General features: G+C 37.4%; 3 protein-coding genes across 3 annotated transcripts; 1 reads left to right on the forward strand and 2 right to left on the reverse strand.

Annotated features, from left to right (window-relative positions):
- Positions 1 to 8621: 8621 nt before the first annotated feature.
- On the reverse strand, positions 8622 to 12720 carry LOC131163555 (uncharacterized). Its single transcript, XM_058120149.1, has 4 exons — positions 11973 to 12720; positions 11101 to 11585; positions 8867 to 8960; positions 8622 to 8737 (listed from the first exon to the last, which is right to left on the reverse strand). Exons 1-4 carry the CDS (start codon positions 12718 to 12720, stop codon positions 8622 to 8624), a joined length of 1443 nt encoding a protein of 480 aa, XP_057976132.1.
- A 9555-nt stretch (positions 12721 to 22275) lies between these two features.
- Positions 22276 to 27638, forward strand: LOC131163695 (exocyst complex component EXO70A1-like). The gene is made up of 2 exons (XM_058120372.1): positions 22276 to 24688; positions 27159 to 27638. The coding sequence occupies exon 1, from the start codon at positions 22607 to 22609 to the stop codon at positions 24455 to 24457; it is 1851 nt and encodes a 616-aa protein (XP_057976355.1). The 5' UTR covers positions 22276 to 22606; the 3' UTR covers positions 24458 to 24688; positions 27159 to 27638.
- A 565-nt stretch (positions 27639 to 28203) lies between these two features.
- On the reverse strand, positions 28204 to 31366 carry LOC131163694 (pollen receptor-like kinase 3). Its single transcript, XM_058120371.1, has 2 exons — positions 29739 to 31366; positions 28204 to 29507 (listed from the first exon to the last, which is right to left on the reverse strand). Exons 1-2 carry the CDS (start codon positions 31060 to 31062, stop codon positions 28741 to 28743), a joined length of 2091 nt encoding a protein of 696 aa, XP_057976354.1. The 5' UTR covers positions 31063 to 31366; the 3' UTR covers positions 28204 to 28740.
- Between the last annotated feature and the right edge of the window lie 40723 nt (positions 31367 to 72089).

The following is a 72089-nucleotide window of genomic DNA, read 5'->3' on the forward strand; positions in this document are numbered from 1 at the left end:
GTGTCCATTAAACTGTAAAGTGTCCCTTGATGCCCTGCTCCGCACAAAATTCCATAAACCGAGAATCAGTGTACTCGGTCCCATTATCTGACCTTAAGTATTTGATTCTCCTCCCCGTCTAGTTCTCCACTTCAGCCTTCCAAATCTTAAACCTAAAAAACGTATCTGAGTAATCATCAATAAAACTCACATAATACACAAGTCCTATAAAGACCCGGGAATTTAAAAGGATTAAAATAATTAGAAAAAATAAATAAATAAAATAACAGATAAATAAATAAAAGGAATGGCGTGGGAAAAAGAAAAAGAAAAAAATTAAAATTAAAGAAATTAAATTAAGATAAATTAAATAATTAAATAATTAGTTATTAAATTAAACATTTTTACATTGGATTTTAAAAAAAAAAACTAATTGAAATAAGAAATATATATATATATATATAAAGTAACTGAGAAAGAAGAAGAAAGAAGAAGAAGTTAGAAGCAGACACGCCCCCCCCCCACTGAATATATTTTCCTACGTGCAACGCGCTCCACATCCGTCTCCGTCTCCGTCTCCTTCTCTCAATTTCTCGATTCTCAATGAGTTTGCGACGGATCGGGAAATGGAAGGTACCGTTGGATTCTTGGTTCCGTACTGACATTTTTACTGGAGTAGATTTTTCATGGGAATGACTTAGGCACTGCTCTTGGGGAAAAGTAATTTTTCCCAATTTTCTCAATTTCGCTGTTAATATGCGGTTAAATCAACAATCGGACACCACCATGGGGTCCTAGTCGTCGTCATCGTCATTTTGGCATAGGTAATTTTTCAATTGAGATTTTTTATGCCCTACTCCTAAGCGAGAGTGAGATTTAGGAAATTTGACAATTTGGCTAAATTTAAGGGTATTATTATTTATTTAGGAATTATGGCCCTAGGAAATATTTAAATAATATTTTATTTAGAAATAATTTATTGGAACTAGGAATTTAATTTCAGGGTCCGGGTGAGCGCCATAGGTATTTTTTCGGAGTTCCTATTGGCGTAGTTCAAGAAACAAGGTAAGGGAAAAAATATATATTAAATCAGAATTTTTATGAATTTAATGGAAAAATAAATTGTGTTATATGTACGTGTATATGTTTCGGTATGGGTAAAATGCCAACTGTTTAAATTATATTTTTTTCGAGTTTAGGATTGTTTATTAGATATGTATATGTGAAAATGAACTGATGAAAGTGGGAAATATTTTCAAGATAATTATGTAAGAAATGAAAGGTATTTTCAGTATATAAACACTAAATGTTGGTTGACTTATTTTACAGGAAATGTATGAAATTTTATTACTAAATTGTGTGGAATGAGTAAATAGAATGTTGTATGGAAATATATGTTAAATGTATGAGATGCGGGTTAAGTAAGTAATGCATTGTGAATAAAACATGACATGGACTATGTTGTTTGTGTGTGTTAATACAACCATGTAAACAGTTGAAAGATGCTGGGTAAAGGTACGACAGCTGAAAGCCGGGTTAGTAGATCTAGCTCATTTCTATGTAGACTAACTGATGACAGCTAAAATGAGTTGTGTTATCAGATTCTAGCTCATTTCTATGTGGACTAACTGATGACGGCTAAAGAGCGGTTGTAGTACAAAGGAATGAAATGAAAATGTTATGCAATGAAATGACAATGGAATGACAATGCAATGAAATGAAATGTGAAACGTGAATGATACGAATGGGAAAGAGTCACTTAAAGTGAAATGCAATGTAATGTTAAGCTACGAATATGAACATATATGTATGATTGAATAATGATAGAAAGAATGATGTATTATGATATTAGAAGTATGTATGTACGTAAAACATGTTACGATTGGGCGAGGCGTACCTTTCACATGAGGGCTTGCTGAGTAAGGCGAGTGCACTAGTAGCTATAGATGTGGCAGTAGCTGCATAACGTACCAGGGCAGAGGGAACCTACTTGTATGGATGGGTAGATTTCCCTATCCTTAGGGCTTTTGCCAGTAAAATTTTGTATGAACTGTGTGAGTACGATATCAATTTATCATTTGAGGGCTTACTGAGTAAGGTGAATGCCCTGGTATGCTTTAGTTCTGACTTTTGGGTTACCAAATATATCAGAGCAGAGGGGTGCTACTTGTATGGGCGGATAATCACCCCTATCCTTGGGTAATCTCATGGGTAAAATATCTTACATGTGCTTGAATAGGATCAGAAAATGATTTCAGAAATTATGTTAAGAATTTGCAAATGTTAAATATTATGTTGATTATAAACTCATGTTGGTCACACACTGTTTTAATATATTGTTTCTTCCCTTACTGAGATGTGTCTCACCCGAATATAAATGTATTTCTTTTTTAAGCATCCTTGAGGTCGAGCTTTGAGAGCTTGAGGTTTTTATAGCATTATTGGGAAATAGAAAAAGAAAATGGTATATTTCTATGTTAATCTTCGGGAATGTAAATATTTATGTTTTATACCTTTATGGTTTGAAGCTATTGAGTAAAGAATGATTATGAAAATACTGAATTGTTTTGGGAGTTATGTAGATTTATGGAAATGCAGGTGATAGATGATTTAATATGGATTATAGTTAGAATTAGTAAATTCTGGTGTTATGTTATATGGAGATTATGATTATGTTTTCCGCTGCGTATGTTATGAATTATGATTTATCAGGATATGATCAGGTATAACGCACCGGACCTGGATTTAAGGTTTCGGGGCGTTACATGTCCACCCTTTGATGCAACTCTAACCGATCGCCAAATATTTGAATGCACATAATTAAGAATACCCTTTGTCTTGTATTTAACTGATCTGAACTTTGTCCTATTATATTTTCCAAGAACACAAATCCTAAAAAATTCCATATGACATGATTTCAAGCCCTTCAAGATTTTCCTCTTGTGTAATTCCTTCATGTCATGTTCTCCAATATGCTCAAGACGCATATGCCACAAGATGGTCTAATCTGATTCAGCATCTATAGCTACAACTTTACCTACAATAGTAGTTCCTTACAATGCGTAAATATTGCCATCCAATTTCTGCCCTTTCATTACAGTCAGATTACCTTTCCATACCGTCAGAACTCCACCTTTGGACTTGTAATTAAAGTCATTACAATCCAAAGTTCAAAGTGATATCAAACTCTTCCTCAACTCTAGTATATGTTTTACATTACAAAACGTCCTTACAACACCATAGAACATTTTTATATTTACATTTCCTATGCCAATAATCTTGCAAGAAACATCATTACTCATAAGAACTTATCCAAAATTCACTAACGTGTAAGTGCTAAACCACTCCTTATTAGGAGTCATATGATAAGAACATGCTAAGTCAAGTATCCAAGAGTCTGTTAGATTTTTTTGACCCCACTAAAACTGATAGAACATCACCATCACTACACGCTAAATCTTCTTCTTGAACAACATTCATAGATTTTGAAGTACCCTTATGTTTTTCAAAATTTCCCTTCTTCCATCCGGACACTCCGGTTTCACATGCCCCGTTTTACCACATTTATAACACTGATTTCTTTCTTCTTCTTGGATTGATTTCGGGATTTCTGACTTGAGCCATGTTTGGACTTTCCCTTGCCTCGCTCGTTATTACCCTTTACCACAAGTCCTTCTCTTTCATCACATATTTTCTATCTTTGACAAAAATTTAGTAAAGAACTTGTTACCTCTTCAATATTGAGAGTTTTTTTCCCCCACGTAAGAGTAGTCACAAGATTTTCATAAGTATGAGTCGAGAGCAAAAAGTTTAACAATATCAAAACTTTGTCATTCTCATCAAACTTAACATCAACTCTCATCAAATCACTATGAATTTGATTGAAAGCATTAATATGTTGATCTAAGTTTGATCCTTCAAACATCTTAAGCCAATACAAACGTTGCTTAAGAAAAAAGTTTATTATTAATAGATTTGGACATGTATTGGCTCTCTAACTTTTGCCATGTAGCAGTTAGAGAATCCTCTTTCATCACCCGATAGAGTACTTTGTCGGCCAAACATAAGTGTATTGTAGAAGCGGCCTTTGCTTGCAAATCTCCCCATGTTGCCTCATCCATTCCATCCTATTGAACACCAAGTAATGTCTTTCCCATTCCTTGTCGTATAAGAGTATTTTTCACTCTCCTCTGCCATAAACCGAAATTCTCAGTTTCATCAAATTTGACGATGTCAAATCTTGCAAAAGATGATCCCAATGCTATAACAACAATCGCTCTGATACCAATTTTTTGTGATATGGATCGAATAATTAAGATGCACAGCGGAATAAATACAATAAGTAAATGAAAACACAACTAGAAAATGATAAACAACAAGAAAAACAATAAGATTTACGTGGTTCAGCAATGTCTACATTCACGAAAACAATGACACAAGAATTTCACTAAGAAAATTTCAAAGTACACAATACACTTCTCAAATGATCAAACTCTCTATCAATATATGCCCAGAATGACATATATAATAGTCTCTTGGAGGTTTCCCTCCAATTACCCAACCACCCCAACGTTCAAATTCAAAATTCAAAAAACTGTTTGCAGCCCAGACACATTCATCAACGAGTATAGGGGATTCGTCAACGATCCAAAGAAGGCCACTCGTCGACAAGAATAAGGCATTCGTCAACAATTCCATTTTAATCTACACCATAAACAACATTATTAATCTACCCTGTTATAATTATGTGGAACTATGTTAGTCACAATTCCATATGCAATAACATTGTTCTATGTCATTACTTTTGATTTGTAAAATAAAATTAAAATTCGAATGTGAAATTTGAAAGTACCAACCAATAAATTCAATATATTTCGACCTAAACTATTCTCTTCATCCATACTAAATATATCCTTAGTTGCTTCCAACATTATTGGTTGATTATGTTTTTCCATTCTTCACATAAGTAGTGTTGTTGTTTCAAATATTCACAAAATAGCCTATCCTAAATAATTAACACTCGCTCCAACAGAACATGGCTTAGTTCGTATGGTTCACCTGCTCATTTTCCTTTAACAGGATGGGAGTTTGATTTTCTTAAGCGATGTTATTAAAAGCTTGTTCCACGGTGGAAGTTTGAAAAAATTGGAATGACTTTAATTTTTAAAAATTTTATAACTAATTTCCAAATAAGACGACGGAAGGAAATAACTATAATTTTGAAATATAATTTAAAATTTAAACACAACAATTGTGTGTGTTGGAAGTGGTATTGTTTGTATCTCTTGACAGGTTTAATCATCAAATTGAAAACTTGAAATTATCCTCTCTCCTTCTAAATTTTTCTCATAATATCTTGCAACTGTATATATATAATTTGTAGCACCCTGACCCGCCGCGTGGGCCTGGGGTGCTAGTGTAAAACATATAAACTCTCTCATACCAACTGTAGCATATATAAATGCAACTCGCCCAAACCAAGGCATCCCAGGTGCACCTTCCATTACTAAAATTAAACCATACAACGGAAGAGTTCTAAAACATCCAACCACTTTACGAGAGTTCTATTTGTTCCCAAATACACACAAACACAATCTGTCTACATATTACAATCCCAAAATAACAAAAGAAGACATCTGGTATCTCACTAGTTCTGATAACTACTCCCAGAAGTCTAATCCCAGCCCTGAGGTAAGTTAGGTACGATTCCTTGGAGGACTTGCAAAATAATTTGTATAATAGGGTGAGACACTTCTCAATAAGACGAATTATATTACTATCAATGTGTGACTAGCATGAGTTCTTATGTGAATATAAAACTTCCATTATTCAATTGTATATGAAATGACATTTAAAACTATACTACACTATATATCTAAAAATATATAATTTCTGAATAATAATTATCGGCTCAATATAGCCCATTTTACAGTAAATTTGCCCATATATGCATAAAAGATACAACCTGGACTGTTGTATTAGCGTCATCACGTTATCATAATCTCATACGACATGCTTCCCCCCATGATGAGTTGTGTGGCCAGAAGGCTGGACTCAGCTCCTGGCCAGCCGACCATAGCTGAGTCAGAAAATGTAGTAAGTATGATCGCGCCTACCTATGGTCATCCGGAAACTACCTCGAATGGGACCTCCCTATAGAAACCTCATAGTATACTATGGCCCAGGTCACCAAATTGTCTATCCATCATCACACTATCATCCCAGTGTGATTGCACTCCCTACCAACATATAGCTATAGTATCGTGCTTATAACATCACATTTCATATGCATAGGGCTCTAGAATCATATATGGCAATTTACATAATAAAAACTATTTTATTCTCATTTCATAGAAAACCTGTCATTTATTAACTCTAGGCCCCGACAATTATATTAAATCTCGGCCCCCGGCTATCTTATTAAATCTCGCCCCCTGCCATCATATCAAAACTCAACCCCCGATCGTCATATCAAATCTCAGCCCCGACCATCATATCATATCTCGTATTATCAGTAAAAACATTCTACTCATATATACCATTTAGAAATTGTTCTCATGCCACACAATTTTTATCTAATAGATCATAAATAAATAAACTGATGGGGAAAAACATAAATTGCTAAAAATAGGGTCTAAACATCTCCAGGGTTTTATTTAACTTAAACTATTTATTTTATAGAAAATAGGAGATTTCAAACCAACCACGCAAATTTTCCCCAAAACTTATAATAGTCAAAACCATCCTTTTCGTATACCCGATTTGTTCGAAAAGTCATATATGCTATTTAATCGTTCCATAATTCAAAACTAACTAACATAATATAATTCCCTTACCTTACTTACTAGAAACCCTAAATCCACGCCCTGCAGCATTCGAAGATCAAAACCCTAAAATTACATTTTTCCCAAATTAATCAACTCAACTCACTGAATATTTCTTGTTAAGCGTTTCTTAGGCCTCATATACTCCAAATCAACAATAAAACCCTAAAATACCCTAATTACCCCGGTTTTGGAGTAGTGCCTAGAAAACACCGATAAAAAATCCACTCCTCTAGACTTGTAGAGAATTTCTCCTATATCCTTGTAACGGCTTCCAATCATCGAATCAAGTGATGAATAGCGAGAAAATCGAAGAGAGAGAGTGTAAGGCACGGGATAGAGAGAGAGAGAGAGAGAGAGAGAGAGAGAGAGAGAGAGAGAGAGAGAGAGACAGAGAGAGAGACAGAGAGAGAATTGATTTCTCAAAAATTATAAATAGAACACCTTGTTAAAATATTGAGAGTAATTAGGCATTTAATGAAAAATATTAGCTCTAATGCCCGAATTAAAATGCCTAATTACGCAGTTTAAGCGCGTAATCACACCCCCCAACTAACGTTTTGCTAGTCTTTAGCAAATTACGTGAATGCATTCAAACCAAGGGATTGGTAACTAAAATTACAATACTTACGAAAATTACATGCCATGAAAATATGCTTACTGAGTTTAGGAACACAGGACACAGATTAACCCAAGTTAATTATCAATTGAAAAATTTACACACCATCTAGTAACTCAACTAAGGTAATGGAGTGTAACACAGCTCACGTGTATAATAAATTATCAAAATTTGAAGATTGGCTACCAATAAATATTAACAGTTTCAATCACAATAATTAGTCTAAGACAATCGCATGGTCTTACTCTAATTCAAAACCATCGTATTGGCGGCTTTCACACTATTACACTTTAAAAGGCACCCACTTTTTTGATTAGTTAAGACCTCGATAGTAGGTAGCTTTTTCCAGTACATAAATGTACAAAGGTGGCTTTGACGCTAGTACGCTTTAAAAGGTACCCGCTTTTTGTTTAATTAGGACCCCGGTAATAGGTAACCATTTCCAATACACAATTGCTTCCCTCTTTTTCTTTTTTTTGTTTTGTTTTTTATTTTCTTTCCTTCCTACAATCAATCCCTGGCTTGTTTCTTATTTTCATTTGCTTCAAACATATTTTTTTCCTAAGCCATTTGGATATGGTTCATTAGAGTCCCAAACAATTAAAGTGTATATCAACAAAAAATGATCTAAGGTAGTCGTTCTAAGTTTCCTAACCTGTGTTGTGTGTGTAGCAAGACTTTCAACCTCTTTCCCTTGGATGAAACTAAGTGAAATGGATAAAAATCTCTTTTAATTTAAACTTTGATTGCACTACATCCTACATGCTCCATATCCTCAAGAAATAAAAAATAAAATTTTGGCATGTAACATTCACAAATAAGGAATTTTGCGTGCTTTGAGCTCCATAACAATATTTTCCCAAGGTAAACCAACATATGTTTAAAACATGCAAATCACAGGGTAAATTCTCTTCCACCCCTCAACTAGAATGTAGCATTGTCCTCAATGATGCAGGAGAAATGAAAGAATTTACCCAAGAGAGTAGTTAAACGTAAAACAAAACAACTGTAAGAAGAACAAAGAAATAAAGGAAAAATTACAAGATAGAGGAAAAAGAAGAAGTACCTAAACCACTTTGAAAGGAATACAATTCTAGGGAATAAGAAATAACAACTAAAGAACAAAGGAAAACAATGAGAAAAATAAAAATATAAACGAAAAAAAAAACAGAAAAGAAAAGAAAAGAAAATAAATTATACTAAGTGGGATCAAGCAAATGTAGAGTAGATTCCCCAGGTGCAAAGTTAGAAATAAAAGGCTTGAGCCTTTGACCATTAACCTTAAAAACATTACAATTGTGAGGATTCAGAATCTCTACAGCACCATGAGGAAAGACAATCTTCACCACAAAAGGTCCACTCCACCGAGACCTTAACTTACCAGGAAACAAGTGTAGTTAAGAGTTGTACAATAACACTTATTGATCAGACTCAAAAGTCTTACGCTGAATGTGTTTATCATGGAAGTTCTTCATTCTTTCCTTGGACAATTTAGAATTGTTGTAAGCATCCATCCTCAGCTCATCCAATTCAGATAACTGCAATTTTCTCACACAACCAGTGTCATCAATGTTAAAATTGCATTGTTTAATAGCCCAATACGCTCTATGTTCCAGCTCTACAGGCAAATGGCAAGCCCTAACATACACTAATCTATATGGAGACATGAAAAAAAATGGTTTTAAAAGCTATTTTATAGGCCCACAAGCTTTCAGACAATCTCAAAGACCAATCATTCTTGTTTGGGTTAACAGTTTTCTCAAAAATGTTTTGAATTTCCCTATTTGCTAAGTCAACTTGTCCATTGGTTTGAGGATGGTAAGCAGTAGAGATTTTGTGATGGATACCATATTTCTTTAATAAGGCTGAAACATATTTGTTGCAAAAGTGCGTGCCTTGATCACTGATTATGGCTTTAGGCATGCCAAACCTTGCAAAAATATTTTCTTTCAAAAATTTTATAACCACTTGATGGTCATTAGTTCGGCAAGGGATTGCCTCAACCCACTTAGAAGCATAATCAACGGCAAGCAAAATGTATAAATAGTCATAAGAAGGACATGGTCCCATGAAATCTATACCCTAGGAATAAAAAATTTCAATCACTAGTATAGGTTGCAAAGGCATCATGTTTCTCCTAGTGATTTCCCCTAATTTTTGACAAGGTTCACAAACTTTATAGAAACTCAAAGCATCTTTAAACATACTTGGCCAATAAAACCCACTTTGAAGAATTTTAGCCACTGTTTTGCAGGCAGAAAAATGCCCACCACAAGCTTTTGTGTGGCAAAAATTTAAAACACCAAAAATTTCATTGTTAGGCACACACTTCCTAATGATCTGATATGAACAATATTTAAAGAGATAAGGATCATTGTAAAAGAAATTCTTAGCTTCATCCTTCAATCTTCTGAGGTCTTGAGCATTCCAACGAGATGGAATTTTCCCTGTGACCAAGAAATTCACAATATCAACATACTATGGTAAAGGTTCAATTGCAAATAATTGTTCATCAAGAAAATAATCAGAAATTAAAAAAAAAAAAAAACTTCTGAGAAACGTCTGGTTGAAGTTGAGAAAGGTGATCTGCCACCACGTTTTCCACTCCCTTTTTATCTTTTATTGTGAGATCAAATTCCTGAAGCAAAAGTATCCACCTTACCAGTCTTGGCTTAGTGTCCTTTTTTGATAGTAGAAATTTTAGTGCTACATGGTCAGTGAATATTATGATAAGAGAACCAAGAAGGTAAGGTCTAAACTTATCCAATGCAAATACTATAGCTAGTAGTTCTTTTTTCTGTCGTGGAATGGTTCTTTTGTGCAACATTTAAAGTCTTACTAGCATAGTATATAACATATGGCAGTTTATTTCTTCGTTGTCCAAGAACAGCTCCTACAGCAAAGTCACTTACATCACACAGTAATTCAAAAGGAAGTGACCAGTTAGGAGATCGAATGATAGTTGCAGGGGTGAGGCATGTTTTCAGTTCATCAAAACCATTTTAACACACTTGGGTCCATTCAAATTTAACATCATGCATCAAAAGTTTGCAAAGAGGTTTAGAGATAAAACTAAAATTCCTTATGAAACTTCTATAAAAACCAGCATGCTCTAAAAATGATCTAACATCTTTCACATTTTTAGGTGTAGGCAAATTTGAAATCAAGTCTATTTTAGCTTTATCCACCTCTATGCCTCGAGAGGATACAATGTGCCCCAAAACTATTCCTTGTTGGACCATGAAGTGACATTTTTCCCAAAACTTTTCTTCACATATTTTCAAAACAACCTGCAAATTAGACAAACATGCATTAATGTTTTTCCAAAAACTTAAAAGTCATCTATAAATACCTCTACATTGTCCTCAATCAAGTTGCTAAAAATACTTAACATGCATCTTTGAAAAGTAGTCGGGGCATTACATAGCCCAAATGGCATTCTCCTGAAGGCAAAAGTTTCAAAGGGACAAGTGAAGGTAGTCTTCTCTTGGTCCTCTGGAGCTATTTCTATTTGATAATAACCGGAGAATCCATCTAAAAACAGTAATATTCATGCCCTGCCACTTTTTCTAAAACCTGGTCAAGGAAAGGCAAAGGAAAATGATCCTTCCTAGAGGCGGCATTCAATTTCCTATAATCTACACACATCCTCCAGCCTATGGTATCTCTTGTAGGCACCAATTCTCCATTATCATTTTCTACAACAGTTATACCAAATTTTTTTGGAACAACTTGTATTTGACTAATCCATTTACTGTCAGCAATTGGATATATGATGCCTATGTCTAACAATTTCAAGACTTCCTTTTTTACCACTTCCTTTAGTCCCCTTTGCATCTCTCTAAGGGGTTTTGAATCCTCTTCCAAATATATCCTATGTGAACAAATGAGAGGACTTATACCTTTAATGTCGGAAATGGACCAACCAATGGCTGATTTGTGTTGTGTCAAAATTCTCAACAACTTACTTTCTTGGTCAAGGGTCAACAATGTAGAAATCATCACTGGGAATGAGTTCTCTGGTCCAAGGTAGGCATACTTCAGCTTCGACGGCAGTGGCTTCAATTCTAGCACTGGTGTCTTCTTATTGGATGGTTGTGTTGGGGTTTGTATTGCTAGTAGTGGTTCAAATTTGAGCTTCCATTGCATCTCAGTTGAATCACCTGCAGCACAAAGAGAATAAAAATGATCAGCGGACTCAGTTAAATCAAGGGAGTCTTCTAAATCCTCTTATTGCTCATCACAATCATAATTTAACCAAGGAGTGTCTGCAATTAAGGATACTAGTGAATTGACTTCTTGAATGTCTTCATGTTTTTTAGGTTGCCTGCACAAATTGAAGATATTCAATTCTAAAGTCATATTTCCAAAACTCAATTTTAAAACACCACTCCTACAATTAATTATGGCATTATAAGTTGCTAAAAATGGTCTTCCCAAAATCACAGGTGGTGAAAAATTTGCGTGGGATGACACTTTCATATCCAAGACCACAAAATTCATAGGGTAATAAAATTTATCCACTTGGACCAAGACGTCCTTAACAATACCCTTAGGAATTTTTATGGATCTATCAGCAAGCTGCAAAATAATGGATGTGGTTTTCAATTCCCTTAGCCCCAATTGTTTATACACACTATAAGGTAGCAAATTAACCCCTACACCTAAGTCTAGCAAGGCTTGCCCTATCTTAGAGTTTCCAATGACACATAAAATAGTAGGTGACCCAGGATCCTTGTACTTAGGTGGTATGTGATTTTGAATAATGGCATTAACTTGCTCAATGAGGAAGCCTTTTTTTTGCTCATTTAGTTTGCATTTCACAGTGCATAAATCCTTTAGAAATTTAACATAAGCAGGAATTTGTTTTATAGCATCAATAAGTGGAATATTAATTCTAACTTGCTTAAAAATTTCTAGGATTTCAGCATGCTGTTTATCCTTATGCAAAGAAAGCAAATGTTGTGGAAATGGTGCAGGTATGGGACATGCATCATTATTTGAATTTAAAGTACTTGACCCACCACTATCAATAGGAGGGTTAGTATTTTTACCCGAACTTCCTGCACTATGAGCAAGGTCACCCAAAACCTTACCATTTCTCAAAGTTGTAATAGCTTTCACTGATTTCACATTGCTTCCTTCACCAGTATTCTGAGATGATTGACTGTGCCTTTGTGGATTAGGTTGGGGTTGAGCTGGAAATTTTCCTTTCTCCTGGTTACTCAAAGTGGTGGTTACTCTAGTGAGAGTCCCTCTAATGTCATTGATGGCCTGTGAGTTCTGGTTGTTGATCATGCTTTAAGTCTGCATAAACTGTTGCAAGCTAACAGTTAGCTGCTATATTGAGTTTTCCGCTCCTCTTCTCTGCATTGGGGGCAACTGATTTGGAAAATGAGGTGGTCCCAAGCCTTGGCAAGCTGCTGCATAAGGATTATATTGACTTGGTCCCTGCGTAGATGGCCCCACTTGGTCATTTTTCCAACTGAGATTTGGATGATTTCTCCAACCTGCATTATAAGTATTAGAATAAGGTCCAGAAGAATTCTTAGAAACCATATGCACTGGGTTAGATTGATCAAGCAAAACTTCCTTAAAAGCAGGAATAGTTGGACATGTATCAGTTACATACCCTAGATCCTCACATATACTACATTTTTCAAAAAATGATGGTAAAACATGCATTTCATTTACCTTCTTAAGTTCAATGGAATCTAACCTCTTAGAAATCCGTACAAGCCTAGCACTAAAATCATCAGCCTCTTTCAGTTGATATTTACCACCCCCACTAATACATTTTTGTTTTTCAGATCTATCATACACATTCGAGACATCCCAAGATTGGGCATTTTCAGCCAAATAATCAAAATAGTCAAAAGCTTCTTCAGACCCTTTATTGAAAAACTCACCATTGCACATTGTTTTTACAAATTGCCTCATCTTTGGTTGCAACCCCTCATAAAAAAAAACTGATGACCCTCCAATTCTCAAACCCATGGCAAGGACATGCATTTAAGAGATCTTTGAAATGTTCCCAACATTGATAAAATATTTCCACATCCTTTTGGAAAAAATTCATGATTTGTCTTTTCAAAGCATTAGTTCTTTGCATGGGAAAAAATTTCTTTAAAAACTTAGTTTGCATTTTTTTGCCTAGTCTCAATGGATCTTGGTCTTAAGGAATTCAACTAGGGTTTTGCCTTGTTTTTTTAAAGAAAATGGAAAGAATTTCAGTCTTATTACCTCCTCAGTGCATGTTCTATCCATGAATGTGGAACACACTTCTTCAAACTCTTTAATATGCAAATATGGGTTTTTAGATTCAATGCCATGAAAATGAAGTAACAATGGAATCATCCCAAGTTTAAAATTAAAAGCATTTGCATTCAAAGGTAGAATAATGCAGGATGGGTGCTGGTCCTAACAGGTTACAAATATTCTCTGAGTGTCCTATTAGGGTTCTCCCTATTATGAGGTTCATTCTTAGCCATGATGCTATGCGTGTCAGATGGTGATTCAAGTGATTCAATATTACGAACTACTCAGACCTGCCAACATTATATTGTGATTATATCTAGGCAATATTACGAACTCCTCAAGCCTGCCAACATATTATATTGTGATACACACGAATAACCATACAAATGACCCATTTACACACATCAAATTTAATCACCACACAGTATTCACAAATAGCCAGTATTCACAACCAATCTTTATACACAAATAAGTTGTATTCACAACTAGCCAATATTCACAATCAAACAGTATTTTCCACCAATCTAGATTCGCAACAACTAGTATCCGCAACTAGTTAAATTATGAAAGTTATATTCATGCCACACTATTTTTCCCATGTATATTATATATCAAAATCATATTTTTCAAGTGCCTAAACTGTTCAAAAAATCATACCTAAATATATAAATTTGTTTAATCGAATCTAACTAGTTCAAATTTAGTAAAACCTGTTATAATTAATTCCCCTTACCTGCTCCTCAAATATTCTGCCCAAATCGAACAAGAAATGAAACTCTGTATTTCAAAAATCTCAACTTAATTAGTTTAACCCCAGGATATTTATCATTTAACATTTCCTAAGCCCTCACACTCCCAAAACTTAGTTTAATATTAAAAATATCCTATTTACCCCGGTTTTGGAGTGGTGCCCAAGAACCCCAAACTGAAAATCTGCTCCGCCTAAGTTGAAGAGAATCTTCCCGGGAATCTCATGGTGGTTCCTGATTGTTAGTCTAGGCTTTAATGGAGCCGGAATCGAAGAGAGAAAGTGAGGGAACCGTAGGGTAGAGAGAGAGAGGCATGAGAAGAGAGAAAATGTTGCTTAAAATGAAAGTAACAATATTTATAGGTAGGGCTTCATCGATGAGACACATAGATTCATCGACGAGTCCAAGAAGATGATTCATCGACGAAACTCAGGAGTACCTAAAACCTCTCTTGGTAAATCTTTGTCAACGAAACACGTATACTCATATGCGAAACCCATAAGAAATTCATAGTGACCATACCTAGTACGGAAGGCTATCTTTGGTACACCATCTGATTTAACCTTTAACTGGTGATACCAGATCGCGGATCGATCTTAAAAAAGATCTTTGTGCCCTATAAGTGGTCAAACAGATCGTCAATTCAAGGTAACAGGTACTTATTCTCTATTGTCACTTTATTAATCTCTCTGTAGTTGATGCACATCCTCATCGACCCATCCTTCTTCTTCACAAACAACACCGGTGCTCCCTAAGGTGAAACACTCAGTATGGTAAACCCCTTATCAAGAAGTTCCTACAACTTCTCCTTTAACTCCTTTAATTCCACTAGAGCCATTTTGTATGGAGCCTTAGAAGTAGATGTTGTCTCTGGAAACAACTCAATAGCAAATTCCACCTCACGATCTGGAGGCAATCTAGGTAAATCTTCTAGGAAAACATATGAGAACTCCCTTACCACGTAAATATCCTTCATTTTACGTTCTTCCCTCATTGCTTCTTTTACGAATGCTAAGTACCCCTGGCATCCCTCCAAAAGTAGCCTCCTTGCCTGAATGGCTGAAAGAATCCATGGTGCAGAGCGCACACACAACCCGACCAATATAAATTCCTATTCCTTAGGAGGTTGGAACACTACCTCCTTCCTGTGGCAGTCGATACTCGTATTGCTGAGTGCAAACCAATTCATTCCCAGAATAAGATCAAAGTCATGCATATCAAATATAATCAAATTAGTAGGTATCGTTCTCTCTTGAATTTCCACTGGGCATTCTCAAATCACTTTACTACACACTACCACTGACCCTGTTGGTGTGACCACTTCTAACTCGGCATCTAACGGTTTTGTTTCTACCATGCACAATTTAATGAAACTCTAAAAAATAAAAGAATGTGACACACTTGAGTCAAACAATACAATGGCACTATTTGACAAAATGGAAATTATACCTATCACTACATCACCAGCGTTCTCAACGTTGACAGGAGTTAAGGAATACACCCGAGCCTAGGTCATACCCCTCAAATAGTTTTCGCGTGGTGCCTGGTTACCTCCTTGATATGGCTGCTGTGGAGGTGCATTGTTCCACACCATGTGGTAATCACACGCCAAATGTCTGGGCCTACCACACTGAAATCGACCACCTGTTCCTGCCCTACACTCTCCTAAATGCATCTTGCCACACGTATGGCAAACAAAGCCTAATGAGGTGCCCTAAAATGCCCTAACACCCGTATCCTATCACTGACCTTTGCCGTTACCGTACCTCCTCCAAGGGCACTTCCTGGAACCTGTATGAGAACTAGAAGGCATCGACCTCTTCTTCTAGTTCTAAGCTTCTACATCCCCCTATAAGCTTGTCTCTGCTACAGTGGCCTTATCCACCAATGTTGCGAACTCCTACACCCGTAACACAGCCACCTGTTTTTTAATATCTTGCTTCAAACCCCTCTCAAACTTCCAAGCCTTCCCAGACTCATCAGGAACCATGTAAAAAGCAAATCATGACAGCTCCACAAATTGGGCGGCATACTTTTAAACAATCAGCTGTCCCTGACTCGGGTTCAGAAACTCCTCTGCCTTTACTTTTCTGACAAAGGCTGGAAAATACCGATCAATGAAAACTTCTCTAAAATGGCTCCACATCATGGCCACCCGTACTAGTCTCTGCTCCTCTAGCAGATTTACTGCTTCCCACCATCTCTTTGCCTCTCTAGTCAATTTAAACGTAGCATATAGCATATTCTGCTCGTCGATGCACTACAGTACGGCTAATGTCTTCTCAATCTCCCGAATCCAATTTTCTACAAGGATCGGGTTGGTACTTCCCGTGAAAGTAGGAGGCTTCGGCCGAGTGAACTTCTTAATAGAATCTCCCAGCTCAACAGTGGGATGATCCTGCCCCTAAGAATTCTGCGTAACCTCAGCCATAAACTGCTGGGCAAAATCTCAAAACGCCACTATAGAATCACTACCACGCTCATGGGCAACTCCCTCTATAACGACTTGCTTATTTTACCAATTTTTTTCCGATAATAATAGTATCCATATAACAGTCCTAGAAAATCATAATCTACTTGGACCAAGGGTACTAGGGGTAAACCTGAAATTTATTACGATTACCTAAGCAGCAAGAAACATGAAATCATATACATATCAAATTACCATTCAATACAGTACTAGAGTTTACTACAACTGTAATATATACATACCAAAAATATCCAAAATAAGCCCTAGGGTCGCTACCCAAAAAAATCCGTCAGACCCTAGCAAAATGACTTACCCTTCAGGTAAGGTAGAACTATCGAAATCTAGCGCTACAGAACTTTATCCGCTCTCCTATCTGGGGCTCCTAAAATGTTTATGTAATTTGGAGTGAGACATCTTTCAGTAAGGGAAATAAACTAATACCAGTATGTGCCAACATGAGTAATTTCATGTTATACATATGACAGTACATAAACATACTTGATAAAACTATCAGTATCATATCTAAAACATATATAATCATAGCATACTAAATTTTTATATGTATAAATCATCTCATATAACAATACATAGAAAAACATCTTGGATGGTTAGCTGACTGGTGTCATGTCTTACCCCCACATGACTGAGTTATGCGGCCCGAAGGCGAGAGACACTAGCTAGCTAACCATCCCCTTTGACCTAGCATGATTCATCGACAAAATGGGACCTTTGTCGACGAACCATAAAAGGACATTCGTCGATAAAGAAGGGGTTCATTGACAAACCTCAAGTCTAATATTTTCCTGTCGTTCGAGTTCTCTTCGTCGACGACTCTTAAATTTCGTCAACGAAGCACAGAAAATCACTCGTTGATGAAAATAAGGGAATATTCAATAAGGCATGCAGTTTGGCCTTTTAAAATTTTTTTTCTTCTTTTTCTTATTTATTTTTTTATTTTTTTATTTTTCGGGTTTGGGTTTCTACATAATTAATGTATATTGAAGTGGTTGGACCATTTTATTTAGGAACTCACGTAATAGATTTAGTTTTCTCACTCTAATATTAGCTTTAAAGGTATATTTTTTAATCTCTTAAGTTAGCTTCTTAATTTAAAATTACTTTTGTAATGCCCCAGACCCGCCACGAGGGGCCCAGAGTGTTAAGAGACTAATACACATCTCTGATACCACTCACGCAGCGGAAATAATTAAATAATCTCAATGAAATACCAGAGCTCTATATACACATATGCAAACCCATAAAAACCACGTTCTCCTTATTTCATGACCAGAATAATAAAAATATACGTATCCGTTCTTTTTATTTACTCACAAAACTACCCCACCCTGGAGCTTTCTAAGCTCGATCACCTGGAAGACAAACTGAAAAATTCTTCCGCCTTCGCTTTTTTGGTGGTGTCAGGAAAGTGTCGGTCGTAGAAGACCTGTTTGAAAAGACCCCAAGTCATCACTATAGGTACCACTCACTGTTCTTCCAATAGCTTCATTGTGTGCCACCACCGTTTAGGTTCTCTGGCCGATTTGAAGGTGGCAAAAAGAATCTTCTGCTCCTCGGTGTAGTTCAACATTGCCAGTATCTTTTCCATTTCTTACATCCACGTCTCAGCCTTAATCGGATCAGTACCACCCTCAAAAGATGAGGGTTTCACACGAGTGAATTGATCAATCGTACAACCTTGATGCACTGGTGGGTAATTTGATCCCCCAAAATCCCATCTCATCTCTTCCCTAACCTAACGAGCTATTCCTCGCAACAAACGAGAGGTGTCAATCTCATCCCCACCGGAAGCTCCCAATTCACTTCCTCCTCCTTCATCCATGCCTTTGCCTCTAGGATCCATCCCTGAATATAAATATACAACAGAGGCAATTTAGAATCTCCACATCTTAATATATTTGATATAATCACAAAATAAGATACCAATTTAATATCCAAATCCTCAATTAAATATCCAACATCCATTTATCCATAATCATCTTAACTTTCAAATTCAAATTCCAAATTTCAATTTCTCCGCTCGGAAACATCACTGTCGATGGATTTACCATGGTTTTCTAAAACCATTGATTGATTCAAAAAATCACAGAAGTCCGTCAAGAGATTTCTACCTCCAAGCTACGAAACAAACCCAAACTCCTGTCAACACCCTAATCTACCCATTCCTACCCTTATTCAACTCAAAAATATACTCTGGTATTAATCCTCCTAAAGTTCGCAAGACCGTTATGCTCTAATACCAACTGTAATGTCCCGGACCTACCACGTGGGGCCCGGAGTGTTAGAGACCAACACATGACTCTGATACCATTCGCACAACAGAAATAATTAAATAACCTCAACGAAATACTAGAGTTCTATATACACATATGCAAACCTATAAAGTACAACCACATTCTACATATTACATGACCAGAATAATAAAACTATACATATCCATTCTTTTTATTTACTCACAAAACTACCTCGCCCTAGAGCTTTCTAAGCTCGATCACCTGGAAGACCTGAAAAGATTGATAAATTGACGGAGTGAGACACCTCTCAATGAGGAAGAAATAGGTTACAACAATTTGTGGCTGAAGTGTTTAATATATAATTAAAATATACACATAGTTGTAATCCACTATTCATAGCAGCCAAGTAAACACATTCATAAACACACCATCGTCAACTTCTCTGTCACCCAATCACATACGCACATACATAATTATTTTTACTAATAAATCCCGAGAATAGGAAAGTCTACTCGTCCATATAAGTAGATTTCCTCTGCTCTAATGCTAACACCAAGGCACTCACCTTTCTCAGTAAGCCCTCGGGCTATGTATCCAGGTAAAGTCTCCGAGAATAGGAAAGGTCACCCACCCATACAAGTGGCTTCCCTCTACCCTAGTACCCACAAATAATTATCAAAACACTTGCGTTCCTTAGCAAGCCCTCGGGTGGAGAATTTTACTTTACCATAAATACTTGAGTAATTAAAGTTACACGTAACCAACGCTAATCATTTCCCAAGTTCAACATGAACACATACCACAACCAATCCACACAGGATACACACATAATCTTCTTAACCACATAGGTTACAAAACAAGCTTCTCAATCACACCCACAAAGGGTCCATAACCACACAAGTATCACAGTCCATACAGAATTACTCACACAATCTTCCTTCACACCCACACACACACACAACCCTGTTCAGGGTAAATAGGTAAAACAAACTCCTCATACCACTGTCAATGTTTTACGCCCAATATAAACGCTCATATAATGACCTCCTCATACCATTACCAACGTTATAAGGCTATTTATATCAGGTACGATATAACGACCTCCTCATATCACTGCTAACGTTATATCGCAATTTATATCAAGTACGATATAACGACCTCCTCATACCACTACCAACGTTATATTGCACTTTTACACAAACCACATCACAATACACATTCAGTACAGGAAAACACATCAACGCATTTCCATTCACGAAATTTCATCATCCAAATAGCATCACAACCAAACAGTATTTGCAATCACACAATACATCATAATTTCGCAGTATTCACAACCATTTAATTGTCAAAGTTGTTTTCATGTGACACAATTTTTCCCAATATAATATATAATCAAAAACAGTATTCTCAATACCTGCATTGTTCAGAAAATTATACCTAAATATATAGAATTTATACCCAAAATTAGTCGGTTTAAAATTAATAAAAATGTTGTTATAAAGTAATTTCCCTTAACTGCTCCTTGGGATTCCAGCCTAAACTGAACAAAACGAGACCCTGTATTTCAAAAATCTCAACTTTCTCAAATCTCATTAAAATACCCATTTAATACTTCCTACGTTCCATATATCTCAAAATAATAATAAAACCTTAAATTATCTCACTTATCCCGGTTTTTGGATGTTTCCCAAACTTCTCAAATAAAAATTTTGCTCCGCCTATGTTGCGGAGAATCTTCCCAAGAATCTTGTGGTAGCTTCCGATTGTTGAATCGAGGAGAAATGGGGCCAAAAACCTAGTGAGAAGGTGAAAGGTTCGTTTTTTTCTAAAGAGAGAGAGAGAGAGAGAGAGAGAGAGGATACATGCAGAAAATTCTCGCTGAAAATGAAAGGATTTGCTATTTATAAGCAGGGATTCGTCGACGAGACACGTGAACTCGTCGACGAGTCCAAGCACACAGTTCATGGACGAAAACGGAAACTCGTCGACGAATTTCAGTATTATGAAAACCCCTCTCAATAATTCCTCATCGACAAGACCAGTTGATTCGTCGACGATTTTTTGTTGACACCCTTTAAAATATTTCTTTCTCTTTCCTTTTCTCTTTTTTTATTATTTTTATTAATTAATTTTTCCAGATCGTTACAACTTCTAACACTATTTCACTCATTAAAAATTTAAAAAATGGGCATTTAAAATTAGAATTAAATATGATTCGATTAATCAAATCATTTCCTTAAACAGAGGATTGAATTAAATTTTCAATTCACAATGAAATATAAACTAAAATTAAACCAATTTAAAAAATGATTTATTGAATTGCTTCAATAATAAACTATTTTTTGGACTAAAATCTAGAAGTAATCGAGCAAAAACAATTAATTTAAAAATGATATATTTTCATGTCAAAAATGACCTGTAGATATATTTAAAAAATTACTACCTAAAAAATTAATATTCTTTTATTTTCACCCAAATTGCCTAAAAAATTACAACTTACCTAGAAAATTAATATTATTTTATTTTTCACCCATGGTTATTAAATAATCAAAACTCAATTAATAACCGAAAAAGGGGGGAAAACCCTCAAACCGAACAAAGATGATAATTAATTGATTTTTTTAATTTGATTTAATTTTTAGATTCCATTCGATTTAACCATTTTTCTTACATACACTTTATCCTTAGTTAATATTAAATTTTAAATATTAATGTGGCATTTTATAGAAAATAAATTTATTAATTTTTGGTTGAATAGAAATTGAAGTTCAAATTTCAAAACTTTAAACTCAACATTAGTATAAACAATAATATATAGGGCCTTGAGCATATGACTGAGTGGCAAGGACGAGATTAGGAGGGCTACACATTGGTGTAATTCGGGGTTCGATTCTGATTAAGACACTCAAGGAGTCAGTAGTTAAAGCGTAGTATAATTTCTTGTTGATGGTGAAGCAAGATATGTCCTAAGTTAAGGTTGGGAGGGCTACGAATTGATTTAACCTTGAGTTCGACCACTTAGGTTGCACATTTGAATTTACCTCTTGCGCGGTAGTTGTGGCTCGACAAAACCGGACGTAATCAATATATATAGGGCCACCATCTCTCTATATCCAAGTCCCCACTATTTTCGCCATCGGATTTCATATGCTTGGGAAATTTTCGGCTCATTGAAGAGTCAAAGTCCCTTCCGTCTCCTTTTACTCAAAAGTTTCTTTCCCCAAATTCACATTCACATTCGGACAAACGGCCGCAGCTGCCATAAAAGGCCACCAAAAATTTTAACACACCCACTCCCCTAAAGTATCCCCTCTTTCTACATATTCGGCAATTCTGTGTGTGTGTCCGCCGCCGCCGCCGCAGCATACGACACCGACGCAGCCGCGATCGCCGATCCGTTGTGTACAAAAGTCATCGCCCTTTCTCTACTCTGAGCTCTCAATTTTCTGGCCATGGAACTGCCGGAGCGTGCCGGTATCCCTCTTGAGGCAGCCGAGAAGATAATTCTGCGCTGGGACTCGACTGCCTCGGAAGAGGCCAGAGGTCGGATGATATTCGACGGCGATCGGTCCGAAGTCGATCGTTACTTGCAGGCTGTTGACGAAATTCTGCGATCGATTTCGTCGGCCTCGATCGCTGATGATGAGAGCAAGGTCAACAGCGTAATCCAGATCGCCATGGCTCGGTTGGAGGACGAGTTTCGCAATCTTTTGATTGGTCATACCAGTCCGATGGAGGTCGAGTCGCTTCTGGATTCGAGTGGTAGTTCGTCTGTTCACACGAGTTTGAGAAGTGACAGTGGGAGTGAGTTTCGTGTTGATGATTATTCCGTTGATGAGCACGAGGATGTGATTAATAAAGATGAAGAGCTCCAGAGAGTTGAATCAAGTGGCGGTTCGAGTTATCGATCGACGAGTAGTATTCGCGAGATGGATCTGATTCCTTCCGAGGCAATTAACGATCTCCGAAGCATAGCGGAGAGGATGATCGCTGCTGGTTATCTGCGGGAGTGTGTTCAGGAGTACGGAAGTGTGAGGAAGTCTGCGGTGGACGCGAGCTTCCGGAGACTCGGCATCGAGAAGTTGAGCATCGGCGACATCCAGCGGCTGGGGTGGGAAGCGTTGGAGGTGAAGATCCGGCGCTGGATTAGAGCTGCCAAGGTCTGTGTGAGGATACTGTTTGCCAGCGAGAAGAATCTGTGTGAGCAAATCTTTGATGGAATTGGCACGGCCGTAGAGGACGCGTGTTTCATGGAAACAGTAAAGGGCCCTGCAATTCAGCTCTTCAACTTTGCAGAAGCAATAAGTATAAGTCGGCGATCGCCGGAGAAATTGTTCAAGATCTTGGACCTTCATGATGCTTTGTCTGATTTGTTACCCGATGTCGATGCTGTTTTTCGGTATAAGTCTGCAGAATCGGTTCGAGTTCAGGCCGTAGAGATATTATCCCGGCTGGCAGAAGCCGTGAGAGGGATTTTATCCGAATTCGAAAACGCCGTGCTTCGTGAGCCGTCACAGGTTCCGATACCCGGGGGTACAATTCACCCCTTGACGAGGTATGTGATGAATTACATCAGTTTGATCTCTGATTACAAGCAGACCTTGATTAAACTGATAGTGTCTAAGCCGTCAACCGGGTCAAGATATTCAGGCGATCCAACGATGCCAGACATGGAATTCGCTGAGCTGGAGGGGCGAACCCCTTTGGCCCTGCACCTAATTTGGATCATTGTAATTTTACAATTCAATTTGGATGGCAAGTCCAAGCACTACAAAGATACTTCCTTGGCTCATCTTTTTATTATGAACAATGTTCACTACATTGTTCAGAAGGCTAAAGGGTCACCAGAACTGCGGGAGATGATCGGAGATGCTTACCTGAAGAAGTTAACAGGGAAATTCAGGCAGGCGGCGACTAGTTACCAGAGGGCGACCTGGGTTAGAGTATTGTATTGCTTGAGAGACGAGGGTCTTCATGTGAGTGGGAGCTTCTCGTCTGGGGTCTCCAAGGGTGCTTTGAGAGAGAGGTTCAAGGCCTTCAATTCTATGTTTGACGAGGTGCATCGGACTCAAACTACATGGTTGGTGCCAGATTCTCAGCTCAGGGAGGAGCTGAGAATATCTATATCGGAGAAGCTGATCCCAGCTTATAGGTCCTTTCTTGGCCGGTTCAGGGTTCACATAGAGAGTGGAAGACACCCAGAGACTTATATCAAATACTCCGTGGAGGATCTAGAAACTGCTGTCTTGGATTTCTTTGAGGGGTACCAAGTTTCCCAGCACCCGAGGAGGAGATCACATTGAAGGGCTGAATTTAGTTTTGCAAGTTAGAACCTAGAACGCATTCTTTATAATTTTTTATGAAGTGTTCGGTTGAGGTGGTGTGGGTCAATCTGGGGGCTGGGCTATACTGAATCTTAAGTTCTTTGAGATACCCTCTTAATCTTATGTGGATTGGAGGATATCTAATCCTCCAGAAGATCACGTGCAAGTCTCTAGAATAAGCCTTATCCCTCTACTAAATGCTTCTGCTATGTAAGCATGTTGTTTGATTTGTCATTAATTCTAGATTATGTTTCGTTTGTTCATATGGGAAATGTTCTTTGTGTGTTTCATTTTACCCTTTCTGATATTTACGAACATTTTTTATTTCTGATGTCAAATGATCTTCAGACCTGGTTAAAATTTGCCGCCTTGATAACATAGTATGAAAAGGAAAGAAAAACAAGGTCTAGACAATACTTAAAATGTCAAAAGCTTAAAAACATCGTGTTTTCACATGTCACATTAGAAAGAAACCAAGTCTCCTAAAAACGTTCCTACGACTTCAATTCCTGAGGATGTAAAAGATAAAATATTTTAGCCACTGAGCTTGTGGACAACATAACATAAAATTCTACTAGGATGAATTGGCTTATGAAATTGGATTTGTCTGAACAGAAATATGTAACAATACTAATTTATATTTAGATGCTGTTGTCATTAAAATGTATGAGAATTAGATTTAGGTCTTCTAATATCAGGACATTTATGTGGAGACATGTATTTTTTCTTTCTGTTATTGTTATTGGGAGTCAATTGAAGCCACAATTTCATATGGATGAAAGGTAGATTTGGTTGAGACCGGATATTATCTACTCTTTCAAATTTCTAGTGAATTTCTCTTTATTTTGTGCCCAAGTGTGGAGACTAGTACTTTAGATTTCTTTCAGATGTGACTGGCTTCTTGGCACTTGCAAAGGAGATCCCTTAGTGAAGTAGCCAAATGAAGTTTTCTTGTTACAACCTAGGACACATTATTTAAATTTTTTTTCAATCTACATTTCTGAAGCTCTTGAATCATTTTTGCTATCTGCAATTGATATTCTGCTTTCTGGAAGGAAGCATAGTTGAGAAGTCGGATCTAGATCTCCAGAACAACAATTTGTTGGATTGTTATTATGGTCTAGATTATGTGTTACCTGTCAATATGGGAGTTATGTTGGGTTGTATTATTTTACTGTTTGATATCTCAGTTTTTGTAAGCAATTTCCTTTCAGGCTTTCCCAATCCATGATGGTTCTTAGAAAGCCAAATCTACAGCCTTGATGACATTGAGGTGGATAATGGTTACTGAAATATATTCAAGCCTTAACAGACTCAGAAGTTAGGGAGCATGCAATTTTGATTGAAAAATCTAAGCATTGCCATGTCATCCCCCTACAGTATAAGCACCTTGAAAATGACTAATCAATGAGCAAAGGACTTGTAAATATCAGAATATATAATTGGGAAACATGTTAATTTGGCTTACTTTGCAGGTTGATAGCATAAGAAGCATGCTGCATGCAAGGAGCACTTGCAATGTATAGGCAGATAATAAGGCCATAGGTCAATGGTGTAGGACCTTATCTGTAATTCTAGAAATGTACAAATAGTATATAGTATAGGAGGGTCTACAGTTGTATAACCTGCTATAAAGGCTACTGAAAGGAGGTGGGAAGTGAGTAGATTGTACTTTAGTTCCATTTCCCACCACGTAGATTGTACTTTAGTTCCATTGATGGTCATAAATTTGTGGACTGGGCAATCTTACCTATCCATCAAGGAGGTGGAGTTTCATTGGTTGCCTATAAATAATGGAGGTGGCCTTGGACATGGAGTCAATGGGACAAAAATACATAACTCCTAGTGTGAGTAGCATAGTTGTGAATGCTCTGAGTTACACATGCACTTTAGCTTCCCAAATGGTTTGAGGGTAGGGTTTTCAGGTTTGGTAGCTTTATAGCTGCTCTTTTCTAGTTTGGGATGAGGTTGAAGTTATTCATTTTACCTTCTTAAGGAAGACTGGGGGTTAAGTTTGTCTGTGTAAGATCATTTTGGCTGAGATTGCCATACTTGAGTTCAATCCTGCGCTCAGAAAGATCCTCTCTGGAATATCTCTCCCTCTTCTTTTTCTCTAATGGGGTGTTTGGTTTGCAGCATAAAAAATATTCCCATGGAATGACATTCTTGGGGAATCTCATTCATAGGAATATATGCCTTGCTCATGAGAATATTTTTTTTTGGTTTGGACTATAAGATTCCATGAGTGTGCGCTGCCTGTCTAATAATATTACTTTATTTTTATTGATAATTTATTATTTTAAATGGAATTAGGGTATGTAATAATATTATATTATGGGCTCATTGATGTCTAATCAGCTAAAATAATGGGGCAATTCGGTCCCAAAAGCAGGATTCCCATGAAACTTATGGGAGTGTGGGGATGGGATGCCCATGTTTTGTAGGAATCCATCATTCCCAAAAATTCTATTATTCCCGCTACGTCAAATTCTGGTGTCTAAAAAAATGCGAGAATGAGACATTCTTGGGAATGTTGAATGATAACATGAACCAAACGCTTTGATCTTACACAAGGGAAACTGGTTCAAAGTCGCTTTAAGATATTTAACAAACTGCAATGACAAATGTTGCACTCACAGGTATAGCTCATTGGCTCTCACATACTACATTTTCATTGTAGGACTTGGTGATAAGACATTAAAGAAGGATATGTAGGATGAAGAGACAAGCACCCTGACCAATCTCCCACTGATTTATAGTCATGCTTTGGGAGCACATATGAACTACTCCAGCAGCAGTTGCCAAAGCCATGAAACAGGGTCAAGCATCTGGATTCCAAGGGTGGTTGCCAGGGCTACAAAGCAAACAGATTCACTAGAAAACAAAAAGGAGCACTGGAAGCAGTATTTCCGGTTGGTGGATCCTCAATGAAGATTTTATCCTAGTGAAACCTAGGTTTGTCCATGTCTTGAACAATCATGCACAACACAATAAATTATCCTTGGGCTTCCCTGGAGTAATGTATGGATGTAAGTTTCTGAAGTAGGTTTTATTTTCATCTATCAGATTTTGTACATTGGCACATGATCATAATCTCATGTGTAGTTCAAAACAAGAGATACGGACTTGAAGCTATCATATTAGTGATGTTACAGTTTGAGTTGCTTGACCATTATGCCTTTGAATTTTTAAGTAAAAACCTTTGAACTACATGTTGATCTGATGACCCACAATGATGTAAGCCCACCCTTGTCAAATTAGCAAATTGGTTCCTGCATACCTTTCATAACAATTTTTGTGGGAACAAATCAAGGTACTAGTACAAGGTCTATCGGAGCTCATTACCATTAGATTTGTAACCTGAAACTTTTATTCTACTCTTAGTTTAACATAGAGGCCATGCTACGAACAAAAGAAAAAGGTATGGTGAAAATTGTTGTAAAAGAAAATTGCTGGTGGCTATCTAGAAGCATAGCAGAAGACTCTGATTGACCCTTCATGTAAAAGAGATAAGGAGGCTTATTAATGTTTTGTTCTTTATAAACACAACATTGAAGAGGATGGAGATGACAGAAGTACAATGAGAAAATTATGACCTTTCACGTTATTGCATGAATGAAACTTAGCCTTAAGCTGCAGAGCCTGGTGGATGGCATTTCTAGCTGTATTCACTTAAAGAAATTGATGACACAATCAAATGCATTATGCATATGATTTCTAATCATCTCAAATTAGCTTATGTCAGCTACCATAACATCATTTTCATTGCATTGCCCTGCACAAACTAGAGTGAAGATCGTGTATGTGGTACAAAGGTCTGCAACATAGCTAAAATTCCCTTTTTTCTTTATTCCCCATGCAAATTAGGATTAATGTCATGCATGGGAGTACAAAAGTCTGCAAATTGTGTTAAAAATAACCCCTACCCCCCCCCCCCTACCTTTTTTTTTCTTTATGCTCTATTGTCAATATTAAAACTTTCCTTATAGGCTATCAGCTTTGTTAAAAATGTCAAACATGAATTTGATGTTAAGTGTTGCTTTTTTAGAGTATGAGAATGGTATTTTTCACCTTCTCTTTTGTCCTCCTGAACAAAAACTTGTGCAATAGGGACCAGAAATCTGTCTAGGGGCCATTGCCAGTTCTTTACTTCTTTTCCCTTGAGGTTGTATCCAGCGGGCTGTCTACTTTCTATATTCAAATTCCAAGAAAAGAATGAAGGTTTCTTTATGGGAAGCGGTGCACCATTTCCTTGGAACTAGTTAGGAAATGGCAAAGGCAAAACTATCCTCACTTCGGCGCCCTGATTGGTCTCCGAAGCTGTTTAATCCAGCTCTCCTTCCTGAAAGCTGACTCTGCTGCTCTTGCAAGCTTGATGCACGGGACTGGGATGATACTGATACTTCAGCGCATCCATCTCGGAGTGATGGTAACTGAAATCGTCTAGCTTCTTGGCCTCCCTCTATATGTATCTCCTCTATCCTTACAATGGCCTCTCTCATTCCCAAGCGCAGCTCAGGGTTGCTTTCAGTGCAAGCCACACCTATGTGAAGAAGGCGCTCCATCTCACCCAGAGAATTTCTTGAGCTTGCAATCTCTGGATCAAACAGCTCTGCTTCTCTCCCCTCAGAAATCGACGATCTCGCCCATTGGACTATATCAGTCCCACCCTTGCCATGGTTGAGATACTGAGAAGGAAATTTCCCAGAAAGGATCTCGAGAATTATGATTCCCAGACAATACACATCACATTTGGGAGATACTTGATGAGACTGCAGAGCTTCTGGGGATTTGTAGGCAAATAGTGCCTGTGCAGCTTGGGTTGTGCTTAGCAGTGGACTAAATCCATAATCTGCAAGCAATGGCTCATAGTCACAGCTGAGTAGAACATTGCTTGATTTGAGATTTCCATGGGGCAAGTCCAGTGAAGCTAGTTCAGTATGAAGATAGCCCAATCCTCGGGCAATTCCATGGAGAATTTTTAGTCGCACAGGCCAATCAAGGTCAGTATGTGAAGGTCCGCGATCACCTGAGGAAGAAACACAAGATACTTAGATGAACAATCCTGTGAAAGAAGGAAAGAGTTACAGGAGCATATGTGCATTTAATTTGAATATTAAACAGCAAAAATGACACCAATGATCCTGCAACCAATGGGAACTTGTTTTTGCAGGATCCTTGGAAGCATGTATGGAAATACAAGTTGAGATGAATGTATCAATTGGGTTAAGGGTGCAGAAGCCCCGAAAAGTTGCCGTACCATGCAGTAGGTAAAGTAAGCTGCCTTTGGGAAGGTACTCCTGGATCAAAAGCTTCTCTTCTTTTTTATAAAGGTAAGCCAATGGAGTCAGAATATTCCAGTGCCGGAGTCTTCCAAGTCGCCTCATTTCTGCATCAAAACCATCTGTTCCCAGCTCGTTCATCTCCTTCATCCTCTTCACCACCGCTGCCACTCCATTTGACATCACAGCCTTGTAAGACGACCCCAAGTTCCCATTCCCAAGGACCTCTGCTGCTGCCTTCATTAAATCTGCCAATCTGAAGATACCCTTTTCATCATTCACCATTACTAGGTCCAGGGCCTCACCATTTCCCTTGCCATGGTGGGATACCCTATGGTTCAATCCTGTTGTGCCCTTTCGGGCGGTATCCATTTCCTTCCTGCTCGAACCTGATACGTGAACCTCAACCGAGTCTTCAAAATGCCCCTTAATTTCCTTTTTCTTTCCTAGCACGTCAAATTTCTCTTCCTTCCTTTTCAACAAGAAAATTGCCACCACCATGATTGTAAGAATCACCACAGAAACTGTCATCATGGCGGCAGCAATCTTGTTAGATTCCTCCTGTTTTGAAATCTGTGATGCACTTGACTGCTGCTGCTCTGCAGAAATGCACGCCTTACCCAGTTTTTCCCCGCAGAGATCAGGATTTTCCTCAAAGGAACTCACATTGAATATTGATAAAACGGCTGGAATTTCTCCTTCCAATTTATTGTTTGAAACATCAAACGACTTCAACTTTTGTTGTGCAAAAGGTGGAATGCTTCCAGTAAATTGGTTGTTTTCAAGATGTAATTCAATGAGACGGGGCAGTTGTGACAATGATGATGGAATCTCGCCAGTGAAGTTGTTGTTGGAAAGCCAAACCTTCTTCAAAGATGTCATTTTCACGAAGAAATCACTGGGGATTTCACCTGAGAACTGATTACCTGAGAGGTAAATTGCCTTTAAAGCACCAAGGCGATTGAAATCCGGGATTGAACCTGAGAAAGAGTTGTTGATGAAGCTAAGAGTTCGCAGCCACGGCATCTCAACCAGGGCTGAAACATCTATTTTTCCTGATAGACCCATTGCTACAAGCCGGAGACCTGTGATGATGCTGTTGTAGCACACGAGTCCTACCCATTGGTCTTTTTCGTCGCAAGGACTGGAGCCAGGCTGCCAGGAATCTAGAGCTGTTGTGTTTGCAAAAGATTTCTTCAACTGAAGCAATGCATCGGACTCGGGAATAGCATGGGTCAAGGGAGACAGGAGCAAGAACATGGATAGGAGGAAGGATGGTGGGAGAATTCCTGCAATGGCCATTACTTAATCAGCTCAGAAGCTTGACGGCTTGGTTTGGAAGCTGCCGCAGCAATTTTCCAGACCTGTCTTTTGCCAGTTTTTGGCTTTGGCTTTGGTTGGTGGTGGTGGTGGTGGTGATGGTGATGGTGATGGTGGTGGTGGTGGTGGTGGTGGTGATTTTCTCAAGAGAGCCTCAAAATGGGAGAGGCCTGGGTGGCCTCAAGACGAGAGAGAAATGCTTGCATCTTTGGTTTGACCAAGTCAGTACCAAATTAAAACACCTTGTTATTGGTGTTGCCAATTGCCATGCCGTGAAAGACTCCCAACGAAGAGGCCTTTCATGCTCCACTTTTAATGGTGAAAATCGCCCGAACATCTTTCTTACATTTTTGGAAATTAGATTCCATGATATTTACATTTCTTTATGTCTACACGTTAACCAAATCTATAATTATTTTTATGATCTTTGGTCACTTGAAATAACCCAGCAAACTGCTACATGCATAGATGGATGAAAGGAAAAGTATTCCATATTCCCAGTACACTACCTTACATGCTCTTTAGTTAATATCTAGTTGGCGGCATATATTGTGGGGCCAAGTCGCCCACTAGATATTAACTAAAGAGTGTAAGGTGGTGTACTAGAAATATGATTTTTTGCGTGTACGTGGGCTTTATATGAATTGTGTGAAATTCAATACGTATATTAGATTTTATTTAAATTTACTATTGTTCGATTCAAAGTCTAAATTTTCAACTTTTAAACACTAATCTTGAGTTTGGGAGCTTGAATTTTTAACATTGAATTTGGATGTGTGTTAGTTTGAGAAAAATGAAATACAAAATTGTATTGAGTTTAGATTGAAATCTATATAAATTTAAATGCAAGGTCTATAATACATATTTTATTTATTCATGGAGGTATCTAGAAATATGGATTTTGGGCTTTGTGCTTCGGCTTATTTGAATTGTCCAAAATTCAATAATTATACTAGATTTTGTTTAGATATTTGAAAGTTTAATTCAAAATCTAAAATTTAAGCTTCTAATCACTAATTGAAAGTCTGGATTTTGAACGCCGAACATGAATTTTGTGTAAATTTGAATAAAATGAAGTATAAAATTGAATTGAGTTTTATCAAAATCTGTATGAATTCAAATGTAAGGCCTGAAATACAATTTAACAAACATAATCTAATTTAAAAAAAAAAATATTGAAATTACAACCATTTAGGTGGTTACATTGCATAATACCCAGAGATCTTAGGAAGGAGGAAAAAAAAAATTGCTGGAGAAATCATCTTCTATGTAAGATTTAGCTGAAGACTCAAGTGACATTGAATAATCTGCTGGCGTCAGAAAAATTCATTTGTTCTGACTCTGCTCCCATGCTCATTTAATCCGTCATATACCTTCACAATAATGTCTAGTTTTATGTCTACAAAGTAATTCCTCAAATTTCTTTCTATGAAGTCTTTTTCACGGCTTGAAGCAACGAAAATTGAGAGGGAATTCATATAGATGGTAGCGGACTTGCAGCAGTGCAGATTTGAGATACAAACGTGTATTTAAAACTTCCACGGATGGCAACTACTTTCACAGTAAAAAGGAGGATAAAGAAAAGAATGGGCGACTTGTATACATAAATAGTTCAAGGTCACTTACATTTTAAGGTCAAACTAGCATTTCTTCATGCATGTCGAGCTTTCATAGGAATTATCTTGGTGCTTATCTAAGTATCCACATATCCGATGGAAAGAAACGTAAGCCAATAGCTTATGTGGAACTGTTTTGTTGATTCAACATAGCATCCTTCGGTCTTATCCAATCCTATTCAATAGGTTCAATGTTGATTCAACACAGCATCCTTCAGTCTTATCCAATCCTATTCAATAGGTTCAATCATATTGACTAGATGAAAAAGAAAACAAAGAGTCTATGATTTTTGGAGGAAAAATTAAAAAGCGGGTATAGAATAATAATAATAATAACGTAACGTCTATGCCAACAATGAGTCTCTATAATTGCTCAATAAAATTGATCATTTTTATTTCTCAAGGCGAGTTGAAAGTAACAAGACAACTGGCAGAGCGGATAAATCTTTCGCAAAAATTAAATCTGTGACGAGTAAAAATAACCAACAACCAATAATAATAAATCACACAGTACATTAGGAACACCACAATTTTTAATAGAAACAAAAATTACAACAGTACAATCACAAAAAATGCTCACAAACTTAGAGTAAAAAGGATTCTCAAAAGAATCACGATAAAATAAGAATAAGTAGAAAGAAGTCACCCGAACGCAATTACTGTCAGTACTACAAAATTAGGTCCTCCAAAGCTCTGAAACAGATCTCCACCGTTTAGATCGAAAGTCGACAAATCTCAAACGTGCTCTCCAAATTTCAGTAAAATCAAATCACAAAAGACCTTCCGATCATCGAGTTGATAAAGACGAGAGATGTGGAGGAGACGATTGTTGTAGCAGTTTTTTTTTTTCTTCTACTATGCAGCGCAACTCCCTGCCGCCTCCTTTAATTTGCCCTAATGGGCTTCCACGCGCATGGACTCCCCCCCCCCCCCCCTACCCTTTTTTTTTTTTTTTTTTTTCTTATGTAGGCTAGACCCAACAAATCTCCCCCTCCAGCCCATAAAAGGAAGGAGACATTGATTAAGATTATCAAACAATTTTGATATTGGCTGCCTTGGCACACAACTTAAGCTTTGCACGAGGCACCACCTTTACCATCATATGAGCAGCATTCTTATCAGTGTAGATCTTCTCAAGTTCAAGCAAATTAGAATCCAAAACATCTCAAATTCAATGATATCTCACATCAATATGCTTTGACCTACCATGAAAGGTTGAATTCTTACTGAGATGAATAACACTTTGGTTATTACAAAATAACACATACCTCTTCTAAGTGAATCCAAGTTCACAAACCAATTTCTTCATCCAAAATAACTCTTTGCATGCTTCAGTAGCTGCAATGAACTCAGCTTCTGTAGTCGACAAAGCAACACATTTCTGCAACCTAGATTTCCGAGACACAACTCCTCCTGCAAAGGTAATCAAATAACCTGAAGTGGATTTCCTCGAGTTCGAATCTCTAGCCATGTCTGAATTTGTATAGCTAACCAGAACAACTTTTTCATAACCAAAACAAAGTTTCAAATCACCTGTACCACAGAGATACCTCATAATCCATTTCACAACATTTCAATGCTCTCTACCTGGATTAGAGAGAAATATACTAACTACACCAATTGCATGAGCTAAATCTAGAGTTGTACAAACCATTGCATACATTAAACTACCAACTGTAGATGCGTATGGTACACTTTCCATGTCTCTCTTTTCTTCATCATTAGAAAGAGATTGTTTACTACTTAACTTGAAATGTATAGCAAGAGGAATACTTACCACTTTGGCTTTCTCCATGCGAAACAGTTGAAGTACCTTCTCAATATTCTTTTCCTGAGATAACCATAACTTCTTAGCACTTTTGTCACGTGATATTCTCATGCCAAGAATCTGTTTTGCTGGTCCCAAGTCTTTCATGGCAAAAGACTTGCTCAACACGTGCTTTAATCTGTCAATTCTAGAAACATTGTGACCAATAATGAACATGTCATCAACATAAAGCAACAAAATAATGAAATCATCATTATAAAATTTTTGAACAAATACACAATGGTCTGAAGTTGTCTTCCTGTAGCCTTGTTGAACCATGACAGACTCGAACTTCTTATACCACCATCTAGGAGCTTGTTTCAGACCATACAAGCTTTTCTTCAATTCGCAAACATAATTCTCCTTACCTTTCACCACAAAACCCTCAAATTGGTTCATATAAATTTCTTCCTCAAGATCGCCATGGAGGAAAATAGTTTTCACATCCATCTGCTCAACCTCCAAATCAAGACTAGCAGCCAAGCCCAAAACAACACGGATTGACAACATTTTTTTTCACTACCGGTGAGAAAATCTCCCCAAAATCAATCCTTTTTTTTCTAACTGAAGCCTTTGACAACTAATCTAGTTTTGTACCATGGGAGTGAAGAATTATCTTCCTGTTTTAATCTATAAACCCACCGATTTTTCAAAGCTCTCTTACCTTTAGGTAATTTTACCAGCACAAAAGTATGGTTGTCATGTAGAGATTTCATTTCATCTTCCATTACATTAAACCATTGTTGTTTCTGCTCACTATCAATGGTTTCTTCATAACACTCTGGTTCTCCCTCATCAGTTAGAAGAACATACTCATCTATAGGATATCTTGTGAAGGGCTGTCGATCTCTGGTAGACCTCATGAGTGAAGTTGTAGGTGGTTTAATAGTCGAAGTACTTTCCTCATCAACAGTTTCGTGATCTTCCACCACATAATCATTTTGAACATTTGTCTCTGTATCATACTGGTTTCCAATCTCCACCCTCCTTAAGTTCCACCTCCGAAAATGTTCTTCACAAACATCAAACCTCACTAGCTTACTTTATTCACCAAATAGCTAGATTAAACATATTATATGAGCTCTTGGTATTTTGATGTAGCCTTCAAAATCATTGAACGCTAGTGCAAAAATGTGTATGGCATCTAAGTTACAGGTCATCATTCTCTACTCCTAAGTGTAAATGTTTCCTCCTTGATGATATAAGGGTTTGCAGATTGAACTATCTAGAACATAGCCTATCTTCTTAAAAATTCAAACCGTTTTAAGATTCCCATGGTAGCCTTCAAATTTTGGGTACAACCAAATACTGGTATTTTAGAAATTGGGTTAAGGTTCCTTATTATTAAATTAATCCACAGAAAAATATAATTAAATTAATTTATTTTTCATTGACATTTGGTTTGAGTCTTTAAATCTAAATGGTGCCTTTTAATATTCGTTTTAAAAATTTCCACCAAGTTGCTTCCTAGAACACCATGTAATAGGAATTTCTATGGGGAGTATGGGAAATTATACAGCGGATATTTCTCTCTATGTGTTCATGTGTTTATTTCTTAACTTATGCATATATTGAAAATGAGTCCCCTTCTTCATGTCTGATATTAATGAATGTATGACTAATTTGTCACATATTTAATATCTAAAATGCAAGCACATGGACGCATGAAGGGATAGGTCCCCCATATAATTTTCAGGAAAATAAAGTCTTCATCCAATCATTTTTTTTTTTTTTAAAGAAGGGCAGCACCTCCATTTATTTATTGATAAACCCTCACTTTTGGCCGAGGAATACCATGGTTACAAGACAATCAATGGGAGAAACAAAAGACAAAACTTTAAAGGCCTCCCAAAAAATAACACCAACATCCAGCCAATAACAGGGTTACAAGTCCAAACAAAACAAAACAAAACAAGGACCTATAAAACAAACCTCACGCAACAAAACAAACAAAAGATAAACAACATAAAGCATAAATCAAAACCAACAGGAAATTAGCTAAACATACCTCATATAAGTCGTACCAATCTTCTCCAGTTTATACAAATTATTGATAACTCTAGGGAGTTGACTACTATTTGTAAACAAACTATTCCTCCCCCTAGCACCTTGTCGAGTCAAGGCATCTACCACTTTGTTCCCTTCTTTATATCAATGATTTATCGAAAAGTCTACTCCCTCCAATAAACTAATAAGTTGCTCCTAAAATCCCACAAATACCACAAGGAGCACCTACTGGATCTTATCCAATTTACTAAAATATTCGAATCACATTCAATATCAATACTAGTATGGCCCAAATGTTTGCAAATCTTTATTCCCTCCAACACAGCTCTCAATTCAGCTTCATTATTTGAACAAGAACCAAAATATTTTGAAAAACCAAAAACAAAAGAACTTGTATGGTCTCTAAGGATGCCACCACCACCTGCCGACCCAGGGTTCCCCAAGCTGCTTCCGTCCAAATTTAGTTCCAACCTCCCTTGCCTTGGTTTTAGCCATCTCACACATTGCATAGTTTTAATTCTTTTATTCACCATTTGTACTTCCAAATTCTGCAATATCCAAAAATCAACATCCTTTAACTGAGTCATTCATGTCATGTTCCTACTTAAAACCCCCACCCAATACTTAATGGATAGCCACACATCTTTACTACTCTCCAATTTTCCCTCCATTCCAACCGCACATCTCCTTCTCTACAGCCTCCAAACTACTAAACAAGGAATCAAACCCATCAATGATCCCAACTGAGAAAATATGGAAGCCCTTATAAACCACATTTGAACTTTTTCTTTCCAACTTTGTTGCCTAAAGAAAGGTACACCTACCTCCACCGAAACCTTCCTCCAAACCTCAGTAGTAAGGTCTCCCTTATTTAACACATGCTTCATATCTTCTGGCTGCCTCATCTCACAACAATTACATGCCGAAACAAATGAAACCCCCACCCTTCTCACCTTTTCATCAACGCTTAGGCACTCAAAAGCAGCCTTCCACATATAGATAGAAATTTTATTCAGTAACCATTTATTCGAAACACACTTTGCCCAATCAAATTTTGGAGCTCTAACTCTGATAACATCCCATGCGGACTTTGTATTAAAGCAACCATCCTTTTTCGAGAGCCATAACAATATGTTCGAAGAGTTTCTACGTAACGACCCAAAGAAAATGGAAGTTAAATAATAAAGAGAAAAGGAAATGGAAACAGGAAACATAGGGAATCATCAGGGCTTCATCGACGAATACAGGGGATTCTTCGACGAAGACTTAAGGAAATTCGTCGACAAATACAGGGGCTTCGTCGACGAAGAGATGCTAAGAGGGGTTTCATCGACGAAGGACTGAATTTCATCAACGAAATTAATGAAGAATTCGTCAACGAAGAGCGTGGCTCGTCGACGAATCCTGTTCTATATATATGTAAAAATCTGATTTTTATCTTCTAAGTGAAGCCAACTCTCTCCTCTCTCTCTCTCTCTCTCTCTCTCTATCTCTCTCTCTCTCTCTCTCTCCCCTTTGGTTCTCTCTCTCTCTTTCATTGATTCCAGGCCAAATCTTCGCCGGATCGACAATCTGAAGTCACCACGACGCTCCTGGCGGAGTTCTCTACAAGTCTGCTGAAGCGGATCGTCGAGGAAATGAAGTAGGAAATTATCCTTAAGTTAAGGTAAGGCTTTTTAAGCCAAATTTGACTTTATAGCAGTTATAAAAAATGTTGTACGTTCAAAAATACTGAACTTTAATACTGAGAGTTTTCATTTTCAGAGTATTGGTCAGGAAATCCTACAAAAGTTAGACTAGATCATTTTGGAGGCTTTCTCAGTAGCCAGGTAAGGGGATAAACTAAGCTGGTATTTTGTAAAAAATGTATGTATATTATTATTGAATTTGATTTCAGGAAAATGAATATATATATATATATATTTATATATGATTTATATTTTGGAAAATGCAGATTAAAATGATAATATGTTAAATATGTGGAAAATCTGTTCAATGTGGCATGAGTATAAAATGTTTGAAATACTGTTTCTGGAAATATGTTTATGAAATGGATTTTTATGATGAAAAACTGGCATACAGGCCAAGATTTTTATATGTTTTGCCGGCGTACGGGCCGTGCTATGTGATTGTGATTTGCCAGCGCACAGGCTGTACTATGATTTTTCGGCATACTGGTCGTGCTATGTGGATATGATTTTTCAGCGTACGGACCGTGCTATATGGATGTGATTTGCCAGTATACAGGTTGTGCCATGATTTGCCGACGTACAGGCCGAGCTATGATAAAATGTGTAATACCGGCGTATGGGCCGATGATTTTCATGATACACGTATATATGCAAAATGATATGATTGATGTGAAAATAAATGATATGAGATATCTATATATCAAAGTTTTAGTATATGTTATATGAGATCAGAACCTGGTTGCCTTGGTCTAGGCTAGCACTTGCACGGCACCGTTGCTATGTGTCCATGGTCCTCATGATCATGATATTTTTGTTAACGCTGCTGTACGGAGTGGTATGAGATTGGATGGTCAATATGCCTTTTAAAAAGTGTGTGTGATTGCCCCTGGTTACGGACCAGGTCAAGCAGGCACATCGGACTTACAGACTATATGTTTGACTTGGCAGTGGTTAGCCAACCATTGTCAGGTCCCGCCTTCGGGCCACACAACCCAGTTATGTGGGGGTAATACATGACATCAGTCAACTAACCTACTAGGAATATTTTTATGTTATTATTATTGTATGAGATGAGATATCTTTATGAAAATGCAGTATGTTCTGTATATATATATATATATATATATATATATATATATGTTTTCTAGATTTGACAAAACAGTATTGAATATGTTATGTATGGTATATGTATAACACGAAATACTCATGTTGCCAAACACTGGTATTAGTTTATTTCCCTTACTGAGAGGTGTCTCACCCCTAAATCTTATAAACTTTTCAGGAGTCCCAGATAGGAGAGCAGGAAAAGTCCCGCTGATATAGTGCTGTTTATCTGCCCTTTTTGAAGGGTAAGTTTTTTTTTTGTAGGGACAGTTAGATTTTGTGGGGAATGTCCTTAGATTTGATTTTTGGAAATGTATATATGGAAATACACTGGATATAGTAACTCTGATATATTGTAATGTATGACATGATGGTATGTATATAATTATATATTTTCTGTTGCTTAGGCTTCCGTTTTGTGTTATAATGTATCCCTGGTACCCCACTGGTCCAGGTGGATTGTGATCTGCGGAGCTGGAATGTATGATGTTGATATTATTATATATAAAAAATAAGAAAAATAAACAGGTTGTCACAGTTTGGTATCAGAGCCTAGGTTGTTAGGTTCTGTAGACTTTAGAATGCAGTGGAAATAATACCAGAGTCTAGGAAATGATTTTAGGTTTTGTTCTACAGTCTAGAGGCAGGACTTCCGTAGTAGTTTCTGTGTTTTTCCTGGGATGACGATTTCAGGAAAACCATAGTAAGCTATTGTCGGGTTGTGTTCCTAGAATGTACAATTGGGGATTAGAAATGAGTTAGAAATGTTGAGATAAGTGGTGAGGATATGTGGGTAAATTATGAGGATAGAATTCCTAAGTTGTGGTTGATGTTTTTAGGATGGATCAAGAAGGAAATAGTGTCTATGCGAGTGGCAGTGACGGAGCAGGACCATCAGGCACAACTGGGACTGACTCTGATGCGGTATTACGTAGCGTGGCTCAGCAGGTTATGGCTGAGATCACTAGGAGCTCGAGGGAGCAAAGTGGTCCATTTGCAAGCCATAGGTGCACCATAGAGAAATTTACGAAGAAGAATCCTCTGGCGTTCTAAGGTGGAGTTGATCCTGTAGCTGCTGAGAACTGGATGTAGGAGATTGAGAAAATCTTGACTATATTGCAGTGTACTGAGGAACAGGAAGTCCTCTTTGCCACCTATAGACTAACAGGAGAGGCCGAGAGGTGGTGGACTGCGGTGAGACTAATGGAGCAGAAGAGGGTGACTCCGATAGCCATGACATGTGACCGGTTTAAAGAGTTGTTCTTTGATAGATATTTTCCAGCTACTGTTAGGGAGGCTAAAGTAGAAGAGTTCCTGAGTCTGAAGCAGGGACAGCTATCAGTCCAACAGTATGCAGCACGTTTCATCGAGCTTTCTCGCTTCGCCCCATACATTGTTCCTGATGAGGTGAGGAAAGCCAGGCAGTTTGAGAGAGGTTTGAGACGGAGTATATTCAAGCAGGTGGTGGTGCTGCGGATTCAGGACTTTGCTGAGTTAGTCGGCAGGGTAGCTTTGACAGAGATTGGTGAGCATCTTGATGTAGAGGAGCAGGGACAGAAGAAGAGATCTGCATCTACCGGTTACCAGTAGGGTCATAGGTCGGGTGAGTGGAGGAGGGAAAACCATGGCAGGGGACGGAGACAGGAGACGAGAGGACGCGAGGTGCAAACATGTCAGGGTCCTCCAGTCTGTCAGACTTATGGTGGGAGGCACTGGGGAGAGTGCCGAGCTGGTGGTGTAGTATGCTATCACTGCGGTAGATCAGGGCATATAGTGCGAGACTGTCCTACCCCACCAGATGCAGTTCCGGTGTGCTATCATTGCGGTAGATTAGGACATATGGTGCGATATTGTCCTACCCCACTAGATGCAGTTCCAGCTCCTATGCCATATTAGGGAGGTTATCAAGCGCCACGTGGGGGCCAGCAGAGGAATACAACTCCAGTTAGGGTGTTTACTCTGATGCCGAGTGAGGCTGAGACGTCAGGTGACGTGGTGATAGGTATGGTCATTATGCTTTCTTTTAAAGTTATTGCATTATTTGATTCAAGAGCTACACATTCGTTCGTGTCCTCGGGGTGTGTTAAATTATGTGGGGCCGAAACACAACTATTAGAAGTTGAACTGTTGGTATCTACAGCGACTGGGTTAGCAGTGAGGTGTAATAGGATGCTCCGAGGTTGTCCAGTTGATATTTAAGAAGGTTTTGTTTGCTGATTTGATAGTGCTGGACATGCACGAGTTTGATGTTATATTCGGCATGGATTTGCTAGCAGCCAATTTTGCCAGCATAGATTGCCGAGCACGAGAGGTGATATTCAGATCTCTAAGGGAAGCAGAATTCAAGTTTGTAGGGTCGCAAGTGCAATCCTCGCCTTAGCTAGTTTTAGCTATTTAGGCCAGTAGACTATTGCTGAGTGGGTGTCAGGGATTTCTGGTTGTTGTGAAAGAGATGTCAGAAAATGAATCGAAATTTGCTAGCACGCATGTAGTAAAGGAGTTTATCGATGTTTTTCCAGATGAGCTACCAGGCTTGCCACCCGATCGTGAGGTAGATTTCCCTATTGATCTACTTCCAGGTACAAGACCAATTTCTAAAGTACCTTACCGGATGGTGCCAATAGAGTTGGCAGAATTGAAGAATCAGTTACAAGATCTACTTAATAAGGGCTTCATACGATCTAGTGTATCTCCGTGGGGGGCTCCTATTCTATTCATGAAGAAGAAAGACAGGACGATGAGGATGTGTATAGACTATAGGGAGATTAATAAAGTAACAATCAAGAATAAGTATCCTCTACCCCGTATCGACAATTTGTTTGACCAGCTCCAGGGTACACGGGTGTATTCAAAGATTGACCTCAGATCTGGTTACCACCAGGTAAAAGTGAAAGCAGAAGACGTCTCGAAGACGACCTTCAGAACTAGGTACGGGCATTACAAGTTTCTTGTTATGTCGTTTGGTTTGACGAATGCTCCTGCGGTGTTTATGGACTTGATGAACAGAGTCTTTCACCAATACTTAGACCAATTTTTTGTTGTTTTTATTGATGATGTACTAGTCTATTCAAGGAGTTGTGGGGAGCATGAAGCGCATTTGAGGCAGGTTTTGCAGACACTTCGGGAAAAGAAGTTGTACGCCAAGTTTAGTAAATGTGAATTTTGGTTGGAGAAGGTCGTATTCTTGGGGCATGTTATCTCAGGAGACGAAATTTCATTAGATCCCAGTAAAATTGAGGCGGTAGTGAATTGGGGTAGACCGAGAAATGTCCAGGAGATCAGGAGTTTCTTGGGACTAGCTGGCTATTATTGCCGTTTCGTTGAGGGATTCTTAGCTTTGTCAGGACCTTTGACACAACTGACGAGGAAGAATGTCATATTTGAGTGGGACGACAGCTGTGAGCAGAGTTTTCAAGAACTGAAGCGGATGTTAGTCACAGCGTCGGTGTTGATCATCCCATCTGGGGGTGAAGGTTATACTATTTACAGTGATGCGTCCTTGAAGGGACTTGACTGTGTGTTGATGTAGCATGGCAGGGTAGTAACGTATGTGTCTAGGCAGTTGAAAGAATATGAAAAGAACTACCCTACTACATGATCTTGAATTGGCTGCAGTGGTATACGCTTTGAAAATTTGGAGGCATTACCTGTATGGCGAGCAGTGTGAGATTTTCTCCGACCACGAGAGTTTAAAGTATTTCTTCATGCAGAAGGAACTGAATATGAGGCAGAGAAGGTGGTTGGAACTGATTAAGGATTTTGATTGTACCATCAGTTATCACCCAAGGAAAGCAAACGTGGTAGCTGATGCGTTGAGTAGGAAATCCAGGGAACCAGTGTTGATGGCTATGAAGATCCAGCATCCGATCATGATGGATCTGGAGAGACTCAGCATAGAGTTGGTAGAGAGTGATCTTCTAGTGTGTATTGTCAGCCTAGTAATCCAGCCTACTCTGCAAGAAAAAATTAAAGCCGCTCAAAAGGTAGACCCAGAATTAGTAGAGGTGATAGACAGAGTACAAATGGGTCAGGGGGAGGATTTCAATATTGCAGATGACGGAGCTTTGCAGTTCCGTTCCAGATTATGTGTTCTTGCTGATACTAACATCATGAGGACTATTTTAGAAGAGGCTCACAGATCCTTGTATACAGTTCATCCCGGTAGTACGAAGAAGTACAGGGATCTGTGAGAGTCGTACTGGTGGAGTGGTATGAAGAGAGATATCGCCGAGTATGTAGCCTAGTGTTTAACGTGCCCGCAGGTGAAGGCTGAACACCAGAGGCCGGTAGGCCAGTTGCAGCCGTTATTTATCGTAGAGTGGAAGTGGGATCATATATCTATGGACTTCCTGTCAGGACTGCTGATGACGTTACATGGTCAGAATGCCATCTAGGTGATTATTGATAGTTTAACGAAAACTGCCCACTTTATACCTATTAAGATCAGCTATCCCCTCAGCCATTTAGAGGAGATTTACGTCTAGGAGATAGTTCGTTCTCATGGAGTGCCAGTATCGATTGTGTCAGATAGAGACCCGCGCTTTACATCACGTTTTTGGAAGAGTTTGTAGGAGGCTCTGGGGTCTCAGTTATCGTTTAGCATGACATTCCATCCTCAGTCAAACGGACAAACTGAGAGGACGATACAGACATTAAAGGATATGCTCCATACATGCGTATTAGACTTTGGGGGTAGTTGGACTCAGTTCATGCCGCTGGTAGAGTTTGCGTATAATAACAGTTATCAGTCCAGTATTGGCATGACACCTTTTGAGGCTCTGTAAGGTAGGAGATGTCGATCTCCTTTGTTTTGGGATGAAGTGGGTGAGCGGCGAGTAGTGGGAACGGAGCTTGTGCAGCAAACGCGTGATAAGGTTCGGCTTATCAGGTACAGGATCAGTGCAACCTAGAGCCGACAAAAAAGTTATGCTGATAATCGTCGCAGGAATATGGAATTTGATGTGGGCAATCATGTGTTTTTGAAGATAGCTCCGATGAAAGCGGTTATGCGATTTGGGAAGAAACGTAAACTTAGTCCTAAGTTTATCGGTCCATTTGAGATTCTAGATAAAGTGGGACCGGTAGCCTACAAGCTAGCTTTACCACCTATGTTATCCAGGATCCACGACGTATTCCATGTTGCTATGTTGAGGAGATACCAGATCCTTCTCATATCATCAGCTATGGTGAGTTAGAGCTCAGTGACTCGTTAGTCTATGAGGAGGTACCAGTGTGGATCCTGGACAGAAGGGAACGGGAATTACGTAGTAAGAAGATTCCTCAGGTATAAGTTTTGTGGAGGTAACATGCGGTAGAAGAGGCTTCTTGGGAATCCGAGGAGCAGATGAGGCAGAAGTATCCGCATCTATTCCCATAAGTTTGATTCGGTAAAATGTAAGTAGTTAAATTATAGTTCTTTTGCGAGTACTTGTAATGGTTTATTAGTGTAGCATTTTAGTTTTGGGAGAAGTTTTATTTTGTTTATGTAATCATCCAGGACTCAGAATGTAACCACGGTATTCCTCCACTATAAGTGAGGGTAGGTAATAAAATAAGTAGACCATTTGCCTTTATGGGATAATAGAAGGGAATACAGATAGTAAATTTCGAGGACAAAATTTTATAAGGAGGGGAGAATGTAACAACCCGAAGAGAATGGAAGTTAAATAATAAAGAGAAAAGGAAATGGAAACCAAAAACATAGGAAATCATCATGGCTTCGTCGATGAATACAGGGGATTCATCGAAGAAGGCTTAAGGAAATTCGTCGACGAATACAGGGGCTTCGTCAACGAAGAGATGCCAAGAGGGGTTTGAGCTAACTGAATTTCGTCGACGAAGAACTGAATTTCGTTGACGAAACTAATGAAGAATTCATTGACAAAGAGTGTGGCTCGTGGACGAATCCTATTCTATATATATGTAAAAATCCGATTTTTATCTTCTAAGTTAAGCCAACTCTCTCCCCTTCGGTTCTCTCTCTCTCCCCTTCGGTTCTCTCTCTCTCTTTCATCGATTTTGGGCCAGATCTTCGCCGAATCGACAATCCGAAGTCACCACAACGCTCCTGGCGGAGTTCTCTACAAGTCTGCCGGAGCGGATCGTCGAGGAAACGAAGTAGAAAATCATCCCTAAGTTAAGGTAAGGCTTTTTAAGCCAAATTTGACTTTGTGGCAGTTATAGAAAATGTTGTACGTACGAAACTACTGAACTTTAATACTAAGAGTTTTCATTTTCAGGGTATTGGTCAAAAAATCTACGGGAGTTAGACTAGATCATTTTGGGGGCTTTCTCAGTAGCTAGGTAAGGGGATAAACTAAGCTGGTATTTTGTAAAAAATGTATGTATATTATTATTGAATTTGATTTCAGGAAAATAAATATATATATTTATATATGATTTATATTTTGAAAAATGCATATTAAAATGATGATATGTTAAATATGTGGAAAATCTGTTCAGTGTGGCATGAGTATAAAATGTTTGAAATATTGTTTCTGGAAATGTGTTTATGATATGAATTTTTATGATGAAAAACTGGCATACGGGTCAAGATTTTTATATGTTTTTCCGGCATACGGGCCGTGCTATGTGGATATGATTTTCCGGCGTACGAGCCGTGATATGTGGATGTGATTTGCCAGCGCACAAGCTGTGCTATGATTTGCCGGCGTACGGGCCGAGCTATGATAAAATGTGTAATACCGGCATATGAGTCGATGCTTTTCATGATACACGTATATATGCAAAATGATATGATTGATGTGAAAATAAATGATATGAGATATCTATATATCACAGTTTTAGTATATGTTATATGATATCAGAACCTGGTTGGCTTAGTCTAGGCTAGCACTTGCACGGTACCGTTGCTATGTGTCAATGGTCTTCGTGATCATGATATTTGTGTTAACGCCACTGCACGGAGTGGTGTGAGATTGGATGGTCGATGTGGCTTTTAAGAAGTGTGTGTGATCGCCTCTGGTGTACGGACCAGGTCAAGCAGGCCTATCGGACTTACAGACTATATGTTTGACTTGACAGTGGTCGGCCAACCATTGTCAGGTCCCGCCTTCGGGCCACACAACCCAGTCATATGGGGGTAATACATGACATCAGCCAGCTAACCTACCAAGAATGTTCGTATGTTATTATTATTGTATGAGATGAGATATGTTTATGAAAATGCAGTATGTTCTGCCATGTGTTGATATATATATATGTTTTCCAGATTTGACAAAACAGTACTGAATATGTTATGTATGGTATATGTATAACACGAAATACTCATGTTGCCACACACTGGTATTAGTTTATTTCCCTTACTGAAAAGTTTCTCACCCCTAAATCTTATAAACTTTTCAGGAGTCCCAGATAGGAGAGCGGGAAAAGTCCCGCTGATATAGTGTTGTTTATCTGCCCTTTTCGAAGGGTAAGTTTTTTTTTTGTAGGGACAATTAGATTTCGTGGGGAATGTCCTTAGATATGATTTTTGGAATGTATATATGGAAATACACTGGATATAGTAACTCTGGTATATCGTGATGTATGACATGATGGTATGTATATAATTGTGTATTTTCTGCTGCTTAGGCTTCCTTTTTGTATTTTGATGTATCCCTGGTACCCACGGGTTCAGGTGGATTGTGATCTGCGGAGCTAGAATGTATGATGTTGATATTATTATAAAAAATAAAAATAAATAAATGAAGAAAATAAGTAGGTCGTCATATTCTATGATTTCTCACCTTTTCCATTACTTCTTCCGCTTTATTATACCCCAAAAGCCTTTGCAAATTTTCCACATCCCACACATTATTGATAACCAAATCTTTTAATCTGATATGTGATTGTGCACCATCTGGACAATCTGCAAACAAAGGTCCCGAATCTAGAAACTTATCATACCACAATTTTACATCTCCTTCTCTAACCTTCCATTTAGATTTACTTAACAGTTCAGGCATACCCTGCAGAACTTGTAATGACCCGAATAAAATGGTAGTTAAATAATAATAAAAAAAAAGGATATGGGAACCGGAAACAGGAGGAGGCCGTCGACTTTGTCGACGACATTGAATTTTGGAAGGGCTTAGAAAAGGGGTTTAGCAGGACTTCGTCGATGAATACAGGGGATTCATCGATGAAGGCTTTAAAGAATTCGTCGACAAACACAGGGCCTCGTCGACAAAATTTGTGAAGGACTCGTCGATGAAGAACAGGCTCGTCGAGGAAATCCCCTATTTTATATATATGAAAATCCGAATTTTAAAGCTTCATTAAGAAGCTAACTCACACTCTCTCTCTCTCCCCTTTGGTCCTCTCCCTTTCTTTCATCGATTTCGAGCCAGATATACGTTGGATCGACAATCCGAAGTCACCACAACGCTCCTGGCGGAGTTCTCTCCAAATCTGCTGGAGCGGATCGTGGGAGAAAGCTAGTTGGAAATCATCACGGAGTTGAGGTAAGACTTTTTAAGCCATATTTGGTCTTACGCTAGTTATGAGAAATGTTATGCGCATGAAAATACTGAAATTTAATACTGGAGGATTCCAGTTTCAGGGTATTGGTCAAGGAACCCCTCAAGTGTTAAACTTGAATGCTTTTGGGTAAAAAATTTTCTACTCAATATTTGGGTTTTTGACAATTGAGGAAAATTTTGTATGCTTAGAAATACTTAACTTTAATTTTCATTTTCAGGGTGTTAAGTTAGGAACCCTGCGGGTACGGGGAAAATTTTCTTAGGGGCTTTGCAGGAGTCAGGTTAGGGGATAGACTAAGCTAGTACTGTTTTGGAAAATGCTTATATACATATAGTTATCATTTGATTTATGGAAAATGTATATGTTTATATATATGTTTTATATTTGCAAAATACTGTGAAAATGATCGTATGTTGAATATGTGGAAAATCTATTGTGTTGCATGAGTAAAAATGTTGTGAAATGATGTTTTCTGGGAATGTGAATGATTTGGATTTTTATGATAGAAAATCGGCATACGGTCCGAGATGTTTTTATATAAATATATGTGGATATGTTTGCCGGCGTACAGGCTGAGCTATGTGATTTGCCGGCGTATGGGTCGTGCTATGTGATTTTCCAGCGTACGGGCTGTGCTATGTGATTTTCCGGCGTACAGGCCGTGCTATGTGATTTGCCAACGTACGGGTTGTGCTATGTGATTTGCCGACGTACGGGCCGTGTTATGATAAAATGTGTAATACCGGCGTACGGGCCGATGATTTTCATGATACACGTATATATGTGGAATGATATGATTGATGTGAAAATGAATGATATGAGATATCTATGTATCACAATTTTAGTATATGTATATGATATCAAAACCTAGTTGGCTTGGTTTAGGCTAGCACTTGCACAGTACCGTTGCTATGTGTCCATGGTCCTCGTGATCATGATATCTGTGTTAACGCTGCTGTACGGAGTGGTGTGAGATTGGATGGTCGATGTTGTTATGTTCAAGAAGTGTGCTGTTATCGCCCCTAGTGTACGGACCAGTCTGAGTAGACCCATCGAACCTACAGACTAGACTATTGACTTAACAGTGGTCGGCCAACCATTGTCAGGTCCCGCCTTTGGGCCACACAATCCAGTCATGTGGGGGTAATACATGACAACAGTCAGCTAACCTATCATGATTATTTTTATGATATTATTATTATGATATGAGAAGAGATATGTTTATGAAATGCAGTATGTTCTGCCGTGTTTTGATGTACTTATGTTTTCCCAGATTTGATAAACAGTATTGAATATGTTATGCATGGTATATGTAGAACATAGAATATTCATGTTGCCACACACTAGTATTAGTTTATTTCCCTTACTGAGAGGTGTCTTACCACTAAATTTCATTAACTTTTCAGGAACCCCAGATAGGAGAGCGGGAAAAGCCCCGCTGACCTAGTGTGGATTATCAGCCCTCTTTGGAAGGGTAAGTTGTTGGTAGGGATAGTTGGGTTTTTGTGGGAATTATCCCTAGATTCATTTTTGGAATGTATAAACGGAGAGATAGTGATTGTAGTACTCTGGTATGTTGTATTGCACATTATGATGAGATGTATATGATTTTATACTTTCTGTTGCGTAGGCTTCTGCTGTATGTTCTGATGTATCCGTGGTACACACGGGTCCAGGTGGATTGTGACCTGCTGTGTTGGGAAATGAGATGTGTGTGGTAATGATTTTATTATAAAAAAAATATATATGTGAAAATGAGCAGGTCGTGACAGAACTTTCCTCTAAAAGGAAGAATATAATCCATGAGATATGCAAAGAGCAATATGTCCTCCTTTCACATATTTAGCTTTAAAAAATCTAGCCCATAAAGAGTTTTGTGTTAATAAATACCAACCAAACTTCATGAACAAAGACCGTTGCACTTCCAAAATGTCATTTACTCCTATGCCCCCCTCCTCCCCGAGAACACACAATTTCTTCCAAGCCCTCTATTTCATTTTTTCTCTTCCATCCTTAAATCCCCAGAAAAAAGAAGCAAACATACCTAGTATCTTTTTTTTCACCAGTTTCGGGACATTTAGAACAACTAACAGATGCAATGACATACTTGAAAGCACATGTCTCAACAAAACTAGACAACATCCTTAAGACAATAGTCTACTTTTCCAGCCCTCAACTCTCTTACTAATTTTTTGAATTAAGGGGTCAAAATGACAGCCCTTCAATTTACCATCTACTATCAGCACACCCAAATACGTAAAAGGAAATTTACCTTCAATAAAATCAGTCTCTTGAAGAATTTCTCTCTTCCTCTGAACACCCAACTTCTTTGAGAAAAAAATAGTTGATTTATCTTTATTCACCCTTTGGTCAATCCAGTTTTCATACTCCTTAATCACTTTCATTATCTGTTTAATAGATTTTTTTTCCAACATTAGCAAATATAACAACATCATCCGCGTACATTAAATACAACATAATAGGTGCACCACACAGATGTGCAAATGGTAAAATCAGCTTTTCAGATAACTTTTTTTGAATTAATTTAGAAAGAAACTCTTTCATGATAATGAAAATATACGGTGACAATGGATTCCCTTACCTCAAGCCCCTTTTTGACTTGAAGAAACCTCTATAAGTATCATGTATCATGATAGAAAACCATGGAGTAGAAAACAATTCTGAATCAACTTACAAAACCAATCAGGAAAACCAAGAGCATGGAAAATCTGATCTACCACCTGCCACTCCACTCGATCCTACGCTTTGCTCATATCAAGCTTTAGCATTATATTACCTCCTTTCACCCACCTATGTAATAATTTTGTCATCTCTTGAGCAAGCGTTATATTTTCAAAAATACTTCTCCAGTTCACAAAAGCACCTTGTTCTAAAGATATTAAATCACCCATCACCAATGAAAGCTTACCAACAAGGATTTTGGAGAAAATCTTATAGATTACGTTACAAAGGCTTATTGGCCGAAATTTATCAAAAGACTGAGGATCCTTTACTTTAGGAATAAGCACTATGTAAGAGGAACAAAAATATCAAGGCAACATATCACCTCTGAAGAATTCTCTTACCGCATCCATCACATCATTTTTAATAATCTTCCAACAGGTAATATAGAAAAAATACCCAAACCCATCTAGTCCCGGGCTACTATTCACAAAAATAGAAGAAATAGCTTCATAAACCTCCTCCTCAGTTGGTTCTTCCCTCAACTGACCTATAGACTCCTCAGAAACCATCAAATGGATAATACCGTCTAGATTTAACCTTTGCACTAAACTATTTTGCCTCAAGAATTGCTCAAAATAATTCATAGCCTCATCATGGACCATATGCATATTTTCAAACACCAAACCATCAGGAAGCACCATTGAATTTACACAAGAGTTACGCCTATTTTGCGTAATCACAGTATGGAAAAACTTTGAATTCTGATCACCATCTATCAACAATTTCATCTTTGCTTGCTGCGCCAACCTAGCCTCTTCCCTTCTATACCATACCTCCAATTCAGCCTTAGAAACAAGGAACTCTTCTTCAACTAATTCTGAGTACTCTGTCTATAGTAAATTCTCATATTTTTCCATCCTTTCCTCCAACTCTTGAATAAAACCACTAGCACGACCGAAAGTCTGTTTATTCCACACCCTAAGCTTTTTTTTAGCTTTTTCAATTTACTCACCAATTTACACAATCCTAAATCTGCCACAAAGTGTTATCTCTAAGATGATTCAACCATTTCCAAAAAATCCCCATGCGACGTCGACATGTTCTGAAACCTAAAAGGCGCTAGCTCATACCTCTCCATACTCGCACACAGCTGTAAAATGATAGGAGAATGATCTGAAGTATTTCTTTTCAACAAAGATGTCTTAGCTTCACCATATTTTATAGAAAAAAACATTATTAATCAGCACCCTATCCAGTTTCACCCAACTTCTCATCAAACCTTGTTGGTTGTTACACCATGAAAATTGACTTCCTTTGAATTTGAGGTCCAATAATCTACAACTATTAATACAACCATTGAATTCGGCCATAGACAAACCCAAGCGAGGTTTACCTCCCACCCTTTCCTCATCTGACCGAATTACATTAAAATCTCCCATAACAACCCAAGTCACATCAAAACTCGACATCCCCTGAAGTTGTTCCCATAAATATCTTCTCTCAATATGATAAAATTTAACATATACAAAAGTAAGAAGCAAAGAGCTTATATCCTTTATTAACAAAACTGTCACACATTGATTTGAGGCACCCACCCAATCCACTTGAACATCATCTTTCCAGAACAGTCAAATCTTCCCACCTTCCTCTACATTAGAGCGAAAGTTAGTAAATTGCAAATACACCGCCCACCTTCGTATCTTTTCTATATCTTGAATAGGTTCCGAAAAACTTTCTGATCTTTCAAAATTTGTTTCAATCTTCTTTTCGACGTGCCCAACCCTCTTATATTCTAAAACATAATTTTGTCAATCATAAGTTCAACTTTTGAGGCACTGTCTTAGCCCTCTTAGATTTTCTCACTTGACCATCATCTTTATTTCTTCCTTCCGATTCACCCACTGTCACATTACCTGGATTAGAGCAATATTCTTTTTGAGTATCAATGCAAACCTCCATATCTTCCTCAGATAACACATCATAATTATTCCTACACACTACACCCTCCACATCCCCCTCTCTCTCTTCCACCTCTTCCACCAAAATCACCTCCCCATCCTTGTCCTTTTCAACTTTTCCCCTCCCCCCTTCATAAACAACTCCGATTTCCTAGGCAGACCTAGAACAACCTCCTAGTTCTACCTGCACCCCTACCACCCCTAACTTCTGGTCTTGACAACAATCGGCTTTCTCGCCACTATTCTTCTCTACCAAATTAACTTCATCCACTTTTTAAGTACCCACATTATTAATCTCATTCACAATTTCTTTATTTTTCTCAATCACATTCGAAGGACCACTCACATTTCCATCATTCTTCTCCTCCACCCTCTGATCCTGAATCTTCAAAACAAGACATTCCTCTTCAACTATCATATTCTCTTTTCTACCCACTTCTTTCCAAACCATCTCATCTTCCTCCTTCCTCATACCTACGTTTCTTTTATCCTTAGACTTAACTCCAAACCGACATAATACTTCAGTGTGACCTTGCCTACAACATTTATTACAATAGAAACCCCTCTTCTCATATATTACCCTTTGCCACTTCTGCTTTTATTCTACCACCAATGGAAAACCCTCCACAGGATCCTTCTGCAAATCCACTTCAATACATAATCTCGCACCAGTGGCTCGTGTTTTATATAATGTGGCATTATCCGTCCCCAAGAATCTATCAAATCTAGTGGTCAAACTCTGTAAACAATCCATTCTATATAAATGTAAAGGCAGACCTGGTAAAAAAAATCCACTGAGGTGCGATCGATGGCTCCTTGTTGACATCAAAATTCATGGACCAGTCAAAAAGCCGAAATTGGCACCCAGCCACCCATCTTCCTTCTTGTGCCCATGCATAAATGCAATCCTTTTCATTTACCAAAAGCAATAGAACATGATAGTTGTCCATAAAACTTATCATTAGGACTTTAGAGAGACTCCAAGATTGGATAATAAGCCTCCAAAGGGCGATAGACGGCCTTGCAGAAAGAAATTTAAGCACCACTGCAAATTTCAGATCCTCAGCACCTTCTCCATCTCCACATTCGAGAAAACAAAACCTAATCCCAATTAATTAGTTTCGGTTTCCTCAACGGGATTTTGAATTTTGAAGATGGAATTGGCCTCTTCAAGGCTTCTGCAAATGATTTTCCCCCAGCGAAACATTCCCCCTTTTCAACCTTATCATCCCCCAAACCACTCCCCGTAACCCGTAAACTAGCATCAACACCTTCCCTTAACCCTCTGGTAACAGCTACCATAGACGGTGCGGTCATGTCTATCAGCTACCTGTTTTCCATATTAAACATCAAAAAAATAATAATAATAATAATCAATAAAAAACCAAACCTGCAGTAGACCTACGTCTACCGTCACTATGTCGCCAACGCAGGTTCACCGTCACCACTTCGTTGTTGTCGCTGTCTCAGATTCTCGTAGCCCAACTCGCTACCAACGCCAAAGATGAAGCCGCTGCTACTCTCCAACGAGAACCGCTGCCACTGCAACACCTGAGATCCGACTCCTCCTCCTCGTGTGCGATGGAGATGGCGACACAAAGACGCTGAGGCGAAAGAGTTCTTTGACGCGGCGGAGATGGCGACGCTGGCGAAGATAGATGCAACTCCTTCTTTCCCTTGGAACTGCACGATGAGTCAGTCCCAACGCCACCACTGGCCACCAACAGCACCAACAGTGACACCCAACGCCGTTTGGGGCGACGGAACAACAGAGCGCAACCACCCTCGCCAAAGCCCTCGCTCAACAGAGGCAGAGCTCCAACGCCGTCGTCCTTCGTCGTGACAGCGACTAGGGTTTCACAGAAAACCTTGCGTGCAAGAGTACCTTAGTACTTCTCAATGGGAATGTTGTCTTCATCTAATCATTAATATTTCTCTTATTAAATAATAAATTTGTGATATTTTAATACTTAATAAATAACACATACTGAATTTATTTTACATAAATATTAATCATCGTTTGTCCCTATCATGATTATAGCTTATCCATTTAAATGGGTCGACTTAAATTTAAACCAATTTTAAGTAAAATGTTCTTTCTCAATTCCACATAAATATGACAAAATATTAAGGACACATATTGAAATAATTATAATTTATTAATGTATTTTCATTTGCAACTCATCAATTAATTAGAAAAACATAATTACATATTTTATGCACTTATTTTATAGATGGATTAATTTAACCTAAACTCTTTTAATGCTCATTTATTCCTTAACAGACTTGCTAATTAATTTTGTCAAACTAGTAAGGAGAGGGAAGTAATGTTTTTCTTTTTAAATCTTATTTGATGAAAAAAAATCATAAAATATAACATCGATACATGCAGACACGAAGAGGTTTTTTTTTTTAAAAAAAAAAAAAAAACAATTAACAAGCAATGAAATTTGTTGCATTTGAACTCTCTTAATAAAAATTATTACAAATTGAAACTTTTAGAATTATTTAAAATTTAAAAATATAAAGTAAAATTTTAACCTTTAGAATTATTTAAAATTTAAAAATGCAAAGTGGGAAATTTGACCATGAATAGGCCTGTTGCCAAGGCTAGACTCAATCCCCTTTTTAACAATTTTTAGTGACGAAGAAAGTCGTAATTTTTAAAAAAAATAAAATAAAATAATAAACTTTACTATTTTAGTAAATGAACCAATTTATGAAATAGAAAACAAATTTGAGGGTACCTCATATAATAAGTTTTGTATTCAAATTTTACCTATGTAATGTGAAATAGACTACTAATCTAATCCCAACAAGCCTTCAATAAACCCAAAAAAAATATTGTTGCTTAATGTAGAGATGGAGGTGTAATTGAGTGATCTTGTGGCTCATGATGTCAAGAACTTGTAATATTTATACATCTTCCGATATAGTTATCCTATATGTCCCTCCCCTCTATCTTTGTTTTCTAAAATTAAACGAATAAAAAAGAAAAGGCTAAAAACCAAAAGGTGAAAACGCATACAGCAATATTAAAGGTGTTTCAGGAGCTTGATTCCCAAAGGAAAGGTGCAGCAGCCCATGGGCCAACCCATTATACATTGTTCGTATGTGTGTATGTATATGGGCTTTTTTCCCTTTGCCAAAGAAAGAAAGAAAGAAAGAAAGAAGGAAAAGAAAGGACTGGGATTGAATCGGGTATTAATTCATACCCACACACGGTTTAGTTGTGAACATATATAGTAATAATTGCAAGTAGTGGAAATAAATTATGATGTGATTGTTTTTTGTGTGGATGACAAAGTCAATTGGCTAATTAGTAGCACCTGCGCCATGTGCTCGAGTTTTTTCTCAATTTATAATTAATTTATAATAATATATTAAATAATAGTATGTTCATTTGAAAAAATTATTCTCAGAATGACACTCACGTAATCTCGTTGCTTGGTTAAGCGAGATTTAAACAAATTTTACTGGACCAAGTAGCGAGATTTAAACAATAAAGGCAGCTGATAATTAACACATGGTAGGCAAATCTTGCTACTTTATGTAGCGAGATTTGCACCTTCCCACTGGAAACATCTCTCTGGCCAGATCAAGTGGATGGAGTTGCAGAACTGGGTTTCCTCCCACCTCATCTTCGCTGGCGAAGAGGATGATGACCATGTTCGTGTCAAAGTTCGTCTCGCTGACATCGAAATTGTGCGTCTTGTTCCCATATGTCGGCGCTGAAGCGAGATGCTCGCCGAGGAGGCTCCGTTGAAAATTAAGCATTGCTGGCTTTTTTTGTTGAAACAGCCTAGTGAGTTTTTCACCCAAAAAAGAGAAAAACAAAGTAGAGCACTCCGGAATATTCCCCCTGCTTCCTTCATCTTCGGCAAATACAACAGTGCCTGAGGTGACAGGGACGAAGCAAACGACGATGTTTCGGAGAATCGAAAGTTAAGGATATGTTCTTCAAAAACGGAGTCATGCCGTCCAAATCAAATGCAAAGAGTTCGTGGGGGTTGATTGCAGTGGCTATGATGCAGCAATGTTGGCAACTGCTCCAAAGATCTACGTCAACTGACTTCACTCCCGTCAAGTTTCTCAGCAAACAAATGACCAAGTTTAGTTCAAGCTGTGTGCTGCTGCACTACTTGCCTGTGGTCCATCCTCAGAGACTAAACCAAGTTTACTTCCTAGTGTAAGTAAGGACTGATGAATACATATGTTTCCCCATACCTGGGTGTCACGAGCTAAGCTTGTTCAGGGCATTATGCTTGCCTGTGACCGCTTATCTCGTGTGCTTGGAATGGGTTTCTATCATGTAAATACTAGTGTAGGGTTATTTTCTGCTAGTAGAGTCTTTGTAAGCCAAATAAGGCAGTATGATTCCTCGGTCACTTTGATGTTTCCTAGTGTCAGGATGATAATTACATAAAAACCTCTTTAGGGGAAGGTGAGTGTTCATCAGTCATGGTAAAACTCACTAGCAATTGTCAACGTGCTTAGCCTACTTGCCTCCCTCGCTAAGTACAACATGTCAACGGAGGATTTGTTAATGAATTACGTCTTCTTCAATGTTTATTGCTTGCTTGCCACGGCTTTCATGAATTGATTACTATTTCCGCTGCTATCTAAATGAATGTTAATGAAAGTGCTTTGTGGATGAATTTTGGTAAACGATAGGCTAGCTAGTTAAGCAAGAGTGCTTTAGCTAGTACCGCACGGTCCTTCACAATGGTTTGAAAATGGTCAGACCGTGACATTTGGTATCAGAGCCAAGTCGATGACACTTGGTGAGAGCCCAAGGTTGAGTTGCTACGTGAATTCGATTGCCTTCACTGTTGGATTTGGGAAGCTTTGGTAAGTGACCATGGCACCAAACACTGCTAAGAGGATCAGCGTGCTGGAAGCACAGGTTGAGACAACAACCAACACTATGGCCGCAGAGGTGGGCCATATGAGAGAACTTGTTGATGAGGTGATGGGATCACAAAAACATCAAACAGGTTTGCTAGGCGACTTGTCAGAGGACTTTTGCCATACAGTGGAAGCTTTGCAGGCCCGGATGGCAGATTTGGATGCAAAGATGAATGTGATAGTTCTTGCTATAGGAAACTCCAACACTCCGGGAGTTAGAAAGACCAAGGTGCCAGAACCAGGACGTATGGGGGTGCCCGAGATGCCAAGGAGTTAGAGAACTTCTTGTTTGATGTGGAGCAGTACTTTCGCGTTGTGAGGATGGCCTCAGAATAGGCAAAGGTGGATACTGCGACCATGTACTTTGTTGTACGGGTGTACAAAATTTACCAAAAAATCGTAAACCGGACTGAAACCGAACCGTTTGAAGCTTCGGTTCAGTTTTTCGGTTCCGGTCATCGGTTTCGATTTTGAATTTATAAAAAATAGATTTTCGATTTCGGTTTCGGTTTCACTCAAAAACTGAACCGTAAAAACCGAAAACTGATTATAATTTTAAAATAATTATTTTTAATACTACATATATATGTCCTGTAAAATATATTATTTTTTTAATTTAAATTGTTCCCTTCGTCTTGGACTTTCTTACGGAGGGGGGAAGGATTTTATATAGGAGGCATGAGATTCATGCCTCCCATTTTGGCCATGTGGGATGACTGGATGAGTGCTTATGGAAGAAGACTGAAGCGGCGAAGCCTGAAGAGACGCTCAATCCTCCTGGTTCCTGGTCTTGGAATCAGTGATTCAGTGGTAACCTGCGAGCTGCGACTGCCATGCCCTCCGACGCTCATGCCTAGACCAACGCGAGTCGCCCAACGCAGTCACACACAAGCACACAGCATAGCAGCTCATCTCTGCAACGCAGTCACACGCAGCTCATCTCTATCCTTCTTTCTTCACTTTCAGCAAACAAAATTAGCTTTATGAACCTATTTCAGCAACCACTATGCAATTCCTTAATCTGCCTCGTAAGAATGTTTGGGTGCCAAATAGCCCCTCAGTTCCAGAGTGTATACCAAAAAGTGAAGATGATGCTGAGAACACCAGAAATTGATCAAGCCATCAGTGCCTCAGGCCTCAATGAACAAGGAAAGGGTTAAGCATGCTGTCCCACACCAGAAATTGATCAAGCCATCTGCAACGCAGCTCACACCCACTGGCCACTGGTGCGAAATGTGTTTCTAGCCATCCCACATCGGTTGGAAATGGGAAGAAAAAAATTTCCCCACCCTATTTATTGAAGTTGGATCTCTTCCCCTTCCGTGCTAGGCTTTGGAGTCAAAGCCTTGGCCCAGTTAAAATAACATTTGAGGCTGTGGGCTGTGGCCTGGCTTTAAATGATGTTTTTTTGGTTTTGTTAATTTAATATTCGGTAAAATCGAATTAACCGAACTGAACCGTAAAATAAACGGTTTGGTTTGGTTTTAAACCGATGGTATACGGTTCGGTTGCGGTTCAGCAGTTTTAAAAACCGAGAGGTTCGGTTCGGTTGACGGTTTTGGCAATAACCGAACCAAACCGAACCGTGTACACCCCTACTTGGTTGGTGATGCCAAACTGTGGTGGCGTACCAAGTACAGAGAAATTGAAAATGGAAGCTGTGTAATTGATAGTTGGGCAGACTTGAAGAGAGAGCTCAAGGTCCAATTCTTTTCGGAAAATGTTGAGTATAATGTAAGAAGAAAACTGAGAGATCTCAAGCATACGGGGTCAATCAGCGAATATGTGAAACAATTTTCTGCTTTAATGTTTGATATTCAGGATATGTCGGAGAAGGACAAGTTGTTCTATTTTCTTGCGGGGATGAAACCGTGGGCAAGAACTGAACTTCATAGGCAAAGGGTTTAAGACTTGTCAACTGCACAAGCGGCTGCAGAACGCTTGATAGACTACGCTGGTTATGAGACCGCTTCATCCAAACGGTTTGGCGAAGAGGGAAACAGTGGAGAGTCTTTCAAGAATGGCAAACCCAAGAGTGGGGGAGCCAACTCTAAATCATCAACCTCAAAGGAAGCTTCGTCGTCTCAAGGGTTCAACACACCCAATGGAAAGGGAAAAGGTAAACTTGAGTGTTTCTTGTGTCGAGGTCCTCATAGAGTTTTTGAGTGCCCTCACAAAGCATCACTTAATACTTTACAGGCTTCCATTGTAGAACAGGAAGTGGAAGACGATGTGGAAGAGGATGATGCCCCGAGGGTGGGTTCAGTGCGGTTGGTGAACGCATTAGAAGAGCAAGCAAAAACACCAAAAGTTACATGAGCAAAAGGTTTAATGTTTGTGGACTTAAGGATAAATGGGAAGAGTACTCGCGCTATGATGGATACGGGAGCTACTCATAATTTTGTTTCGCAGTTGGAAGCAGGGAGACTCAACTTATCCTTAGAGAATGATACAGGACGCATGAAAGCAGTTAACTCTGTGGCCCAGCCTACTCTGGGTGTAGCCAAGCAAGTGGCTATAAAGCTTGGACAGTGGGAACGTCATGCAAATTTCACAGCAGTGCCATTGGATGACTATCCAGTCATTCTAGGAATGGAGTTCCTAATGGGGACGAGGGCAATGCTGATGCCTTCGGCTGGTTCCCTGTGTCTGATGGGAGATCACTCGTGCATGGTGCAAGTCATTGCAACGAAAGGAGACGACGGGAAGTCCCTTTCATCCATACAACTCAATGAGGGATTGGGTCAGGGTGAGCAGACACGTCTAGCCACGGTGGTGGTAGACAAAGAAGTAGGCCAAGAGCTGGAGCCTACGACCATCCAAGCGGTGTTGGATGAGTATAAGGAGGTGTTGCCGAATAAGCTGCCTCACAATTTGCCTTCACAACGGACTGTGGAGGATGAGATCAAGTTGTTATCAGGATTTAAACCACCTGCTAAAGGGCCATGTTGGATTGCGCCTCGAGAGATAGTAGAGTTGGGGAAACAGCTTGATGAATTGGAAGCGGGATGTGTTTGCCCTTCCAAAACGCCGTTGAGAGCATCGGTGTTGTTTCAGAGGAAACATGAAGAGCATCTACGAAAGGTGTTTGACAAGCTGAGAGGAAACAGTCTGAATGTGAAGAAGGAGAATTTCTCTTTCGCTCGGCGGAGCAACAAATTCCTTGGTCAAGTGGTTGAACAAGGTCGTATCCAGAGGGGTATGTAGAAGGTAAGGATGATTCAAGAATGGAAGATCCCTATGACAGTGAAGGAGTTGCGTTCCTTTCTTGGCCTTACTAAATGCTGCAGGAAGTTCGTTGAGGGGTATTCACGGAGAATGACTCCAATGACAGGACTACTGGGAAGGTATTATTGGCCGCACACGCGGGATGATGTGGTTGATTATACCAAAACTTGTCTCACTTGCTAACATGACAAGGGGGAGCGGAAGAAGTATGGTACTTTCATAGCCGCACCAAAGTACTGTTCGGCAGAGGGGACGACACAATTGTTCCTTGTGACTATTGTGAGATATTGGGGTTTTCCCCAAGTTATTATTTGTGACCAAGATTTAATGTTCACTAACAAATTCTTGACAGAGTTTTTCAGGATATTCAAGTCACATCTTGACATCCCTTCGAGTTATCACCGACAAACAGACTGACAGATGAAGAGATTCAGAGAGCTGCTAGATGAGTACTTGTGCCATTTTTTCAACGACAACCAGAAGAATGGCGTGCAACTACTCGATGTGGCTCCATTCTGTGGCAACACGTAAAGGCACTCAACAACCAACAAGAGCCCTTTTGAGCTTGTTACAGGCTAGCTGCAGCTGTTACCTCACACAGTGGGCGAGCCGTATAGACGAAGGAGTCCTAGGGCGTACATCTCCACCAGTGAAGGGAGACATAATGCAGACTTTGCCCAAGCCTATCTGGAGAAAGCTTCTGAGCAGATGAAGAAGTGGGCACATCAGGAGAGAAGACCGCAGTTTTATGTCAACTGCCTCAAGCCATTCAACGCCAACACCAACGACCTAAGCAGAAGTCAGTCAAACAGCGCAGAGTTGAAGACAGTGCAACTTGACAAACATGAAGTTGAAGAGATCCTTGCAGATAGAAAGTTCATATCCTCAAGGAAGAAGTGGTAGAAGTTCCTAGTGAAGTGGAAGTGCCTTGATGACAAAGAAATCAGCTGGATTTCTGCGGAAGATTTGAAGCCATTTTTGGACAAAGTTGAAGTGTACCTATCGCCAAAGTCTACGAGGACGTTGACCGCATAAGTGGGGGAGAATGTCACGAGCTAAGCTTGTTCAGGGCATTATGATTGCCTGTGACCGCTTATCTCGTGTACTTGGGATGGGTTTCCATCATGTAAATACTAGTGTAGGGTTATTTTCTACTAGTAGAGTCTTTGTAAGCCAAATAAAGTAGTATAACTCCTCAGTCACTTTGATGTTTCCTAGTGCCAAGATGATAATTACATAAAAACCTCTTTAGGGGAGGGTGAGTGTTCATCAGTCATACTAAAACTCATTAGCAATTGTCAACGTGCTTAGCCTACTTGCCTCCCTCGCTAAGTACAACATGTCAATGGAGGATTTGTTAATAAATTACGTTTACTTCAATGTTTACTGCTTGCTTGCCACGACTTTCATGAATTGATTACTATTTTCGCTGCTATCTGAATGAATGTTAATGAAAGCGCTTTGTGAATGAATTTTGATAAACGATAGGCTGGCTAGTTAAGCAAGAGTGCTTTAGCTAGCGCCGCACGACCCTTCACAACGGTGTGAAAATAGTCGGACCGTGACTCAGTACGCTGTTGCATCCAATGCATTATTATACACAAATCCATTGGAGTTCAATTGTTCTGGAGTTATTAATATTGCTTATTAATATTTTTAAATAATTTTATGACAAAGCATAAATATAATTATATTTTAAGTGTCTTCTGAACTAAAATAGTTTTTTTTTAAGTAAAAATTATTTATAAATCAATTGAATCTTTCTTTATAAATACACAAATACATGTAGAGAGGAGGGAGAAATTAATAGTGTGTATAAAAAAAAAAAAAAAAAAAGGGAAAGGAAAGGGGGAATCAATTACAAGAAAAGGAAGAGGAGAGAAAGTGAGAGATGTGATGGTAAGAGATGTGAAAGTGAGTGATGTGAGAGGTTTGGTTTTTATAGGGCGAGTGGGGGCTGGAGTTAAAATACATTGAATGCATATATGCAGAGAGAGAGAGAAAGAGAGAGAAATATATATATATATATATATATATATATATTAAATAATACCTTTCTTGGGAAAATAATTCCCGAAATATCCTGACGTAAATTTAAATATATTAAATTATTTAAAAAATAAAAAAAATAAAAATAGAACTATTTCTACAAGAAAATAATGTCAAATTTTTTATATTGTTAATTTATTTTAGAAAAAAATTCTAAAAAATGAAAAATTTGCTATTTTTTAAATATTTTTTAAAATTAAAAATAAAAATGAAAAATATTTTCCATAACTAAATAGACCATTAATTTTTTTTAAAGTCTTCATGATATTTATTTTTACATTTAACTAGTGATTAGAAAGTCATATATGATGGCAATTTTTATATTTTGAGGAATATAAAATTTTAAAAAATGTGATACTCTTATCTTTATGCTCACATATGACAGTGCTTATAAAATATAAAAATTTTCATTTCATGCAACTCATGAGAATCTTTATGTAGAAATTTTATTTTTGTTATGAACCAAATAGAGAAATGAGTATCATGTATACATTTTCTATATTGATATAAGATAGACTAAATAAAGAATCTTTAAATCTAGTGAACAAAATAATACTTTTAAGTAAAAAAAAATTCAAAAATATATTAAATAGAAAAAAAAATAGATATAATTAAATAGGAATTTTCTTTTTTTCAAAAATTTATTGTTCCAAAAGTAATAAGAGAAAGAATTAAATTTTGTTTTATTTCCCGATTTATCATTTTTTTAAAAAAATATATTAAAATAATTTATTTCCCTATTTATTACGCAGGGGAATTTATTTCCTGATTTATCATTTTTTTTTAAATATATTCATTAAATAATACATTTTTGGGAAAAATAATTCTCGAAATGACACGTGACAAATCTCGCTACTCCAAGTAGCGAGTACGTCAGAGTTATTCCGGAAATTATTTTCCCAAGAAAAGAATTATTTAATTTTTTTTTTTAAAGGATAAATTGGGAAAAAACTCGGTCACCCATAGCTAGAAACAGTTGCATGCATACATACATGGAATAATATGCAATTCAGGTCGGAGGGGGAAAGAAAGGATTGGAGATGGGATTGAAGGAGATGTTCTACATGATGACAACTCCGGCAACCCGATTGTGGTGATTTCTGGTCACTGGGAGACCTCTGTTTACGCCGTTCTTCACAACGACACCATCCATGATTTCTACAGTTTCCCCCAATCTCCATGACCACAACTCCGGCAACTCCGCCGGCGCGGGAAAGATCAACTCCGGCAGCACTCTGCAGCTCTTTCTCAACCACATTCCCATTAGTTCCATCCTCGGCATCCAAACCCCATCTGGTATCCTCCTTTTCAACCCACGGCGGTGATGGCGATGACGACGGCATGCCCATCAACTGGTCCAAGGAGAGATTGGTGGCCCTTGATCCCATGGAATGTAGCTTGACGTATGAGATTGTGGACAGCAACATCATGTTTGAGTCATGGTCAGGGATTACTAAATATGGCGTCGGGCACGTCCATGCAAATATCGCTACACCATCCAGCGAGATTTGGGTGCCAAGTGTCAGTCAGGGAACGCCTCTTGTTGTTCAAATCTCGCTGGATCAAGTAACAAGACTATGTGAGCATCATTCTGGGAATAATTTTCCCAAACAGCATATTATTTAATATATTATTATAAAATAATAATAAAATGGGAAAAAACCTCCCATATGCTCTCTAACTTCCACTCCCTCATTATTCCTTCCCTTGTATTTTCAGTAAATAAATCAAAAAATAATATTGCTATGTATATCTATAGACACCTTATTTTGTCCGAATATGATATAACAAATACTTGACAAAATTTTATTTAATAAAATAAAAAAAAATATTAAAAATTGAAATACAGGGAAATTAATTTTATATTGGAAATGAAAAAAATAAAAAAAGAAAATAAAAGAAAAAAATAAAGGCGGGGGTCTAAATTCTTTAATTCCATGTTGGCATCTACACACACGCACAAAAGAAACAATTAGAAAATCAAAAATAAAACTTGATTGATTTGTTTTTCAATTTGATTGATTTTTTTTAATTTATTGATCAAGTTTAAATGTTGATTTATGTTGATCAATACTCCCAAACTTATAAATAGAGGTTTTCTAAGAGATATAGATACATATTTAATGACACAAGAGCACAGAGAGAAATCATACAGGCAGTTGTGAGAAAATAAGAGAGTTTTGATCGAGGGAGCTATAGAGCTTGAAAGTTGGAGATATCGTGAAAGAAAGAAATTGGTTAGAATTCGAAAGTCAGAAATTGAGGTTTGAGGATTGTAGATAGAATCAAAGAAAAATTGAAAGATTGATAATGAATATGAAGATCGAAAGAGTTGAAGACTAAGGTTGTTTCGTTTTTGTTTTTGTGCTTAATTTTGCTTTTAAATTGTACAAATTTTTAAAGATCCATTTATTTGAATTGTCAAATTTTGTTTTGAAACTCATCCATATCCAACCCATTAGGTTGGACCCGACCTATTGACCCACCCATTGAATTAGATTCGGTTCACTGACCCAAAAGTTAGGTCCAAGTTGGACTTGGATCCATTAACTATTGATCTTGTATCTCCATGTGACGAGTGACATCATGGTGACGTCTCCCAGTTATAGATAAATTTTTTTCAAAAAAAAAAAAGGAAGTCGCCACATAGCGAGTGACGTTAGTGAAATTAAAGAAATAAAAATGAAGTGAACCACATGTCACCTAGGTGGACACGTGGCGCACTAAAGCCAATCTTTTTGAATCAATTAACCAATCTGATTTCTGAACCACTAGTTTTATTTTTTTATTTTTTATCTTTATTTCAATTTTTAATTTATTTTAATTTTTATAAATTGGAAAAAATTAATAAAAAATAAAAAAATCAGGAAAATCAATTTAATTTCTGAACCACTGGTTTTATTTATTTCATCTTTATTTTAAATTTTTAATTGATTTTTATTTTTAAAAAAATAGGAAAATAAAATTTTAAAAATTAGGAAAAAAATTTTAGAAATCAAGAAAAATTAATAAAAATTATTTGAGTTATTTTAACTCAAATAAATAAAAAATGGAAAAAAAATCTAAAAAAAATTGAGGGGAAGTCTTTAAAAATCACAGAAAACTTTAGAAAAATGTTGAAAATTTTCATAAAATTTTTGAAAAAATTGAGAATGTTCTAAAGAACTTTTTTGCTCAAAATTTGATGATTTTACTTGATTTCATGTGTGTACGTTTTAATGATTTAACAAAGGGTAAAGAGGTATTTCAGATCTCACTTATATTAGTTATGAGGGGAGGTTTATCCGACAAGATCCCCTCATTTTGAGGTCTTATACTCTTATTAGACAATCTTAAATCACACTGTAGTTTCATTTTCCTTTTAAATTTTTATTTATTTGTTTATATATATATGTAATTATTTATTTATTTATTTTAAAAGAATTAATAAAAAAATCATTAGATTCAATTTAGGGATAATTTTTGGTTAAATGGATATTGTTCGTAAAACGAGTGTGTTGAGTGTGCTAATACCTTTTCCTCATATAACTGAACTTCTGATCCATACTTTGGTAAAAGCAAATTGACACTACTGGTTTCTTGGTCTAGGATTAGTTTAAAGACCAATAAATAAATATTAATTAGGTAAACTAACCACATCTAGGTAAATAACATGTTATTGGGAACTCCATTGAACTTCTAATACCATTATTTCTCGTTATTTCAAACCCTTCTCTCGGCATTGTGACACATTGTTAAATATATAAAATGTTTTTTAAAAATGCACTACCAAATATGCATATTTCTACATTGTTTTGATTAAAAAAATTTCAATGTATTTTTACAATTTTTCTTTTTTGGTGGGTTTACACTAAATTAAAAGATTTGATTATAATTTGGCAGTTGATTAGTTGGATAAGTAGCTTATATACATAGATTTACACAATTCCTCACTGATAATTTAAACTTTTAGCTAGTAAAGGTTTTGCTTACCATATATATCAAACTAGCATGAAGATGGGAATATATAGAATAATTTCTTTGAAAATGTTTGGCTCTAAATCTTTATAAATTTTAAATTCATAATCTTTAAAAAATTGCTAAACAAAAATTTAAAACTAAATTTTAAGAATTAAAAAAAGAAAACACTTGCAGAACATGTTATGCCCAACTTTTGAGAAGGATTATACTCATTTTTTTTAGAAAAAAAGGATAAAACGCATTAATCTTGGCGGAAAAATTTTGAGTTGTTGAAATTAGAATGTTTAAGAAAAGGTAAAAGACATATATCCTAAATCCTTCAATTTATGGTTAAAAATAATTTTTTTAAAAGAAAAAGAAAGTTGTTATAAAATAATATTTTGAGTATTTAGATAAAAAAAATTCATGACATATATAAAAATATTTAAAATGACTAAAATAAATGTGCATTTTAAAGAAATACAATGTGTTGATAATTTTGTAATATTTAATAAAAAAACCAAAGATACGCTCACAATAATTTCTTATAAAATGATTAGCTTCAAAATGTAAAAGTTTTAAAATTCATATTTTTTAAAAATTACTTAAAAGAAATTTGAAACTAATTTTAAAAAATTAGAAAAATTGTTTGTGGAATACGCTGTACCCAACCTTTGAAATGGATTTATGCTCAATTTTTTTTTTTTTAAAAAAGAGAATAGCCCAAAAGACATTAAGGCCCCCAAGATTTGGTAAAAAATAAAAATTAAAAAAAATTATCTAAATTTTCAAAAACCTTTATTACTGTATCATAATTTTCATCAACCTTCCTAAAATTTGGCAAGAAAAAAAAAAAAATGCTAATGCTTTCTTATATTTGGCTAAAATACAAACGTAACGTTTTAATATGTTAAAGATCTCAAATATTAAACGTCAAGGAAAATTTTATTAAAATTTAGGAATAATTCATGTCGTTTTATCATATTTCAATAAAATTAATATCTTTTGTGGTGAGCAAAAAAAATAAGTTTTGGAAAGTCCAAAAAATTAAATGTTAATGAAATTCTATGTTTTTGAAACCTTAAAAAAACAGAATCTAAGATTTTTAAAATTTTAAAAGAAATTTATATTTTTCTACGAAATCTCAAAAAAAAAAAAAAAAAGTTTGTCTTTTTTTCCAAAGAAATAATAAGAAGTCAAGAGAACGGCAAACACACTCTCACTATACCCCGGAAGTCCTGAAAAACGTGTAGGTATGAAATCAAACAGCGATGCGCACCCATGCCTGTATGGGCCCACTAGTACGCATGTCTGGCCAAAGGGTAAGGGATCCTGACCGTTCGTTGAAAGCGATCGGCCGGAGAAACCGATGATGAGGATGATAGAGTGGGAGTGTGACGCTGTTGACAGTGACACAGGAACCTGCGTATTCCATTTCTTTAATTTCCACATGCTGGGGTCTTCTTCAGAACATCCTGTTTCTGCTTCTGGCGCAGTTTACCGTTGAAGCTGCGAGCGTGCTTTTCACGTGCCGAAACATGGTTTATTTGCACCAAACCCCCCTTCCGAGTTAGGACTTTGCATGTTCACCCCCTCCCCAATATAGACTTTGCATGCTCACCCCTTGCAAAAAAATTAATTAAAATAAATAAAACTCCAACTAAATATACCTAGCAGCTGGGCCCTTTTATTTAATTATTTACAAAGGAGAATTAATGAGGTAGCAGAAACACAGTTGGACAACTTTGGTTGGCTGAATTTTGAATACTTCCAGGGGAATTTATTTTTTCTTCATACGTGCAGCCCGTGGAAAAGAAACATTTTTTTTTCAAATAATAATAATAATAAGACAAGTCTACGTTGTACAGCGAAGTCGTCTTAATTACAGATATTAAATACATTTTAAATTAAATTTAAAAATTTTATTATATAGGTCATTTTTAATGATTATGAATTTGAATAAATATATTTACAAAGTCATTGTTTGAATACTTTAATAAATTTGTAAATTCAAATTTGACACAAAAATAGAATTAAAAAAAATGCTAGTTGCACATGCGAATCTATAAAGGTCTTTTGACCACTCTTCGTGAAGCACTAAGTTCATATTTAGTTTTAAAAATCAAATAAGATGAGAATGAAATATATATATATATATATATATAAAATATTTTTAGTATATAAAAGAAATGTAATGTAAAGCAGATAAAAATAGCTAAACTAACTAAGATATATACAAAACATTTACAAATATTATATGGATATGCCTGATCATATTGAGGAACCCGATCATAAGAATTATTCATGATGTTATATGATGGCCTAATAAGAAAGGTTCTCTATCCATATATGTTAATTACGAAAAATTGGTTATAATAAGCTAAAAGTATGTTATTAAGGAAATTATGTTTTTTGATTAATATAAGTGTGAGTATAGTTTTCAAATGTTATTTCACCTACAGTTAAATATATGAATGTTTTATGATCACACTAGAACTCATGCTAGCCACACACTGATGATAATTTAATCCGTCTTACGGAGAAGTATCTCACCCCAACATCCATCTCATATTTCACGTTCTACAAGGAATCGAGCCTAACGTGCTACCGGCCTGGGATTAGATTTTTTATGTAACACCTCAAACCCAAATGTGGGACTCGGAGGGTTCTCTTAACTAATTCCCTGATACCACGACTATCATACAAGTAACGAAAATTATATAAACCTTAATTACATTACCAAAGTACTAAACGTCACAACATAAAGGTATCCTCAAGTAATAATATTACATCCCAAGACAAATATAAAACATAAGTAATTCAACATCCTACAAACACTCACTCTAAGTTGTAATAATTAACCCTGCCCCAACTTTTGTTACGCTCTTTTTCCCTGTAGGTCGTGAAAAATATTAGATAATGATGGGATGAGACACCTTTCAGTAAGACGGAATAGATTATTATTAATGTATCACTCACATGAGTTTTAGTGTAAACAAAATATAATCACTAATCTAATTTTAAATAAATCTGCATTTATAACTGTAACTCACACCCATTATTAAAAATACAAATTTTCCTTTATATCTGCCAATATGAGTAAAAGAACCTCTCTACATGGACAAACGATATGTATAATCCCCATGACAGGTTGTGTGGCCCGAAAGATGGACTTAACATCTGGCTGGCCGACCAATGTTAAGTCAAAGTAACTCATTTGTTAATCCGATTTGCGTATACCAGGAACCTATCCGTATACCAGGAACGTACTCAACCCCTTTCACTGGGCAAATCAACTTTCTATACCATCACTTTCCGAATAGTGTCTCTGCACTGATATCTCTTCTTATAACTACAGCACTGTACTCTCAACATAACTAGTCCATCAAGATTCTTAAATCATATAATGCAATTTATATAATATTATATAATAACAATATACCAACCTCCTCATAACCTATCAACGTTATATTGTAATTCACATAATATTATATAATAACAATATAATGACCTCCTCATATCTTGCCAATGTTATATTGAAATTTATATAATATACAATACAATTCTCAACAATCATGTGATCTATAAATCTCCGTGAATTTTCACAATTTCTATTTTATTCTCACCATTTCACAATTTTAGTATAATTTCACAACTCAGTAGGAAACCACAACCCAGTATAAATTCACCACTCAGTATAAAATCATAATTTCACCATGTATATTCATAACTCAGCATAAAATTCATATTCCAATATAAAATCACAATTTCCTTGTATAATATCATAAAAGGGATTCCCAACCGATTTAATTCTACAATTAAAACAAATTATACTCATGTCTCACAATTTAAATGCTTATACCATAATATAATAAACTGTCCGGGGAAATATATTTTTCAGAAAACAACGATCTAATCATCTCCATAATTTTTTATTTAATTCATAATATACACTTTTCAGAAAAATGGGAAATGATTACCCTACTCAGTTTTCCCCAAACACATACATAATAACTAGAAGTCATCGTTTTCATATGCCTAAATAGTTCAAAAAAATCATATATAGTAATTCGGTATCCAAACTCTCAATTTAATCGGTTCAATTTTAAAAAGAACTGACATAATTTATTCTCCTTACTTTATCCCAGTAGTGGTGCCTACGACACCCAAACCATGAAATCTCCCCGATTAAAACGTTGGTGACCAAAATTGGAACTCAGGGATATTTTTCATTCTTCAATCGGCATAAGTTTCGTCGAAAAAATTAAGGAGAGAGAAAGAGAGAGAGAGAGTGTGGGAGAGAGAGAGACGAGACGGAGAGAGAGAGTCTCTGTATCCCCTTTTCAATTCAATCCTAAAGGATCCTTCAGGTTACATTTATTCATATATATATATATATATATATATAATTATAATATTATATTAATATATTATATTATTTAATTAATAATTATTATTATTTAATTAATTAATTATTTTTAGGATCACTATATTCTCCCCTCCTTATAAAAATTTGGTCCTTGAAATTTGCTAATCAATAATTTTACACATTTCAACATAGTCCAAAGTTATGAATCTTGCATCACTCTAGAATTAAATATGATTATTACTTATTTTAGAAATATAAACAAATTACCTGCCATCACATCATCAGCATCATTTTAATCACCTGGGATAAGGCGGCGCACGACAGTTCCGTGCAATGTGGTCATGCCTGTCGCACTGATAACAGATAGGATTACCAATCCGACATTCACCCCAATGCCTCATGTTACATCTAGGATAAGGAGGATGAGATGGATCTCCCCGGTAGCCTCGATTACCCACTCCTCACCTCTGGTCCACATCATCACTATCTCTCATCCATGAACCTTGACTGGCATCAGTGTGAAAATCTGGAGGCATGGGTCCTTTCCCCCAATCCGACATCTCTGCACCTCTCTGCCGACTCGTCTCTGCTACGGTGACTTTATCCTCTAGTTCCGAGAAATCCCGCACCTGTAGGACCACCATCTGCTCGTAAATATCCTATCTCAGGCCCTTCTCGAACCTCCGCGCCTTCTTGGACTCGTCTGGAACCATGTATGGGCCAAAACGAGACAGCTCCATGAACCTGGCTGCATAATGCTGAATAGTTAGATGCCTGTGGGTCAAGTTCAAAAACTCCTCTGCCTTAACATCCCTGATGGAGGTGGGGAAGTACCAATCAAAGAAGATCTCTCTATAGCGATTCCAAGTCAAAGTTGCGGGTACTGGCCTCTACTCTTCTAGTAGTTTCACCGCTACCCACCGCTGTTCGGCCTCTCCCGTTAGTTTTAATGTGGCATACAGGACCTTCTGCTCATCAGTATAGCGTAACTGTGACGCCCCGATTTTTGTACAAATTTTTGTTTTCAATAATAAATAAATAATCACACGTCATCCATAACATTCACAAATCGGCCATGTCAGCAATCCTACTATCATTCGTATGACCTGACCTGCATTGGGTACCAGGTAAAAAATTATTTTATTATACAACCTAACAACGAAA

Source organism: Malania oleifera, chromosome 9 (assembly GCF_029873635.1).
Source record: "Malania oleifera isolate guangnan ecotype guangnan chromosome 9, ASM2987363v1, whole genome shotgun sequence".
Taxonomy (NCBI): Eukaryota; Viridiplantae; Streptophyta; class Magnoliopsida; order Santalales; family Ximeniaceae; genus Malania; species Malania oleifera.

What these genes read in the sequence shown, in the direction of transcription:
- LOC131163694 (XM_058120371.1), bottom strand. Translation starts at nt 31,062, where the DNA reads ATGGCCATTGCAGGAATTCTCCCACCATCCTTCCTCCTATCCATGTTC. An exon ending in CTTACTTTACCTACTGCATG is followed by an intron (nt 29,508 to 29,738) that starts GTACGGCAACTT and finishes TTTCTTCCTCAG; the next exon opens with GTGATCGCGGACCTTCACAT.
- LOC131163555 (XM_058120149.1), bottom strand. Translation starts at nt 12,720, where the DNA reads ATGATCAACAACCAGAACTCACAGGCCATCAATGACATTAGAGGGACT. An exon ending in AAAATGATAATGGAGAATTG is followed by an intron (nt 8,961 to 11,100) that starts GTGCCTACAAGA and finishes AGAAAATTGCAG; the next exon opens with TTATCTGAATTGGATGAGCT. An exon ending in CCATGATAAACACATTCAGC is followed by an intron (nt 8,738 to 8,866) that starts GTAAGACTTTTG and finishes ATGGTGCTGTAG; the next exon opens with AGATTCTGAATCCTCACAAT.
- LOC131163695 (XM_058120372.1), top strand. Translation starts at nt 22,607, where the DNA reads ATGGAACTGCCGGAGCGTGCCGGTATCCCTCTTGAGGCAGCCGAGAAG.